The sequence below is a fragment of the Pygocentrus nattereri genome, chromosome 1 (genome assembly GCF_015220715.1).
Source record: "Pygocentrus nattereri isolate fPygNat1 chromosome 1, fPygNat1.pri, whole genome shotgun sequence".
Classification (NCBI taxonomy): Eukaryota; Metazoa; Chordata; class Actinopteri; order Characiformes; family Serrasalmidae; genus Pygocentrus; species Pygocentrus nattereri.
The window spans coordinates 6,309,115-6,367,203 of NC_051211.1; the positions used below are offsets into that span (position 1 = coordinate 6,309,115).

General features: G+C 40.5%; 1 protein-coding gene across 2 annotated transcripts; it reads right to left on the bottom strand.

The window, feature by feature from the left end:
• Positions 1 to 38,939: 38,939 nt before the first annotated feature.
• On the bottom strand, positions 38,940 to 57,488 carry cndp2 (carnosine dipeptidase 2). Of its 2 annotated transcripts, XM_017700602.2 has the most exons (12): positions 57,391 to 57,488; positions 56,808 to 56,921; positions 55,574 to 55,717; positions 55,084 to 55,246; positions 51,923 to 52,011; positions 49,848 to 50,048; positions 48,377 to 48,461; positions 46,789 to 46,949; positions 45,738 to 45,902; positions 43,186 to 43,327; positions 41,625 to 41,772; positions 38,940 to 40,748 (listed from the first exon to the last, which is right to left on the bottom strand). In XM_017700602.2, the coding sequence occupies exons 2-12, from the start codon at positions 56,865 to 56,867 to the stop codon at positions 40,682 to 40,684; spliced, it is 1,425 nt and encodes a 474-aa protein (XP_017556091.1). In that variant the 5' UTR covers positions 56,868 to 56,921; positions 57,391 to 57,488; the 3' UTR covers positions 38,940 to 40,681. The 2 variants fall into 2 exon arrangements, with proteins under 2 accessions (XP_017556091.1, XP_037394590.1); XM_037538693.1 differs by lacking the exons at positions 49,848 to 50,048; positions 51,923 to 52,011; positions 55,084 to 55,246; ... (1 more) ...; positions 56,808 to 56,921; positions 57,391 to 57,488 and adding an exon at positions 51,274 to 51,278 and having other exon boundaries at positions 48,377 to 48,418.
• Between the last annotated feature and the right edge of the window lie 601 nt (positions 57,489 to 58,089).

Here is a 58,089-nt window from a genome sequence, read left to right on the forward strand (position 1 = left end):
ATAATCCCAGTAATAAATATAAAGAAAAATCATATTGATAAAGAATAAAAAAAAAAAAAAAAAAACACTGAGCAAATTTTATGTTATATTTAATAAAAACAATGAGGAAAAAAATAGGCTTGATATTTCCATATTAGTGAAGATCTTTGCAAAGTCAATAGCGCAAATTCATTCCACGTCTCTATAAACACGGGTTAATGTGTCTTTTGAAATAATAATGATGCTTTTCTCCAGCTGTGTGGCAGATTCTCTTCCTCCTGCATGGGCAGGGTTATCAGTGCTAATGTTTACTTGCTCCTATTCATCTCCAATACACCCTGATTTGAATAGGCCCTTGTGTGTCTCTTATCAGATCTGGCTTGAGAGAGACGGTGTGTGTGTGTGTGTGGTGTGTGTGTGTGTGTGTGTGTGTGTACTCTCTCGTCGTGCTACAAAAAACGCATCTACAATTCTCTTGTGAAGTGCTTCGGTGATAGAGTTGTATTACAAAGCAGATTGAGATTACGATTACAACACAATGGATTTCGTTTTATGTTTACGATATTTATTAGCTGTTAGTAGAGCTGGTAAAGATGATTGAGCTGTATCTTCAGCACTATTCACCTCTTACACTGCTTCAAAAGGCATCTTTTCCATTTCTTCTGTAATTACCACAATATGTCCATTATTACTATGTAATTAATATGTAATAATATCATATGCGCCAATACTTATGCAGTTAGACTGTCTGGAACTGTGCAAAGGTTGACGGTGGCGTGATTAAATACTGTATACGTGTCTAATTCATTCGTCTTTACCAATAATATGTTACATTATGATCAATATATTCTGCAGAAACACATTGATAATAAAGAATTTGTAAAACGGAAAAAAACGAATGAAGAAAACGAAACCTTTTCACATCTAAAATGATCAGAAATGTTAGACGTAAGGAATTTAACACTCACCGCTTAAGCTGGAATCCATTCCCGCTCAGCACTAACTACAGCTGATATTGTTCTTTACTTATGATATATTTTAGAACCTATTTTTAGGCTAGAAATAAGATGAAAAGAAATGCGATAGAGCACAGTGTAACGTAGAATGGAGGGGAAAAAATCCAAACTCTCGGGTATGTGTGGAGAGAGGGGGAGGTGGGGGCATTCGTACGAGGCTCCAACAAAGCACTACAGCCTTGCCCATGAAAGTTCATCGTATTATTAGGACATTACTAGCCTATATGCGTGTACAGCCTTGTTTATTTAGTTTGGCAGCTGAAAGGACTCTAACACAACCGCCATCGTGCATCGTTCAAACCACACTTTAATGTTTTGCCCAATCATCAATGCGCTGTGTACCTCGACTAAACATGTGGATCTCCGAGAAAAAGCCAGCCAAATTCAATGAATTAATATATTAATAAATTAATATACACTTACCCTTGAAACAAAAAGCAGAAAGAGAGCTAAAGAGAAAGCAAGAGAGAGAGAGAGAGAGAGAGAGAGAGAGAGAGAGAGAGAGAGAGAGAGAGAGAGACTAGTCCCTCATTATTATCAGGGCTTGTTAATTTCAGAAGTCCTGCTCTGTAAGTGCAGGTCCTCTCTTCATTAAGCAGCAGCGGTAGGGCAGTTTTCAACACATGGTCTTCGTCCTTGCAGTAATTGCCCTCTCGGCACACCCTTTACCCCCCTCCCCCCCTTCACTCTCTCTCTCTCTCTCTCTCTCTCTCTCAGTCTGTCTCTCTCTACCAGTCTAGTCTCCAGGGACCTGGCCACTGGCCCTTTGGGGCCCACAGCACGGCCTGGTTCCACCTATCGCGTCCCGATGATTTCTCCACTTGCAACAATGCAAATATGAATGAAAAAAAAACACTTTTTTCCTGTCAGGTGGGTTCTCACCCTTGTAAAATATTTAACATCCCTGTTCTAACACATGTATATACTGTACAACGAAAGAGGAATATCCAGCAATCCAGCAGAAGACTCCTCGGGCCGGCAGATCTGCAGTGCGCATCAAGCTGACGCCATCTACTGGCCTAACATGGGAGCGCACCTCTTATTAAAGCCCCTACATCTCTATCTCTATCTCTATCTCTATCGGAAGGTTGCCTTAATTGGGAAATAATTGCATTTTTTCTCCTTTAAAAAAATAAAAAAAAAAAGACAATTTCATCCCTTCGCCTTATCATGTTTCCCTCTTCTGCCGCGGCACGAAAAAAGAGAGAGAAGGGCGAAGGACTTCAATTAGCCGCCTTCTTGAAAGATGTTCCTCCTCTTAATGTTTCGAGCAAAGAACTTAAATTCATGTAAATAACGAGTCTCAATTAAGAAAGGGAGGAGGAAAAAAAAAGAGCAGAGACAGGCCTCGGCCAATTATCCTGGCCCGAGGAGTCTCTGGGGCTGCCGTGGCGGCGTGCTGAAGGCTTGGTATCCTCGCCTTTTTTTGAACACACAATAAGCAGCAGAAAGCCCTCAAGTCATTACCAGGACGCTTTCCATTTTCCTCTCGAGCCAAGTCACGCTAAGTGTGCAGGCTTGCGTTCGGAAATGGCTGCTATGTGGAAGGAAGGTGTGCCACAGTTAAAACTGCACGGTTCTTCACGAAAGGGAACTAAGATTCGGGCCGCCGAGCTGGGATATTCAACTGGGTAATGGGACCCCAAAGCCAATCCAATAATAAGACAAAAATTCTCAGATTTTCATTGTTCTTTTTTTTTTTGTACTTCATTCCCTAAATGTTGATTTGTCTCAGATTTAAAGGGATTTTCACAACTGATTTAAAAAAAATTCAGTTTAATTGAGTCACTGAGATGCGAAACGGCTCGTTGTAGAGCAAGTCACTGAATTCGATGTCTTCACAACAGTGGTGATGTGACCAAGGGCTCGCCAATCAAATATACGCTGTTGGAAATAAACCCTTTAACACAGTTTCTGTAGTGTGTTACTTAGTATGTAACATATTACATACTGAGGCAACAGGGATTTCAATGCAAACTGGTTGAGCTATTCGTAGGTTTTAGAAGTGTGTAACAAAACTTTGGGCATTTAAGGGTTAAAGAATCCTTTTAAAATAAAAGGGTTCCACTATTGTTACACTATGCAAATATAGCCATTATAGCCCGTTTGTATACTCTGTTAGAAATGAAGGTTCTGTGCAGGAACATTTTTCATTCATCAAGGTACAAACATGTAAATGTTCCCTCAAAGGTAAAGCAGCGGTTTTAAGGTCTGATTGTGAAGCTTAAATCGTTTTTTCCAGGTGAAAAGTTTGTATTTATACCTTTTTATAACCGAACGTTTTAGAGCAGAGCAGTAGAATAAAAGCCTGCAGGCGAGGCAGGGTGTGTGGAGTCAGTACAGCTTAGAACAGATCATCTCAGTGGATGATGGTTCAGTTATGTTCCCTGACTAAAGGTACTGAGATGTACCCTTGAGGGGACCACCCCAGTGACAAGAGAGGCACAGCCCCAAAGACACTTTTGTAGCTTTATTTCTGAGACTCTAGCTGGAATAATAGTGGCAAATTTGCCTGGTAGCTCCTTGCATGTGTCTCTAAAAATACACTTTAGACCAAACCATTCTCAAAACAACATAATGTCTTATTCATAAGGCAGATATTCATAGCCAGTCTAAGTAACTACTTCTTGTGCAGGAGCTTTTACACGCATTAAACTTTTCAGACGTCTGGTTCCTATCACCACCACTGTGAGCAGCTGTGATTTGGCGAGGTTCTACACAATGAACCGTTCCTTTAAACCACTCTGAATGACTCATTATTTATTCATTATTTATGAACATAAAGATGAAAAATCTGCGGAATTCCTCTTAAACACGGACCTATTCAAGACATATTTTACAAAAACGCACCTAATGGAATTCTTACAGAATGGTCATCGTTGGAGTTAATGATTCCAATCAGGAAGCTTCTCCTGACAGCGCTTTAGTGCTGGAAGGGGGTGCAGTCCACAGAGACCGGCCATGTTTATCTGACCCACTGGGTGGTTAAGGGTAGAGGTGGGGATCAATAAGCAGCTAACTGGATCAGGGTGAACGCTCACAGACACTGTTCTCCAGGCTTTGGAGCTTCAGCGCTCTGTACGTGAAGTTCTACAGTGCTGAAAATGCTTCCTTGGCTTGAGGAAAGACATTTGGTGCAGAGCTTTTGCATTACGTGACGTCTCTTTGGCCTCTAATAACTCTCAGATCTCATTTATAATAATGGTTCTCAAGCCCCTTGGCACCTTTATCTTTGTTTAAAGAGAGCCAACAATGCACTGTATTATAAAAATGTATGGTACATTCTTAAAACATGGTTCTTCAAGGGTTCTTTAGTAAAGGCAAAGGTTTTTTATAGAACCAGGAATCAAAACTGAATGCATGGTTCTTCTCTATAAGGAAAACCAGTTGATTGACCCCTTAAAACCCCATTTTAACATGCAGTTTGTCTGATATTTTTCTTTCTATGTAAAATATTACATACTAAGGCTTATCATTCAGTAACCACAGGGACCTCAGTGCAAACTGGTTGAGCTACTCTTAGGTTATAGAAGCGTGTAATAAAACTAAGTTGCTAAGCGTGTTGATGTATTTTTACACTGAGATACTGGTCTCAAATCAGTAGCGCTGTTACTTATATCATCTCATCATAAATAAAAGCTTGTTTTGCCAAAATGGTCATTTTTACAGGAGAAAGAAAAATGTTCTTCATTTTTTTTATTTAAGTTGAATCCATCAATTTTTTTCAGAATTAAGCAACTGAGATGGAAACCAAGTCATTTAGAGTGGCTCGAAGTGAAATGCTCTGGTGTAGAGCTAGAGGTGTTCACAGTGGTGGTGATGGGAACCAGACGTTTGAGGGGTTTAATGCATCAAAAAAAAAAAAATCTCCCTTTTAAAGCTCCTTATTACATGATATGATCTTGAATATGCTGCCTGGCGCATTGTTGGTTTTGGCCTAAGATGCATAAAAAAATTTTAAATAAAAAAGTGGGTGGGGGGTGGGGGGGGGGTGTATGAGTGTTACATAAATATATGAGGCAAAATAGTCCCCAAAGAATATGTTTGTTTTTTTTTTACTTTTTTTTTTTCTTTTTTTTCAGATTTATCAATATTTTACCACCATCAACATTCCATATAAAGCTCAGAAGGCATGTGTGGGTTCGCTGCTGGTTTTGGATAGTAAATAAAATGGCTATACTTGTGCTGTAGTCATGGCGACCCCTGGTTCCCATCACCACCACTGTAAAGAAATCGGAGTCTGTAAATTTCCACATGCTGTTCTCACAGCATTGAAGGTGACTGCCGTTTTTAAATAGTGAAATTTGTATGTTGTTATTTAAAAAAAAAATAATAATAACATTTTTGCACAACAGTGATGGTGCTGCTTAGGATTAGGCCCTGCTCTACCCCCATTATGCATTGCTATTTTATATTTTTTCCTCTTCATTTCATCTAAAACTAAAGGTGGAACATAAAGCAATGCTTCATTCCTTCTCCCTGAAGATGACTGTGCATATGCTTTCATGCTTTAGTTACTTAGCAGGGACATTTTGAATGTTACTATGTCAGTGTGTGGCATAATCAATGCCTGGTTTGCATTAAGCAATATTTTGCTGGTATATCAACTACATTAATGCATCATTTCTATAAATAAAAAGTGACACTTCAGAATGAAAATTCAATACATGTGCTTTTGGGGTTGATCCAGCACCACTAGCCACCGTGGATATGTCTTGATTTTATATGAATATTAAAAGTGAAATAGAAAGTAATGATTTATTCCTCCTCTCTGATTTCTTTAATGCACTCAAATCATTTTGCAGGTGCTTAAATGTGACACTGATTCAACAGCAATGCATTTTCAGTAGCTTAGTACATTTAAAAAACTTTCCACAATAACAGTTTTTCTAAAAAGCAGCTTGTCCTAAAGCATCGAATCTGTCTGCAATTCTTATTTCACCGGCACACACAGCACCTCTTACAGACAGGGTGATGTTGACGGTCATTCCCGTCCTATTTCAGCTGCCCTGCTGTTACCACTGGATTGCGTGATCCTCCCCCAATATTATACTTCCAAATAACTCTGGGATTATTAATTGTGATTAACAGAGAATGTGTATCTCAGCAGTCCCGGTGTGTGCTGAGGGGATGCCTGCGATTCATCAGGCAGCTCTGCGGAATACTCAATGGGAGCATCCCGGAGTGGTCAGTGCACTGAATGAAAACTGCTCTGCTTCCTTTTTTAAACACTCGTTTGCTCAGGAGCGCCGTTCCAAACATTCGGGTTCATTGCAGCCGGTGTGTTACTAATCCTGGCCTTAACAATGAGATAACAGTGGAGGCTAAACCTATGAGAGGAACCACAGCATCCAGACCTGAGTTTTCTCAATGGCTCGCCACAGATCACAGAAATTACCCATTAAAACAGCCTAAATTCAAAATGCACACAAAGCTTGAAATGTAAATGTAACACTGTTAAAAGCAACCTAACAACTCACTACACGAGAATGGATCTAGTCATAATGAGAGTGGATGTGATATAATTAAGAATGGATGCAGTCACAATGAGAGTGGATCTGATATAATTAAGAATGGATCTAGTCACAATGAGAGTGGATCTGATATAATTAAGAATGGATCTAGTCACAATGAGAGTGGATCTAATATAATTAAGAACGGATGCAGTCACAATGAAAGTGGATCTGATATAATTAAGAATGGATCTAGTCACAATGAGAGTGGATCTGATATAATTATGAACGGATGCAGTCACAATGAGAGTGGATCTGATATAATTAAGAGTGGATCTAGTCACAATGAGAGTGGATCTAATATAATTAAGAACGGATGCAGTCACAATGAGAGTGGATCTGATATAATTAAGAATGGATCTAGTCACAATGAGAGTGGATCTGATATAATTAAGAAAGGATGCAGTCACAATGAGAGTGGATGTGATATAATTATGAACGGATGCAGTCACAATGAGAGTGGATCTGATATAATTAAGAATGGATCTAGTCACAATGAGAGTGGATCTGATATAATTAAGAGTGGATCTAGTCACAATGAGAGTGGATCTAATATAATTAAGAACGGATGCAGTCACAATGAGAGTGGATCTGATATAATTAAGAATGGATCTAGTCACAATGAGAGTGGATCTGATATAATTAAGAAAGGATGCAGTCACAATGAGAGTGGATCTGATATAATTAAGAATGGATCTAGTCACAATGAGAGTGGATCTGATATAATTAAGAATGGATCTAGTCACAATGAGAGTGGATCTGATATAATTAAGAATGGATCTAGTCACAATGAGAGTGGATCTGATATAATTATGAACGGATGCAGTCACAATGAAAGTGGATCTGATATAATTAAGAATGGATCTAGTCACAATGAGAGTGGATCTGATATAATTAAGAATGGATCTAGTCACAATGAGAGTGGGTCTGATATAATTAAGAATGGATCTAGTCACAATGAGAGTGGATCTAATATAATTAAGAACGGATGCAGTCACAATGAGAGTGGATCTGATATAATTAAGAATGGATCTAGTCACAATGAGAGTGGATCTGATATAATTATGAACGGATGCAGTCACAATGAGAGTGGATCTGATATAATTAAGAACGGATGCAGTCACAATGAGAGTGGATCTGATATAATTAAGAATGGATCTAGTCACAATGAGAGTGGATCTGATATAATTAAGAACGGATGCAATCACAATGAAAGTGGATCTGATATAATTAAGAATGGATCTAGTCACAATGAGAGTGGATCTGATATAATTAAGAACGGATCTAGTCACAATGAGAGTGGGTCTGATATAATTAAGAATGGATCTAGTCACAATGAGAGTGGGTCTGATATAATTAAGAATGGATCTAGTCACAATGAGAGTGGGTCTGATATAATTAAGAATGGATCTAGTCACAGTGAGAGTGGATCTGATATAATTAAGAATGGATCTAGTCACAATGAGAGTGGGTCTGATATAATTAAGAATGGATCTAGTCACAATGAGAGTGGGTCTGATATAATTAAGAATGGATCTAGTCACAATGAGAGTAGGGCTTGTAAAAATGAGAGTGGATCTGATCAAAATTAGAGTGAATGCTGGCCATAATCAGAGTGGATCTGACAAAATGAGAGTGGATCTGGCTGTAATTAGAGTTGATCTGGATGGAATTTGATTAGATTTATGCAGAATAAAAGTAGATGTAGTTGGATTTAAAGTGGATCTTGTCGAGATCAGGGTAGACCTAGTCAGAATGGGAGTGGATCTAGTCAGAATAAGAGTGGATCTGGGTAGAAAACGAGTAGATGTAATCAGACAGAGAGTGGATCTAGTCAGAAAAAGAGTGGGTCTGTTTAGAAAGAAAGTGGATGTAGATGGAATGAGAGTGGGTCTTGTCAGAATCAGAGTGGATCTGGGTAGAAAACGAGTAGATGTAATCAGACAGAGAGTGGATCTAGTCAGAAATAGTGGATCTAGTCGGAATAATGAGAGGGGATCTAATCGGAACAGGAGTGGATCTGATCAGCGTAAGCATGAATCTGTTCAGAATGAAAGTGGATATCTAGCCAGAATAAGCGTGGATCTGTTCAGAATGAGAGCGGATGTACTAGGAATGCAATTGGATCCATTCAGACCGAGTATGGATCTAGTCCGAATAAGAGTGAATCTCCCCAGTGGAACAGGAGAGAGAGTGATTTGCAGTGTATTTGAAGTTTAAATAAACGTGCAATTGTACTTTTGGTAGTGTATTGATTTGAACGCAACCATTTAAATGTCTTGTTACAGATGTAATTTTTTGTAGAACCATTCTTCACAGCGTATTGCGAATGAGAGTGGATCTTTGTCTGACCGAGAGTAGATCTAATCTGAGCTCCTGCTACAGCAACTTAAGAAGACAAGCTACAGAAGACCATATCAACCACACTGATATTATCAGCCACAGATACACATCTCTTGAAGAGCGTCCATTCTAAATTGATACTGTTCGCACATTTGTTTCACTTTGATGCTGTAATGATACCGTATGAAAACAGTTCATATAAACATACCACCAAAATATTTCAGACTCAGTCTGAAAATACATGCGCTCCGTCTAGTAAAAGCATAAGAGCACATAAACAGCACATGCCCGAGCAGTGCAGCCTTGATCCAGTCACGTACTGGAGCGGCTTTAGCAAATTACAGCCGTATCAGTGTCTGCAGCTCCAGCCCAGCGCAGTTATCATTAACGCGAGAGCCGCGTTAACGATTAATCTTATTGTTAAATGAGGATACATCTGCATCTACGGCTAAGCGGGATTTTGTCCCGGCTTTATATAGTCCTTCATCTTCCGTTCCTTCGCTGGGCTCAGTCCTAAACAGTCTCTCCTCTTTATTCCCCCATTTCCTCTCCTTTTTCTCTGCCACTCTTCTTCCATTTGCCATTTTTCTCACTCCATCTCCTGTTTCGCCCTCTTTCTATCTTTCCATCTTTCTCTCACTCCCTGTCTCTCCCCTCCTTTCTCTCCTCAGCAGCCCCTGAATTGAATGCACAAATTACATCCCTCCACCTTTCACTCCCACTAAATCTTTCCTTTTTTCCACTTTGCTGAGCCTGAATATTTTATTCCTCCCATCAAATATGCATCCCATTAATTAAGTTAAATTACTCTTGACTGCCAAATATCCTCTGCCGATGACTGTCAACACAAAATGCATGGCTTTGAACTTCTAATGACACGGCCTCACTCGCAGCTGAGTTACAGCCTTCAGAAAAGCGTCCACGGGCAAGCGATCAACCCCCGTTACTCTCTGCCAAGCTGCAAATTAAGTGCCGGTTTCTTTTTCCCCTGGCCTTTCTTTTTTTTCCCTTTAACAAGCCCACAATGGATGACATGCGTGCTCTTGACAAGCAGGAACTTCCATTTTAATTATATACCTTTTCCTCATCTTTTAATTGCTGTTGTTAATCAGTCATTAACTTCTGCCGCCCCCCTCCCGAGCCGCGAATCCTAAATCAACCCGCAGCACATCCCGGGCTCCATAAATTCCATCGCTCCTTCTCCCCTCGCCGCGCGCTCTAACGTGTAATTTCATTTATTTTTAAAACTGTCATTTTTCCAAACAGAGGTATTTGTTATTTGTTCTAAAGGGTGAGGGGGGTGGGGTTGCGAGGGGTTGACAGTAAGGGGATTTTAATCATAACTTGCATTAAATTATCCGTCTCCGGATCTGTCAGGGGGGATAAATTCAAGACGACACTAAGACGCTGCTATTGAGTAATTGTGTTCCGCGCAACACTAATATTACCGCTGACTGATTCCAAACAATGGTGATTGAGCTATAGGGCTATTTGCTTTTCACCCTCCCTGGATAATTCCAACCTGTCCTAGAAGCCAAAAGGATCTCCATACAAGTACAGATACGGCAGTGACAATGGGCCTATTTGTCTCTCCTCCTCCCGAAAGGAAACAGATGTTCTGGAGAAGCCGACTAGGAGCAACATGAGCCAAAGCGCTCCTCCGAACAGCCCCGAATGCTCGGTGGGAGGGGTGCGCTGATATGATATGACAGACAGGGATGGGGCCCTTTGACAACAGAAAGAAAAGGTCTCAGCCCCGCACTGTCTGCACGATAGCTCCTTTTACGAGCCTCAGAATAACCTAACGCTCCACCCATGTGCCACAAAAAGAGCTAATTAAAGAGAGATCTCACATTCCTCCTGCTTTTTAACATCTATACGTTAAGACAGGACAAATAAATACCGCTGACTATTGACAAGGGCTCCAAAACTCTAAAGCATCGCATTAGTTACTCAACTCTTAATAAATTCTCGCTGTCCAATGAAAACCATGTATCTCCATTTTTGCTGATTTTTAGTTTTCTACCTCATTTCAACACACCAGCTGTCCTTTACATCGTGTAAAAATTCCATGATGAATGGACCAAGAGAAATGCTCTAAAACCCCTCAGAACAAAATCTCTTTACATTGACTTACATTGAAAGGTAAGAGTGTTTTTCCCCTCTCCTGTAAAGTTAATATTTTGGAGATACTTGTTTTTCATTGGACAGAGATGAAGAAAAGGTGATAGAAAGGGTTTTTCATAGTGAGGCATTAGAAGAACAACTTAAAGAGCCTTTCAGTGGCCGGTTCTCTAAAGAAAATGTTTTTCCTAAAAGGCACGTCCGAGCCGAGAACCATTTAGGAACCTTTATTTTTAAGAGAATGCATTACTCGACTGTGATTACAAATAAAGACACCAGAAAGGGTTCTTTGCCATAGAAGAACCATTTTTGGCTCACAAAAAAACTTCAATTGGTGGATCCTTAAAGAACCATTTTTGGAAATGTTTTGCATGGTACTACACACCTAAGCCAAGAACCTCAGGAAGCTTTCTTGGGATATAAGAACCATTTAGGAACCTTCACATTCTGTAAATCTTCTCCACACTCACAAATCTCTAATTTAGACATGGTTGTTCTATGACATCACTCGAAGAACCCTTTGAGACATGAGTGTGAAACCTCACATCCACACCAAGAACCATTTAGAAACCTTGGAATTTTTGGTGTTCTCCACACTAGAACAACTGCATTTGGTTCCCTAAATAACATTTAATGCATGGTTTTTGACAGAATATTGTTCATAAACAAGGGTGTGAAGAACTATGTTTTCCTAGAACCTTAATGTCCAAACCAAGAGCCTTTTAGGAACCTTTACATTGAATTTTTTATATATATAAAGGTTTCCACACTCATAAATCTCTTTATAGACATGGTTCTGTATGGAACCAACAGTGGTTCTTCTATGGCATCACTCATAGGACCCTTGAGACACAGTTTTAAGAAGGTGGAACCTCACATCCAAGCCAAGAACCATTTAGACACCTTTGTTTTTAAGCGGCTGTGCTCCATTGTGATTTGCTGCTATCAGAAAATAAAGGTACCAAAAAGAGTTCTGAGATAAAAGAAGATCCTAAGACATATAAACCAAGAACTCTTTATCTTTAAGAGGGTGAAATTCTGAACTGTGATTGGTTAATATTCATTATTACACTCTCTAAAATTAAAAGGGTAACACTTTACTGTAGGGTGCTGTTAATAAGGCTACATGACACCTACATAAGGTCCTCATCACAACTGACATAACTCTACATAACTGTTTAGAAATGCTTATAACAACAAATGTCACCTGTCATAAACTTTAGCTGACTTTGATCAAAATTGTGTAACCTTTATAGTAAATAACGCTTATTGGAACAAGCATTTATGGACACTTATGTAGGGATATATCAGTTGTCATGACAAGCTTATGTCACATTGCCTTATGAACAGCACCCTACAGTAAAGTGTTACCAACAAAGGTACTAAAATGGTTTCTTTACTGTAGAAGAACCACATTTAATTACGTAAAAAAACTTCCAATGGATGATTTTTGGTAAAATATATTTTTATAAGCACGATCATGAAAAAAAAACAGAACCCAAACCAGGAACCATTATAAACATTTACATTACATAAACATTTGAAGTGTTTTCCACACCTGTCTTTTTCAAACATGGTTATTTACGGAATCAAAAGGGTTCTTCTCAGGCATCAATCAAAGGAACCTTGCTGACACACTTTTTTTAAAGAGTATAGAACCTCACAAAGAGTATAGAACCTCACAAAGAGTATAGAACCTTACATCCGACCCCGACACCTTTTTTAAGATAATAATAGTACTTGATGATAAATTGTGACATCAGTTTCTACACTTTTAGAAATAAACATGCCAACACAGGGTTCTTTGCATGGTGCGATCGAGGAACCGCTTTTGGTTCCCATAAGAACCTTTTAGTGTGTAGTTTTTTAAAGATTTTTGTAAGTGAGATGTGCAAAAGTGAAGAATCTGTTTAAAGTTTTGAAAAACCTCCAAATGATTTAATGTTGTACAGCAGTTAAAGTTTACATTTCTTTTTTCCATAGAACTCTGTGTACAAGCCAAGAACCGTTTAGGATCCCTTGTTTCTAATATCAGTACTTGACTGATTTTTGACTCTTGCTTTAGTTATTGCACTCTTAAAAGTAAATGTACCAAAAAGGGTTCTTTGCAGTAAAGCCACAGCAGAACCACTTTTGGTTCTCTAAAAACTGTCCATTGGATGGTTTTCATGTATCATACCTTTTTTATAGACAGGAGGTGTGAGTGTATGGAACGTTTACTTCCGAATAATATGATGGTTCTATACGGAGTAAAGCTTCTTTGCAGAACCTTGCCTACATCTCAGCCAGGAACTGTCCAGAAACCTTAATTTTTTCAATTGTACAGTGCTGGGCTGTCATTTATTACTATCACATTACACTCTCAGAAATAAAGGTACTAAACTGTCATTGGGGCAGCCCCCCTCTTGTCACTGGGGTTGAACCAGTACCTTTAGTCAGGGAACATAACTGAACCATAATCCACTGAGATGATCTGTTCTAAGCTGGACTGACTCCACACACCCCGCCTCGCCTCCAGGCTTTTATTCTCCTGCTCTGTTTTAAAACATTCGGTTATGAAAAGGTACAAATACAAAATTTTCACCTGGAAAAACTGATTTAAGCTTCACAATCAGACCTTAGAACCACTGTAGAACCTTGTGAGGGAACATTTACACTGTTTTTATATTGATGAACGAAAAATGTACCTGCACAGAACCTTCATTACTAACAGTGTAGTTACTACCAAGCGTAACATGTAGCTAGAACCATTTCATGCTAAGTTGCATAAACTATATAAGCAGTCTCTAAATGTTTAGAAAAGCTTCTGAATGTGACTCTCTGCAGACCTCCAGATGTTTACAGAGATTTACAGCTGTTGTGCTGTACCAGTGGAACATGTTGGTGTTAAGTGATTCACTCAAGGGCACGACGGCAGCTTAACATGATACATACTGACTGTAATCAATGAAATTTATGTAAAAATCCCAGCCAAAAAATTCACTAAGTGATATGTTTTATATTACATAATTATTACACAATTATTACATAATTATTACACAATTATTACATAATTATTACACATCATTGCATAATTCCATAGGTGCTAACCAGTGTCTACTATATTACAAAATGTTTCAAACTCCTACTGTTTTAGTTACAGTTATGACTGTCAGTCGTCACTTGTGATCTGTCACGTCAAACCGTCACTCATAAAATATACAGTAGTATTTGAGGTCTGCGATGTTGTGATAAATAAAGCTGTTTATGCAGTGAATGAGCCTCTATTTCTTCCAAATAAGCCACTAACAGTAGTGTAAACACAAATAAATCAATAAACAATTCACACGTGTGCTGGTAAAGTGTTTACAGAAGGTTTTTAAACAGAATCTTAAAATGAAATTCCACAAACTTTTCAAAATTTTTGGAAAAATCTATTTAGATTTTATTTGATCAAAGTCATAACGCCTTGGCAACCTGCCTCACAGAAAGTTATAGCATGTAAAAGTTGCACATGTGCTGCGTGATGTCTGAGACATAGTTTGAGATCAGATTTTGGCCAAAATGTATGTTTAAAATCCAGTCATGGTGGAGAAGTACGTGCAGGGCATTTTATGGAAAATATTTTTTTTTTACTTCTGATTTATCGTTATTTCGCCACCATCGGCGCTGCATTTGAAGAACGTTAGTAAATAAGGATAGTAAATAAAATGGCTATGTTTGTGCTGTAGTCATGGTGACTTCTGGTTCCTATCACCACCACCGTAAAGAAATCAGTCATTTAGTTTCTCTAGAATGAAACTTTCAAAGAAGTCTACCAATGTGCCAGTGGGCTGTGCAGTTTGAGAGTAAAAGCAGAGGATGATATTTATAATAATAATTAAATGTCCTAATAATATCGACTGAATTTTGACCATTTCAGCCGCATTCAGCCACCGTTTCAGCCACGTTCAACACAGATGAAGTCCATGGTAACAGTCTCTATGCTTCAGCATATTGGAGTTCAGTGTATTTGAGTTGTATATTCTCTCTGTAGTTCTGTTAAAGCCTATAGAGGGATATTTTCACTGTATACTTCAAACACATAATTATAATCACTGAGTTGGCTGACTTGCTATGACAACAGTAGTTAAGTCGCACTGATATGAAAGGTCTCTGCAGGCTAACGAAACAGACACCATGGTGTGTGTGTGTGTGTGTGTGTGTTTCATTATACAGCATGGACCCCTCATCAGCATGACCGAACAGCATACACACCCGCGCACACACACGCACACACACGCACACACACACACACACACACACACACACACACACACACACACACATTTGACTACTGTTTTAAAAGAACAGCGTGATGCTAATCCCAAAAAACGAAATATCCCCAAAATGGATACATGAGTCGTATTAAAGGGCTCATATCATGGAAAAACAAATTTCCTTAGCTTTTTTTTTTTGGACACCGTTCATGAAGACGCTTCTAGTATGTAAACACTGTAAAGTGTTGTAGTTCAAAATGTATCATTAACATCAAATCAAATCACGTTCATTGTCACACCACATTTACACAAGTGTGAAGGTGAGTGAAAATCTCAGGTACCCCTAGCCCCCTTCTAGTATTTAAATATCCAAATATATATATATATATAAGAAAAAATGAAAATAAAATATGAAAGTGAAATAAAAGTGAAAATAAAATATACATATAAGAATGATATATATATATATATATATATATATATATATATATATATATATATATATATATATACATACATTATACTCTAAATATATACTCATAAACACAATATAGCGCTGATATATATCTCCAAAATAGGAACTTTACAGGAGAAGGAAAAAACCTACTATAATTTTGATGTAAGTCAATGGAACCAGACTTTTTTCCAAGTCATTTTGGGCTGTTTCTTTCAGTCCATTCCTCACATAATTTACACACAATGTAAAGAGCAAAAAGCATTTTCAAATTATGCCACAAACTGAAAAACGACAAAAACTGAGATACAAGGTTTTCTTCAGACAACAGTGATATGCACCAGTATACACCAGCATTGCACCATTCCAATGTACAGTTTTTGTACAGTAATACAAGTTATGAACTAAAAGGATATTTACAGCTCTACACATTTCCATATATGCAATATGTACCAAGGTAGATAAATGAGGGCGCAATACAGGGCAGCCAATCAGACCAGAGGTCAGTTATATCACATGTATTAGTCTTTGAATAAAAACAACCCGGGGTAAAGAGAGAGCATATCTGCACGCTGGTGTCTGTCAATAAAATCAACATTTGCTACAAGTTTGAAAATGAAAGACTTTTTTTTTTAATCCATTGATTTTTCCAAATGATGTAACCAGAGTCATTCACTGTGCTTTGATGTGAAACTTACCGAGTCAGAATTGTTCCCAGTGGCGGGAATAGGAACCAGACGTCTGAAGAGACTCATGTGAATGAAAAACTCCCTCAGTGGTTATGAATAACCTGCCTGAGATATTGTTTTATGACAGTTTTGAGATCTGCTGTTTGTATTTCTTTAAATGTATTCATGGTGGAGAAATGCAATAGCCATCATCAACAATAGACATGATGACCCCCGGTTCCCATCACCATCACTGCGAAGAAATCTGAGTCTCTACAACGAACCATTTCACCCCAAACCACTCAGAGTGACTCTGTTTACCTCTCAATGACGATGCAGCTGTTTTGCAAAATGGGTGGAATTCCCATTTAAAAAACCCGTCTTTACCTTTCGGTCAGCTTTGAACTTGTAAATGACACCTGAATCACAATAATGTTCACTTTACTTGCATTTCATTTGTTTGTTTGTTTGTTTTTGTTTTTTTGGTTTGGGTTCTTTTTTTGTTTACTTTTTTTTTTGGGCCAAACGCACGGCTCCCCACAAAAAAAAGAAATAAATAGAAGCAGCTACATGCTTGGTGAAGTGTTTTGAAACAGAAAAGTGGTGTCTAGACAAAATATATCCTCATCTGTTTCGTTAAATGAATTATGCAAAAGAGGGGTCCCAGCTCCTCGTTGGTTAAAAGTAAATATTTAATATTCATCGGCGCACTCTGAAATTACAAAACACTTTGTGTGGCTAAATGTTTTTCCTAGCCCTGCGAAAATTGCCCATTTTAGCCAATTTGGTTCGCGCCCCTGAAGACTTTGATTTGGATGTATCGAGCTTTTAAGTCCAGGGTGCTTTATAAGACTCCACTTGTTGTACTGTAAGCGCAAATAAATGGCTTTCACAATTAGAGGTTTAAATAATGCAGCGGCTCATGCTCGGTCTTATGCAGGATTCCAAAGAGCTTTCTAATGCACATAATGATTAAGTGTAATTCAAATACCAACTGTGTTGTTCAAAATCTGACAGGCAATAATTTGCCCTATTATATTGTGCCATTTAATTGCCCGCTACCGACATCCTTTGACATGTCATGAGGCAATGATTTACAATTACTCTAGCAGTGAAGCTCGGCGAATGACAATATAATCATCTACATATCCCCTCTCAACTGCCGCAACTAGTACGGCAAGTAAAAATAGTTACCGCTTGTAGTTTTAACGGGATTCTATTCGAGGATTAGAAAATATTACAGCGGAGGACGACGCTCAACAATGGGCTCGGTTTAAGAGTCGGGCCGGGAGTGGAGATGGGCTTGATTTGCTGTCAGGAACGGGCCTGTAAGTGAGGGTGAAGCATTACTGATGTCAGGCTTTAATCTTAATGGGGGAAAAAAAGCAAAGTGAATGATCTAAAAACAGGCCGGAGTCGTCTACCCTCGGACATTAAAACCGACTCGACGCAACTTTATCACATCAGCGAGAATAACTGCACTCGGAAAAGCCACACAGTATTTATCCGCCGGATGAAAATGACCAGAAATGAAGAAAAAAAAGAGAGATAAAGAAAAGGAAGCCATCAACTACATCCAGCAGAGGCTGGCTGGAGAAAGTAGGGGGAGGAAGGAGGGGGCGGTGGGGAGTGGGCGCTCGAGCACTGAATAAAGTTAAAGTATCCTGCCCTAATTTGAGCCGGGAAAGATGGAAAACAAGTTTGTTCCGTATTAAACCAATGTTTCACAGCGTTTAAGGAGCTCATGCATAATTTAGCGGGTACAAAAACGAGCACAAACGTGGTGGGGGTGGTGGCGGGGGTCCTTAGAGGGAAGCCGAGGCTGCTGAGTGCACTGCCTGTTTTAAAAATGATGGAGGAGAAGAGGGGATTCTCATTAAGTGGCTTCACTCCACCCCGAGCAGCAGACACCAGAGAGAGGCGCCCGCAAAATCACCGCCTCATGTTTCCCCATTAAATATGAAGAATCGCACAATATGTGCAGCGAGGCAGTTTGCCGGGGTCAGCCGCCGCGCCGCTTTTCTGCTGTATCTGCAGGTCATGTTGTGATGACCGACTTTACCCGCGTTCAATCAGGTCCCTCTGTTTTAGGAGAGATGGAGCAGGGAAATTATAACAACACAAGGCAGGGGGACTTTTAATGAGGAAAAATTAGGTTTAGTGCGGCGCAGAGTGCAGCGCAAAGCCTTCATTTGCATGGAGAACATGGGAGAAGTTGTCCAGCGCCAACTTCTGATGGCTGCTTCACCTCGGACACTTACCACCAGCCCAAAGTGTGCAAGCAGTCATGAAGTCAAGCAACCGACATAAACACCAATGTGTTTACACTACATACATGTATGTGTGTGCGCATGTACTCACATAAACACTTAAACATTATGGTTTTTCAAGGGTACTTCAGTCAAAAATGGTACTATAATATAGAATCATGAGTGTTCAAAGAACCTATTGCATGATTCATGGTTCTTTGCATCATGAAAGCAATCTTCAGAGTGATGGACAATGCGCTGTAGATGGTTCTATGTAGAACCTTTTGAAAAAATGGCTCTATGTAGCACCAAAAAGGGTTTATTATCACACGCTTGCCACTGTATCAGTACATAAAACCTTTTTGGTGCTATATAGAACAAAAGACTATATAGAGAGCCAGATCCAACACATTCTCCATCAATCTGAAGAACCTTTTCACAATGCAAAGAAAGAATTTTAATCATGTAGAAGGTTCTTGAGTTTTTATGGTTCTACATACAACCATTTTCTTTGTGAAAGAACCATGAAGTACTATCATTTGTAAGTGAATGTGTGTGACCCCTAAGCATATAATTACATTTACGGCATTTGGCTGACGCTCTTATCCAGAGCGACTTACAATTTGATCATTTTACACAAGTAGGCGAAGGTGGTGTTAGGAGTCTTGCCCAAGGACCCTTATTGGTTTAGTGTAGGGTGGTTACCCAGGTGGGGAATTGAACCCTAGTCTACAGTGTAGAAGGCAGAGGTGTTAACCACTACACTACACCAACACCAGCACCTACACCAATGTATATATTGTTTCTTGTCCTGTGTTGTATTTGTTGTCTTCTGTATTTGTGTATTATTGTTGTGTATATCTATTATCTGGTGTATTTATTGTATATTCTGCACTTGTCATGCATCTGCACTCTATTTAGTCCTGTGTAATGTGCTGCTCATGTGTGTTTGGGGCCTGAAGAACGATATTTTGTTCAATGTATTTATGTTATGCTGAGGAATGACCATAAAGACCACTTGACCTGACTTGACTGACATCTAGTTTAACCAAAGAGGTCTGCGGTACTCTTGCAGCAGTGCCTACGTGCCAAACACAAGGCCCTTATATAGCCCACAAAAGTATTTTAACTTTCTATTAATATCAGCCTCTTTTACAGTGTGCTGCACTACAATGCCCAGCATGCACTGCAATTTAACACGCATTCTCACGACTCTCCTACCCAGCAACAATACATGGGACAGTGGTTAAACCTCAATTCTACACAATTCTTTGCAATTCCACCAAACACACTAGCTTAATTTCCACTGCAGTTCAACCAATATAAGCCCTTAACATCAATTCATCAGCTAAGAAATTGAGTCCAAGTCTTAATGAACTTGCAGCAAAGAAAGGATGCCAGGTTTCTAGTTGAAGCAGAAAAGGTAGAGCACCTTGAGACATTAAATCAAATATTTATGTAATATTTCAAGGTCTACTACAGGTCTATGCATTTTGAATATTCAATGGTCAGCACAACATGAATTAACGATTAAATAAAAACATTTTTTTTTCTCTCTGGCCCACAGATTTTTTTCATTTGGCCAGTTTAGTGGTTGAGTTTGACACCCCCACTCTAGTGCATTCTATGGGCAAAGCCTTCTTCGCTCACTTTGTTGATCATTTTTAACAATTATACCCTCCTAATGTAACACCTGATTGAGCTGCTGAACCTTTAAGAGCTTCTGAATGGAGGAATGAGGTGGATCTGATTAGAGCTGCAATAAAACACCGCAGGAGAAACAGCTGGAGCTCAACTCATTAACTGTCAGTTCTACACACACGCTTACAAATATTATTGCATATTGTGTTGTATGCAAAAGTCTGAACCCCTGGTCAAATTACGTGTTTCGCTCTGCCAAGATTTTACATATTTTCTGCTCATTTTAATGCAGTTTGTCTTAATTTAACACGTGGCAAAACTTTTCACAGGCGTTGTTGTGTTTTATTCTTTGGCCCCGATTTGCTAAATACAGCAAATAAACAATAATTGTGCGCTAAAATGTGAGGAATGTGTTCTCTGCAGAGGATGCGTTCACTTATTTTCACCTAGAATATCAACAACACGTCACTTGACCAGGGCACCCAAAGCTTTGCATTTGACTGTAAATATGTATATATATATAAAAATATCACGTTCGTGTTTAGTTTAACAAAGAGTTCTGTGCAGGTACATTTCTCATTCATCAAGGTACAGACCATGTAAATGTTCCCCCAAAGGTTCTACAGTGGGTTTAAGGTCTGATTGTGAAGCTTAAATCAGTTTTTCCAGGTGAAAAGTTGGTATTTGTACCTTTTCATAACCAAATGTTTTAAAACAGAACAGTAGAATAAAAGCCTGGAGGCGAGGCAGGGTGTGTGGAGTCAGTACAGCTTATAGAACAGATCATTTCAGTGGATTATGGTTCAGGTATGTTCCCATACTAAAGGTACTGAGATGTACTTGAGGGTCTGGGGTACTGCCCCAGTGACAGACCTGTCTACCTGTCTTTCTTACTACCACCCTATATTTATTTATTTATTCAGTAAAAAAAGAGCCCTTGAATACAGCTCGTTCATTTTTCATTATGAAGAACAATAGCAGTAAACATAGATAACAAACATTTACAGAGACATAGAAGCTTCAATAAGTAAATATAGCAATTTTTCAGTACTTCCAGTGCCCAACACAAGTGTCCACACTTTACCTTTATTACGGCTTCCATTCCTTTCAGGAGACTCACTTTCAGTTTCTCAAAGAAATCTGCAGACACGCCTCCAAATTCAGTCTTGAAAGCACATTTAGTGGTGTTGAGGACTGGACTCAACTGGGGTGGTCAGTCCATTGCCCAGCTTCTTTGTTTGATGTGTTCATCTCCTTTTCTCAGTGAGGTTCTTCTTGAACAGCTACACATCCTTTCAGACCCATAGCGCTGAGTGGTCTTCTCACAGTGGAAGGATGGACAGAAACACCTGTGGATGTTTTCAGATCTGAAGCAGCTTGATTTTCTCCTCTCTCTCAAAGACAAACGCTTTAAGCGCTGTTTATCTGATGGGGACCGTTTTTGGTGTCTACAAGGTCTTCCAGGTGGTTGTAAGGAGTCTCATTTTCTCTGTAGCTTTTAATCATTTTTTGAACTCCATGACAAAGAACAAATAAATCTGGCAAAATTTGCAGTTTGTATGCCTGCTTGAGGTGACTTTAATTTAAATTCAGTGGAAACATGTCAGCCAAGTAAAGAATTTAAATGCAAATAAAATAGCCATGTGACTGATCAGGCATTTCCGTTTTTGTGGCCATAGTAACAGAACTTGACAAGAGGTGGCAAATGCCATAGAAACTAGTAAAGAAATTAAAATGTATCTTTATCTTATCAAAAAATATATAGAACAGTGAGATAATTCAGTCTGAATTTGAGTGAATATAACTCAACACCTGGCTAGTGTTGCTATTGGCCGGTAATGTAGTTCAGTGGGTCTGACCAATGGACAGGACAGCTGGTTCCACTGCTTCCAAGCTACAGATGTTGAACAAGCAGTGAATAGTGCTGAGACCTGAGAACAATGTCAGAAATAAAGGTTCTCTACAGGTACTTTTTTCGTTAATCAAGGCACAAACAGTGCAAAGGTTCCCTCAATGGCTCAACAGTGGTTTTAAGGTCCAGCTGTGTACCTTATATAAGCTTTCAGCAGGGCCAAGGCACATATTAGTACCCAGAACAGAACGATACAATAAAAAGCCTGGAGACGAGACGGGGCACGTGGAGTCAACACAGCTTAAAATAATGAATTGCAACGTATGATGGTCCAGTTATGTTCCCTAATTAAAGGTCCTGAGATGTACCCTTGAAGATACCAACCAAGTGACAAAAGAACTACCCCCTGTGACAGTTTAGTGCCTTTCATGCTGAGAGTCTACAAGCCAACACTGATCTTAGAGCTGGACACCAGGTCTACCGTCACCCATCAGCAGTCTATTCCTTTGATCTCCCCTGTCTCCAACTTCACTGCCTCCTGTCTGACCCCCGTAAAGACTCTGACCTTTCCCCTCCTCTCCTCCATTACACAAGGCCTTCTGGGTGCAGGCTTTCAAACAGCGAGAGTTACTCTGGCCATTAAGGAGATGTAGATGGGTGTCTGTGTCGGCTGGATTCCCTGCTAACCAACTCCTGACCATCATTTGCATTCATTAATCAAATGTCAGACGGACTGGAGCGGTCTCAAGTTGTAGACTTTACTCGTTTTGAGCTGAATCCATGAATTTTTTTATTACAGATTTTCCAAAATGTTGTGTTGAGATTTATAACCAGTCAGTCAGAGTGGTTTGATGTGAAATGCACCATTGTGGAGAAACATACAGATTCAGATGTCTTTACAGTGGTGGTGATAGGAACCAGGGGTCGCCATGACTACAACACAGACATAGCCATTCGATTTAACCTCCAAAACCACCAGTGAATGTACATTTGTTTAAGTGCAGTGCTGGTGAAGGTAGATAGTGGTATATATTTGGGTACTATGGGCCTGAAAATACCCTGCTTGTACCTCTTCACCATTAACGTATTTATAGGACCTACATCACAAACTTATCACAGAACATAAAACAGCGTCTGAGGAATCAAACAGTGTTCATTACCATTTTGTATAATATCTTTCAGTGATGTAGCTTTTAGAGGTGGATGTCTGGTTCCTATCACCACCACTGTGAAGAATCTAGAACGTAGCATTTCAACCGAACCACTCAGAATGATCTTGTTTACATCATTTAATAAAGTAGAAAACAGAACATTTTTAAAAATGTTGAAATTGAAGGCTCTCGAGTGGCGCAACCGTCTGCGTTGGCCCTATCATCAGGAGATCGCGAGGTCGAACCCTGGTGATGCTACAGCCGTCTGCTGTCCAATGACTTCGCATGAGCGGCAGTTCGAAAAGAAGCGGTGGCTGGTTTCACAGGTCTCAGAGGAAGCCTGTGCTGCCTTCACCCTCCAAGGGTTGGTAGTATCATGTGATTGGGGTCCTAAGTAGTGGGTGGAATTGGAAACGAGTAAATTGGGGAGAAAAAAAATCCAAAAAAATTCAAATCTAAAGCGGTGGTGATAGGAACCAGGGGTCGCCATGACTACAACACAAACATAGCCAGTTTAGGGCTTTTTTAGGGCATTTTAGGGTAGAAACTTTTCACATAAAACAGCATCTGAGGATGTTCATTACATAGATAGATAGATAGATAGATAGATAGATAGATAGATAGATAGATAGATAGACACGAAGCGCCATTGCAGTGACGTCTAATTGCAATTTAAGAGTCTTACGGCTTCAGGGAAGAAGCTGTTCCTCATTCTGGTTGTTCTACTCTTAATGCTCCGCAACCTCCTACCTGAGGGGAGCGGGACAATAAGTGTGTGTGCTGGGTGAGTGGGGTCCTTCATGATGCCAGTGGCCCTTTTTCTGCATCCGGAGGTGTAATTATCCACGGTGGTGGGAAGGCTGACTCCAACAGTCCTCTGTGCAGCCTTCACCACCCTCTGCAGAGCTTTCCTCTCTTCCACAGAGCAGCTTCTGTGCCACACGGTGATGCTGGAGCAAAGAACGCTCTCCACCACCACCGTCTTTTAAAGATCAGAGCACAAACTTCATCTCCTCTGCTGACCAGTTTCTGCTCCCACCATGTTGAACGTTATAAACCTTTCCATATAACGCGACGCACAAGCGCAGAATGCATTTACATGTTCCGATAGGGAATGTAATCGGATTCAGGCATTTACATGGTTATTATTCTTCTATTTAACGGATTATTTAGAGCTTTATCCACCTTGTTCAATTGAGTAGGAATTTTATTCCGAATGGCCTCAACTGGACTAGCCTATTCCGACTGATGTGTTTACATGGATGTATTCTATTCCGATTGAGCTGTTAGTCGGATTATTAACGGATTATTCGGCTGCATGTAAACATGGCTAATGTTAAAAGCCCATTGTTTCAGAAGCAGCTCGAGTTCTGCTGGCCAAAGCTGTTCCTGGCAAGCAGGTTGAATACGTAAACATGCAGGTTACAATGGGAACTTTTTCAAATGGTGGTTTGCTGACTCCGATGTCTTTACAGCGGTGGAACCGGTAGTAGGAACCAGAGGTCGCCATGACTCCAACACAACAAAGCCATTTTATTACAATGCCTTCGACATCAGGCAGCACATGCATTTTTATTTCATGTCATCATCTTCTGTGACGGAGCTTTTAGAGGTCTGGTCTGACGTCTGGTTCCTATCACCACCACTGTGAACAGTTCTGACTCAAACCGCAATGACTCACTTTGTTTTCATTATACTATTTATTTAATTAGGCAGACATTTAAGAACAAAACCCCTTTAAGACAACATTGTTATGCAGTCTATAGACGTGGCTGTTTAAAGCGCCTGCCTAATGGGCAAAACGGCGCATCTCACTCTCTAATACAGTCGTCGGCTGATCATGAGTGGACAGTGTCCCTCTCTTTCTCTCTCCCTCGTCTCTCCCCAGACTGTGAGAGGCTCTAAAAGGTCAAAATGGCCGACATTAATCAGATCCGCGTATCCGCGGCCCTCCCCTCCATCATTACTGCGCTAATCACGGAGGGGTTTGGTCGTGGAGAGGTTTACTCCTAATTATTGTCATTAATAAATCAGACGAGTCAGGCCTGTCGGGATGAAAGAGAGGGCGTCCCTGCCCGCCATCCATCAGAGCGGCGGAGAGCATCGAGTCCAGCCATTAGCAGGCCTCCGAGACACACCCAGCCACCCAGGGCTACGAGAGGACTCCGGCAGCCTGGACAACACGCACACATGCAGCCCGTGACTTTATCAACAAGGAGAAGACATCTTAGAGAAAAGAGAGGAGCTGACCGATATTCTGTATTCACCCTTATGATAATGGTAAATAAAGACTTGGAGTTTCACTGATGAGGCTACAGCATCCACAAAGAAGTCAATGGTTGGTAGTGTGGTTGTGGTTGGTTAGTGTAGTGGGTAACACCTCTGCCTTCATTGCTGTAAACTGGGGTTCAAGCACCCTACACTACACCAATAAGAGTCCTTGGGCAAGACTCCTAACACCGCCTTGGCCTCCCTGCGTACAAATGATCAAATTGTAAGTCGCTCTGGATAAGAGCGTCTGCCAAATGCCATGAATGTAAAAAAGTTAATCAAGAGTTTTACACCTAAACAAGGCAACAGACATAATAAATCTGTAGCAGCCACTCTGAATGTGCAAATATTGTCACCATTCTAACATTTTCTGAATTATATGCTTATAAGAAGGAAAAAAATGCACATAAATGTAATTATTGGACCATTTTTGTGATATGAAACATTCACACAATGTAAACAACATCAAATGTGTAGACATTTTACTATAGAGTACGGTCCATCAGGCTACAAGTCACCTACATAAGCTTGTCACAAGAAGCAAAATAACCCTACATAGATGTTTATTAATAGCTGTCATCTGTCATAAAGGCTACTTTACCTTTGGCAAATGTAACATTTATAGCGAATTGAAATAAGCATTTATAAACATTTATGTAGGGTTATGTCAGGCTTATGACGTGTAACCTATAGTAAAGTGTAACCAATTTCTAAAAATGTAACACTATTATTTTTTATCTAAAATATAACAATTAGGGCGGTCAGGTGATTAAAATTTAATTTAAATAATTTAAATAATTGTAACTGCTTTATACCGGATGTTTCATATTACTGTCACAATCACCGCCACCTTACTATATTCTTGAGTACTTAAATCTGGTGTACATACTGTAAATTCTCTATATTGTCTTAAATTATTAGTAAAGTGTTTATTTTTGCATAAATGGCTGCAACTGTAAGAACTGCAATTTCCCCCTGGGATCAATAAAGGAATCTGAATCTGAATCTGAAAATAATGAATTGTGATTAATCTCATGATTTCACGCTTTTGCCCAAATTTGACCCCAAAGAAAGGTTTGTTTCCATGTGAAAGCAAAACGTTTCAAATTTAAGAAAAAAAAAAGTTACAACATGCAAAAAAATCTAATAAATGTGGGCAGTCCAATTTTATGAAAATTAATTGTGATTAATCACATTATTTTCTGTAGTTCAAGAGATCAAGGAATATTTAAACAGCGCCTATAAAACTAATTTTAAAAAATGTTAAAAACTACTTTGTCTGTAAAAATATAACATTAGGGCTACCAAGTGATTAAAATAACAAACTCAGATTAATCAAATTCTTTGGTGGTCAATCACAATTAATCACATTTGTAAAATGTATGTTATATTGACTCTATGTTATGTTACATTGACTCATTTCAAATGTTATTTGAAATGACCTGTGATTATTCGCATTATTTTGGACAAAAGCAATTAATCGCATTTGTCTTAATTGTTCAAATTTGGCTCTAAAGATTTTCATTTTTTTTCCATCTGGAAAGGAACGCATTCAGTTGCATTTGCGTGAGTGGCCAAAATAAGCTTCATAAGAATGTATGTATTAGTTTCAGTAATTCAGTAGCATTAATTACATTGTGTGAATGCAGGCATGTGATTAATGTAAGGTACCGATTCCGATTTTCATCCCCAACATGTAGCGAGGGCAATAGTGGCTGCACGTTCCAACAAATGAGTGTATATGTCATACATGTCACACATACAGTCGATGGTTCTGTGATTTATCCACCACTGTCCAGCGTAGTTTGCCTAGGTCACTGTTTTTAAAGCCATTTAAAAGCTGCATTTGAATGAGAGGATTATAATCACTGATTCTATCAAAGTAACATCCAATGTGCTGCAGCTGGGCTTCAGCTAGGTATACTAGAGTTGGATCAAAGGGTCAAACCAGGAAAATGTGCTGGACCACTTGTGGCCATCCTGCCATTAGAGGGCCTGCAAATTGGAAATGGAGTTGAATATTGTCAATAGAATCAAATAAGATATTCCCATCATAACTCTGTCATCAGACACTGTTTTCTCTGCGTTGAGCTGCTAGTGAGCAATGGGGTGTGAAAGGGGGGGGGTCCTGCTGTGACCATAAGCCACATCTGTCCAAAACATGGCTGTGCTGAGATAAAATGGACAGAACTGTGGATAATTTCATGTCCAATTCACTTCAGATCTTGCACATTATACATATTTGCTTCCAAATACAGTCAACATATTAAGAAAAAAAGGCACAATTCAAAAATGAAGGGAGTTTGTATTTTATGGCTATGATGAAATAGGGTTTAAAATGCATGGTGTCCCTGTCACCATGTCATTACCATGTAAATACTGCATTATTAATGTGTTATTAATGCCTTAATGTTGACCATCCCATCAAAAACCCTTATAAAAACACATTTCCACCTTTTGTATCTGCCTTGTTTTAACAGTAGAGTTTCCCCAGGAAAGACTTCACATTATTTCTGCTTCAGATGAACCCTGGACGAAAGAGTTATTTACTTCTCATAGCCTCCTGATAACATGTTAGCACTCATTAGGAGCTCCTTGAAGAGCTAATGCAGTCGCGTGTGGTTCACTCACTGCCAAAAAGCGCACGCATCACGTCTTAATGTGCTAACGAGTACTGATCCGTTACAGCTACTCGCAAAGCAGTGACTGCTAACGTACCGCAGTGCAGTTTACCCGCGAAGCCACACTTCCAGCTCAGTCAGCATCACAGGCCGAGACTGGTGAGTGAGCATGTGTCTGCGCGGGCGTGCGCGCGGGCGTGCGTGCGCGCGCGTGAGTGTTTCCCATGCCGCAGGGGGAGCGGGAGATGGAGAGAGACATGGCATCTCACTGCCATCACATCTCATCAAATTAAGGGAGTCCATTCCACTTAAATGAGTTCTATGAATCTGAAATTGACCATTAATGCAGTGTCATGTTAAATTAATACTGTCATCTAAATTGCTGGTATGAATCTTTCACATTTGAAATGAGACCAAGAATGACTTATTCATTCGCTACTATCTCCTCTGATGTCATCCCCATTAAACATAACCAAGCGAGCTGTCTCCTCCTAATTGTATTAGAGTGTTAAAGAGGAACTCCGCTCAAAAATCATCATCCAATATGCTGATCACCGGCTTCTTAATACCGAATATCACTTCCAACGTCGCACGTGCTGACAGTGGTTAGAAGTGACAAGAGATGAGTATGAAATCAAGGCGGTTTTAGCGGAGCTGTGTTATGGTATATGTGGGATATTTCAGCAGCTCAAGGCTTCTTTTGAAAGCTGACACAAGTTTATATTAGATGTTTATCCAAAATGTCTAAATGGGCCCCGTTTTATATTAACATGTGGTTACACACTAGCATTGCATGCGACTACAAGGTAACTACCAGGGATGTATTTACTGTAGGCGATGGATAACACAGCACATTGTCTCTAACGTAGTTACACATGTATAATAGGGACGACTGCTGTTTTTACAACAACTTTTCTGATTGTAACAGATGCGTAATTACCTACATTGTGAGCTCGCATGTAGCTAGATGTTGTAGTATACTTGTGACATGATAACCAAAGTTCTGGCTTTAAACCATTCTGTAAGGTAACATCTGGGTGAGGCTATTCCCACCACAGCCTCACAGCTTTCTGTGCATTCTTCTGCTGTTGTAGCCCATCCATCTCAAGGTTCGTACAGACTGGTTGTCTGAATAACTGTCGCCTTTCTGTCAGTTCAAGCCATTCTCTGTTGACCTCTCTCATCAACATGTGTCCAATCACTGAACATTTGTTCTTTATTGCACCCTTCTGGCTTCATTACAGCTCTAGAGACTGCTGTGTGTGAAAGTCCCAGGACATCAGCAGTTAGAGAAATACTCAAACAAGCCCATCGGGCACCAACAGCCATGCCATCAGCAACACTTTTACACAGAATGGACAATCACATTTATGCTCCATCCTGATCTGAACTTCACCTAAAGCTGCGTCTACATGATTTTGTGCACTGACGTGCTGCCACACTGCATGAATAAGGTGTAGAGGTGTTCCTAATAAAGTGCTCAGTGAATGTATTTTTAAACATATTTATGGTGGAGGATTACATGCAGAGGTGCACGCAGGCAAACAAAAAGATTTACAACTATTTTCAGTTTTACGTGGATTGAACCGACCTGGCTTGACCTAACAAGGAACACAGCTTACTGCTGCTTATGGCCCATAAGAAGAGGGCCTTAAAACTACATCTGGGCCCTAAAAGGCTGGAACAGTCTAAAAAGTGCCAGAAGGAAAAGCGTTGCTGATATTACTACTAATAATAACAGCAATATTTCTCAGTCCTGTAGTTTTGAGACTGTCCCTAACTCTGAAGCAGGTGCAGAAGCAAACACAGTGATTAATTAAGCTGGAACTTAATTGCTGGCAGATAAAAGAGCACAAAGAAATTGCGGTCCAGTAAAAGTTGCGATTGTAATATATGACCATCTGATTATTGCTGTTCAGCACAACCTGATTGGTCGAGAAGCATTTTTCAACAGCTGCATCATTTCGCCTGATAAGTAATGATTGCTTGCCACTTAGCCAATGGTATGTTTATACTTCACCACATACACGCCCAGAAAATGACAATCACTGTATATTCAACATTCTCTCCATGATATACGACAGAATGAACTATAAGCAAATATATTTTGAGAATGTTTGGTTTAGAAACACAGATGACGGATGCTTTGGTGATTAAGGGACCGTCTACAAACTTCCAAGTGTACATCTAGGTTTCTTCTGCATTTAGCTAAAAGACAGCAACGGGAAAGACAGTGGCTTCCTCCGACTGTGATTTGTAGTAGGCTTACAGGAAGCCGCTCTCATTACTACAAGTGATTTGATGTGATTTGCTTTCGTTTGGCTAAATTCATAAGAAATATGTCTCGCTCCTGCAACCAAACCACAGCTCGCAATGTTATTAATGACACCATAAACAACAAAACTGTGAATGTCACATGAAGTTTACCATACAGTGTTGTGGTCTCTGTACCCACTCAGGAAAGCCTGACTGCACGAGAGCTGAGACTTCATAGTGTTTTTCCGGAACCGCTGGTCTGAGGGTTTCCTAATGTACAATCCTAAATGTACACTGAACCATAGACGGGTTTTTGGAGGAATGATATCCACCCATAGCACTGAGTGTGTATAAGACTGTACATAAAACTGTATTTTTGCACATAAAACTGTATTTTTGCACATAAAACTGTACTTTTTTACTATTGTTTTAGTGTTATTCTTATATTGTCAATTTGTTTTTTCTATTTTCTTTTCTAAGATTATATTAAGATATTTGGTGAATGGAGGAAAAGCAAAGTAAGAATTTCATTGTATAGTGTAACTGCCTGTTCTGCTGTGCATATGACAATAAAACTCTTGAATGAATTGAATGAATCAACCAGCTCAGCTCAACAGCTTTGCTTCTACAGCAATCTGATCTACAATAAATGTGGTATTAAGGTGGGATATTCCAGCGTGGTGCCGTGATCGGGCGCCACCTGTGCAGCAAGTCCAGTCGTGAAATTTCCTCGCTACTAAATATTCCACAGTCAACTGTCAGTGGGATTATAACAAAGTGGAAGCGATTGGGAACGACAGCATCTCAGCCACAAAGTGGTCCGCCACGTAAAGTGACAGAGCGGGGTCAGCGGATGCTGAGGGGCATAGTGCGCAGAGGTCACCAACTTTCTGCAGAGTTCATCACTACAGACCTCCACACTACATGTGGCCTTCAGATCAGCTCAAGAACAGCGTAGAGAGCTTCATGGAATGGGTTTCCATGGCTGAGCAGCTGCATCCAAGCCTTACATCACCAAGCGCAATACAAAGCGTGGAATGCAGTGGAGTAAAGTGCCACCACTGGACTCTAGAGCAGTGGAGACGTGTCCTCTGGAGTGACCAATCACGCTTTTCCGTGTGGCAATCCAGTGGATGAGTCTGCCAGAGACTGCAAACCAGGCTTTCTCAACAAACATCAGTGTCTGACCTCACAAATGCTCCTATAAACACACTCCTAACCCTTGTGGAAAGCCTTCCCAGAAGAGCTGAAGCTGTTGTAGCTGCAAAGGGTGGGCCGACATCATATTAAACCCTATGGATTAAGAATGGGATCCTACTCAAGTTCATATGCGAGTGAAGCCAGACGAGCGAATACTTTTGGCAAGATAGTGTCCGAACATTTAAACAAGCTGTTACCGTCAGGCCTACAAGAGACATTTTCTTGCATGTACAGATCGTAGTTGCACAGCACTGCATGGGCATGAATCAGTACAAATCAGTGTCTTTCATAGGTGACTGGTACACCAGTGACAATGTCATTGGCTTAAATTCAAAACATGGTCATTTCCAATTTACATGACATCTCCTTTTAGAAGCAAATGTGATTAATTACTTTTAGACGCTCTCTTAAATGCGATATCTTTGATTAATCCGTCAGAGTGTGGAGCTAATTAAAGTAATCTGGGAGAAAGCCAGTCCCAATAAAACTGCTAGAGGTCAACCGTCTCACTGCAGGTAAGGCTTGGAGTGTTTCGTCTGTTGTTTTAGGAACATGTATGCTTTCCGTTTAATTTATAAGCTTTATTGACAGGCACTACCCAAACCATAAAACCAGCAGTTAAATGAACTCCAGCAGAGTTCATTTTGCTTCTACAATGTCAAATTAGATGTGGTTTATCTCTCCAGGAGTCAAAACCAGGCGATTCCACCGAGCTGTAATGCTCAGATCTCATTTCTTCGCGTCATTTTGTCCTTTCTCTTCTGCGCTTAGGCGAGATGTGTGATCAGTCGCGATTGAAAAGCAGTCAAACACAGTCCAAAAACGGAGATTGAGAAGATGAGATTCTGTGTGTTCAGCTACAGATCAGATACGCAGGGAAGAATCAAGTCTGACTGCCTTAAGTAGTCGAGGTGTCACACAACGCATTCCTCCGATTTACACTGATGCCACAAAGACTCCTTAATCTATCTTAGGCTGCTTACTTTGCATTCACAACACATTCACTACGAAAAATTGGGGTTTGATATGTTTTACTTCAGATATTATTGAAATTAACAGCATTTGAGACAGTATAGTGATACTGTCTGATTAGAATTTGGTCTAGATTTGAAGGCAAAAACAAAGACAGCCTGTTTCCCTCTCAAACGTGTCCGTCTCTGCAGCAGATCACTACGTTTAAAGGTAATCATATGGTGTAATGAGCAGGTATTTGTCGCCATCTAGTGGTAAAGGACAAAACATTCAAACATTCAAAACCATGTTATACTGTCCTTCATAACAAACCTTCCCGTCACTGGCCACTTTATTAGAAACACCCACCTTCTGCTTCCACTCACTGGCCACTTCATTAGAAACTTATGCTTACAATCGCTGACCACTTTATTAGGAACACTGATCTTGTGCTTCCACTCACTGACCTTGTGCTTCCATTTGCTGGCCATTTTATTAGAAATACCTACCTTGGGCTTCCTCTCACTGGCCACTTTATTAGAAACGTGTATCTTCTGCTTTCACTCGCGGCCACTTTATTAGAAACGCCTACTTTGTGCTTCCACTCACCGGACACTTTATTAGAAACGCCTACTTTGTGCTTCCACTCACTGGCCACTTTATTAGAAACACCTACCTTGTACTTTCACTCACTGGCCACTTTATTAGAAACCCCTACCTTGTACTTCCACTCACTGGGCACTATATTAGAAACACCTACCTTGTACTTCCACTCACTGGCCACTTTATTAGAAACACCTACCTTGTACTTTCACTCACTGGCCACTTTATTAGAAACCCCTACCTTGTACTTCCACTCACTGGGCACTATATTAGAAACACCTACCTTGTACTTCCACTCGCTGGCCACTTTATTAGAAACACCTACCTTGGTTTCTAGTAAAGTGGCCAGATATGAACGTCTCAATCTAAGAAAAATTCAAGCTGAAAATGCCCCCTGAAGCCTAATCTGACAGCTAGTCGAAACAGAATGAACCGTTTTATGGTTTTGACCTTTCATCAAAGTTCAAGGAGCGATAGCCCTTGGAGAACACATCTCGAGAAGAGCACTGAGCATGCCTGAAAGTCCGCCTGCATCAGGAAAGTGCACAAAGATCAAGCCACGGCACATAAAAAGGAATGGAAGTCATTTTATCTTCTTTTAACTCAACCTCTGGTCTGAAAGCCTCTCACAGCATTTCACGCAGCAAACTTTGACCTGACTGTCACGTGATGACCTACTCAGTCATCAGAAAGCTCACCCACAGTCAGGATGTCAGTGCATAGAAAGAACGTTAAGATTTGGGGGATTAAGCACCGTAGGGTTCTTGTACTCCCATCGTGAAGAAACTGCATCTTTTCAAAACTCTTTAGCTTTTCTCACTTTCCGTTCTTTCTTGTGCTGAAAGGAAACATGGAGTGGGATTATCGAGTCTGAGTTGAGTCTTTTGTAGCGAATATTAGTCTTAATCTTATTATTAGTTACAGCATGTTACAAAAATAAACTGTCAAGTTTGACAAAATAGCGTCAGGCTTCAAATATCAAGCCTTTCACTACAGAAAAACCTCCAGTCTTTGTGATTCCACTCAGAGGCAGGTATAACAGAAACACCTAGCTTGTAATTCCACTTGAAAAAGCTTCAGTCTGAAGGACGGACCTGAAACGCTACACGCTGTAAACGCGGCGTCGAGATGAGGGAATGGCTGGTTTGTCCTTAGTGAAGAATAAGTATGCTGAATATCTCGGATAATAGCTAATCCAGCTGAAGCTTTAAAGGGGTGTGTTCTGTTATTTATCGTGTCAATGGCATTAGCTAGCATACTTGGGGTCTGACCTACATGCTAACTGACCGTTTCTGGTTCTTTTGCCTCATAATTAGTGGTTGATTAGTGTAGTGGGCAACACCTCTGCCTTGTAGGCTGGGGTTCAATCCCCACCTGGGTAAACACCCTACACTAAACCAATAAGAGTCCTTGGGCAAGACTCCCAACACCGCCTTCGCCTACCTGTGTAAAATGATCAAACTGTAAGTCGCTCTGGATAAGGGCGTCAGCCAAATGCCATAAATGTAAATAATTACAGCGTTTGCTGTGTGTAGAGCTTCTTTCTGAAAAGAAAGGCTCATTATTTTAAGCTATATCAAAGCTACGGTTGCTGCATACATGACTGCTGACACAACTTTACTACTTCTGCTAGCTGGCTAGTTGGTATGCTCAAGGCTACATGGCTAACAAGAACAAAAGGAAAGGCCCTACATCACGGCTCTACACCGAGATTTTTTGCCAGATAAAACGATCGCTTGCAAATTTAATGCTCAAATTTAACCAAAAAAGGTTTTACACTGCAAAGTTTGCATGGCTAGCTGATTGGCTGAGTGCTCCCATGTCTGTGTCTCCTTCTGGTTCTCTCCTTTTAGTTAAGTTGTTATAGTCAGATCTGCCGGAGTCGTTAGCCACACTCTGGAAATGTTCACATTCCCTGTTTTACGTACAAACAGACAGAATAAAACTAATTCCCTCTCCCTGCCTTTTTTTAAGTAAATGACCGCCCACCTGACTGGCTGAACACTGAAGGACGACTGACTGTCAAGCTCTCCTGCTACCTGCTTCAGACCAGCTGTCCACGCCCCAGCTACCGCCACCTGCCTTGGACTAGCTGCCCACCATAGACTCCTAGCTGTTACTACTACTAATACTGCTGCTATTGGTTGGTTCCTTGGTTCCTCCCAGGGTTTCTTCCTCAGCTCTGAGGGAGGTTCTCCTTGCCACCGTCGCCCCTGGCTTGCTCACCTGGGGGTTTTTACATTCTTGTTAAAACTTTGTCTTTCTGAAATTCTGTGAAGCGGCTTTGTGACGACATCAGTTGTAAAAAGTGCTGTACAAATAATTTCGACTTGACTTGACTTGACTCACTGAGGCTAACCTTCTGAGGCTTAGGGCAGGCCATTCCTCACTGCCCCCACCTCAATTTCTGCTGTGAGTGGCTACTTCTGTAGGTGTGATGCGAGTCGAAGTGGACGAGAGCTTTCAAATAAAAAGGAAGAATTAAAATGGGATCCTGACATTTTAAATCACTCCAGCGCTTTTCACACACACACACACACACACACACACACACACACACACACACACACATATATACTATTTGGGTGGTGGATCATTCTCAGCACAGCAGTAACACTACGTGGTGGTGGTTTGTTAATGTGTGTTGTGCTGGTATGAGTGGATCAGACACAGCAGTGCTACTCAAGTTTTTAAACACTGTGTCCACTCACTGTCCACTCTATTAGACACTCCTACCTTGTCAGTCCACCTTGTAGATGTAGAGTCAAAGACGACAGCTCATCTGCTGCTGCACAGTTTGTGTTGGTCATCCTCTAGTCCTTCATCAGTGGTCACAGGACGCTGCCCACAGGATGCTGTTCGCTGGATATTTTTGGTTGGTGGACTGTTCTCAGTCCAGCAGTGACACTCAGGTGTTAAAAAGCTCCAGCAGCACTGCTGTGTCTGACACCACCACCACATCAGTGTCACTACAGTGCTGAGAATGATCCACCACCCAAATAGTAGCTGCTCTGTGAGGGTCCATGGGGGTCCATATGTTGTGTCTAATTGCCACTTACACTAATAGACAATAATTTCTCTGTACTTAGTAAAAGAACATCAAAAACTAATTATATATATCACAGTGTACTGAAAAATGTGATATTATATTTTCTGTTACAGATTTTCTGCTTAATTACCGACACTGAAAAATTAATACCTCGTACTTATTGGCCGCTGCTGGTCTCTGACTTTTGCACAGTATTGTATAATAGAAGTCTATGGGCAAATGCTGAACTGGCTTCTTCTATAAAGGTATTTTTGAGTTCATTATTACGATTACTGTCTGTGGTTGGTGGTCATTTTCATGAATTTCTGACTTTCGAACATGCCTGATTCAAATTATACTCAAAAAAATGCATCTATTGTTGCCAAAGCTTGGAAGCTCTACGGCTAAAATCACACGTTTGTCCACTGGAGACCCAGTTTCTCCAGAATCACATGAAGCATTGTGAATTGTACATCACAGCGTTTGAATGTCTCCTCACCACTCTCCTTTATAATACACCTCCCTGTTCAGTCTATAAAGGAGAAAAACCTGCATTCGCTTTGAGCTGTGACATCCTTTTCACCAATCAGGCCTAATCTACCGTGGCTTTGGAGCTCAAAGCGAAGCCTGGTAAACACGGCTCTTGCATTCAAAAGCCTCCGCCGCACGCCTTTTCCTGCTGACAGCCTCCGCCACAGGCCATGGTGTCTCACAAAAGCGATGTGCACTTCAACATGGTGAATTTATGGAGGGGAGGAGAGAAAAAAAAAAAAAAAAAAAACGGAAAAAATAGCAGTCCGACGGACCTTTACTGTTCCGAACGGAGCAGAGGAAAACGGAGAGACGTAACGAATCTTAAGGGCAGAGACAGGCTGTCCGCTCCCATTTGCAGAGCGGCCGTCACTGAAAGTTAGCGCCACCAGACAAGTTTGTCCATTCGGATCCGTCCACCTCGCCGGGGCCTGCGCTCATGCCCTTCCTCGGGCTATGAGAGGGGGAGTGTGGGATAGATGTGACCTCCCGCGTGCGGAGGACAGACCCACCGGTGTGCTGTCAGTCCACCTGTGGGCACCACGAAGCACACCAGCAGACAGATGTACCGGGGCAGGAAATATATTTATTTATTTAATAGCCTTTTTTTTTTTTTTTTTTTTTTTTTTTTACCCTCATGTGTCACGGCATCAAAGGCAAAAGCTGAGCTGTTTGGGCTGTGAAGTGCATTAAATCAAAAGCACTGGAAGTATTCCGTGGCCGCACACGTTTGTTTTCCTTCTGTAGCTGCTTCGAAGCACAAATTCGCACAGCGTTGAAGCTTTTCTAGCTGACAGCGTGGCTGGGCGATGTAACGATATGTCAAATGGAATTGGATATCAGAAGTGATGCTGAATATTGCAATATAGCCTAAAGCTAACCTACATCTATTCTTGGCCTTTGACGCTGCATTGTATTATTTTGAGCCTAATATCCAGAGGCCTTGTTTATCAGGACTGTCGCAGAAGGAACGCTGATCCTGGACCTGTTTTCAGCTCTTAAACTTGAACAAATTCAATCTAAAGGTCATCCTAGATCAGGGTGGGAGGGCAGGACATGACAGATTGTGTTTCTTGTTGTTAAATTTAAAGGCTACCTACACATTCCGGCTACAAATGAAAACGGGAATGGTTTCCAGCACTGTTTATGAACAATTCAACAAGTGCAAATGATACAACTTACCCCACAGATGAGGTTAACGTAACAGACTAAGGGGCAAGTTGTAACCGTCGCTAAAACGTCTGGCAAACTGATGAAACGTTTCAACCTGAATGCATAAAAATATATTCATCAAAAGGAAAGCAGTAAAAGAGACTGTGTCAAAGTCGAACAGCATGTTCAAGCTGAAGTATATTTTATTAACATGACATTTATAGTCCATTCTCTCCCTATGAGGCATTTACATGGTTCTAAAAGGTGCATATTTCCAGCACCGGAAGGCAAATGAGCTACTATGAATCATTGTAGATGTAGTGTACACCCATCAGGCGTAACATGATGACCACCCCCTTGTTTCTACGCTCATTGTCCATTTTATCAGCTCCACTTACTGTATAGCTGCACTTTGTAGTTCTACAGTTACAGACTGTAGTCCATCTGTTTCACTGATACTCTGTTACCCTGTTCTTCAGTGGTCAGGACCCCCATGGACCCTCACAGAGCAGGTAATATTTGGGTGGTGGATCATTCTCAGCACTGCAGTAACACTGACGTGGTGGTGGTGTGTTGGTGTGTGTTGTGCTGGTCTGAGTGGATCAGACACAGCAGAGCTGCTGGAGCTTTAACACCTCAGCGTCACTGCTGGACTGAGAACAGTCCACCAACCAAAAATATCCAGCCAACAGCGTCCTGCGACCACTGATGAAGGACTAGAGGATGACCAACCCAAACTGTGCAGCAGCAGATGAGCTGTCATCTCTGACAAAAAAAGGAGGGTCAGACACATCAAGACACATGGAGGATCACTGGTGCTTTTGGGTAGTAAATAAAATGGCAATACTTGTGTTGTAGTCATGGCGACCCCTGGTTCTTACCACCACCACTGTAAAGAAAGCCAGTAAGTTTCTCCACAATGAAGAATTTCACATCAAACCACTGTGAATGACTTTGTTTACATCTGACCGATTTAGTTACACAGAAACCTCGAAAAACGGGTGGGCCTCCACTTCAATACCTGTCCCTTGTGCAATGAGCTTTCACTGTTCAGCAAATTAGAAAGTCAGAAGTCTAGAAATTACGGCCAGACTGGTGCAGAGTGATGAATGGTCCATGTTTTTATTGTTGACATGTTTATGAGAGTGCATATCAGGCAGTGTGCAGTCGATTAATACAGGATGAGGTGAAAGACAAAACAAAGACTACAATCTATGACTGTACGCTTAACCAGCTTGAGCTCCTGAAGAAAGACTACTAAGCATTGTTGGATTAAACAAAGAAAGCGGCAGCTGAAGAAGTAATGCAGCCCTTCTGTCAGTATCGGATCTTTTCAGTGTGACAGAACCATCAGTTAGATTGTCGTCAAGGCTTGGGGTTCATTTAAAACTAGTCCAAATCCAAGCCACTGCTTCCTGAGAGGCAAATTAAAATCACCTAAAGCCCATTAAACAGCATATTTGGACATACTGAGATTAATTCATACACAAAAAAAAACGAACACCATACTGAAGGGCAGCGCTCAAAAGGCTATGATGACACATACGACAACCTGGATAAACTTTCATAAAGGTTTATTCCAACAAGTGTCAGCTGGCATAAAGGCTGCTTATATACGTTTGAACTGGCACCTGTAGGAATAAGGCTTTATAAATGTGTACATAAGCTGTCATAACAGGCGCCATGCAGTCTTATAAACGCTGCTTTTTCAGAAAAGTGTGTCAAAATACTCAAAGGCCTCTTTTCCACTGTAAGGAATGGGTGCACAGCAGGACCTCTTACAAACCGTGCCCAGCACAGTGATCTCAACATGGTTCACTGACCATGCTCAGGGTCACAGAACTGTTTTTGGGATGACGCAATAGCGTCGCTACTCGCCGACTGGCTCTGCGTTTATACTGCTATTGTACAAGGCTGTCAAAGAAATGAAAGCAGTGCATGATTCTCAGTCCACAATTCAATAAACGTTAACCCCCCAATCTAACAATGATTGCTAAATCAGTGCTGCTAACTAGGACAAAGGAGCTGGTTGGCATCAGCTTATCTAGCAAGCTCCCAGCTCCTCCCACCACAGAGCAGGTTCAGTTCCAACTAAGAGAGCCACACTGACACAAGTTTCGATGATAAAAACTCAAACGTGAGGAAGCCGAATGGCTGGAAGGGCAGAAAGCCGTAATTGAACTTGGGCGGTAGTGCTCTGAGCTGTAGCTTGGAGGGCTAGGATAACACTAAAGATAGTTAGCAGGCGAAAGGTTCCACCCACCGAAGAACAGGCTTGGTCCTTACTAACTGACACTCAAACAAAACCCATTTAGTGGACAGACTCCGAAAGCACCACAGTGACTGGTGTTGGAGTGGCAGTCTGAATGTTCTGTAGCATTTAGCCCGTTAGCTGAGCTATTGTTTTAATTTCGTCTGGCTCTGATTTAGCAGCGCATCCAATGGAAAAAGGTCTCACGACTCCACCCAGCCCAACGGTACAGCTAAAGCCCTGAGACCCATCTGGCTCCACAGTGGAAAAGAGGCCAAAGGCTCGTACACGTGTTGAGGTATATCAGCAACATATAATGCATGAAATACTTTGCATAAGTAAACTTTGTGTAATTTTTGTTTAAATGTACTGATGTGTGTAATCTTAATGAAAATTTCCATGATGAAGAGCATAAACACACCAAGTGCTGCTCATACGCAACACTGGAGGACAAGAGCTGAAAACGAAGTTGTGGTTTCTGGCATATTTCCTACAATTTACTGGCATTTTTTTTAAAACCAAAGTGTCTTAATTTGGTGAGATGCATCATATTAAGACATCCTGGATGTGCTGATCCAAATGAGTCCAGTTAACTGAGCTGAGATACTTCATGGAAGTAAGCGCCCAACATTTTGGTGCCCTGGATGTAGTTTGACCTGTTAAGGAAAAAAAATGATAATTGAAAGAGAACCTATGAAAACAAATCACACCAGAATTTACATATACATGAGCGAGTGGCTTTGGAGGGGAGCTGGTTGATTATCATCCTTTAAAATGTGAAATCTAAAATTTCACCACGATTCGATCGGACTTGATTGAGTTGGTACGACTCAGTTCACACAGTCGTGGGACAGACGATTAAAACTATCCTCCAAAATGGCTTGAACCTTCAGAGTCTGAAAAAACAGATTTATAATCAACTATAAATCAAATCAAACGTGTAAAAATCAGCGGAGTCAAACGGTCACTTTCAGATACACAGTACTGTTAACAGTTAAGTTTCAGGCACCTATAAAAAAAAGATATTTAGCCAGTTATTTGATGGGTCACTAAGCATTTGTGTGTTCATAAGGGATTTTATTAGTCACTGTGTTTGCTCCACCCTTTCCAAACCTCTACTCGAGGAAGCTCAGCATTATTTGTCGTTGTCTTCCAATACTTGATTTGACTAATCGGTACTTCATTAAATAAAGTGGAAGCTGCCGATGGAAGTTAAGCAGACCATGTGATGGCTGGAAGTGTCATGTTTTAGTGTATTAATGTGTGTTTGAGTTTATTCTAATGTTATTTGGTGGTTTAACAGGCAGAAACACAGTCATTGTCCAGATAAAAGGTTTAAACAACGTGCTTAGCTGCCCAAGACTCTTGCATAAATGATAAAGCATCAATGCATTTTCACAGCCCTTGCCACACGCTCTCACACACACACACACACACACACACACACACACACACACACACACACACACACACACACACACACACACACACACAGACAGGCACACAGCCTGATTACTATGGATTAATATTACCTGTTGATCTTCTCGTTCTGGGAGTGAGCTCCATCATCTGATGAGCCGACAGGAAGCAGCATGACGTTGCGTCCGGTGGCCTCCTGGAAAGTCAGTGTCACTGGGATGCTTCCTCCTTCGCGGGTCAGATCAGGTTCCACTCCAAACACTAGGGAGAGAAAAAGGGTCAAAACTCTCTATATAAAGAAAAAAGAATATATCAAAAGAAAATCAAAGGCCATAAGTTGCCAAACAGGACCGGAGAGATTCCCATGCAGCCACATTTTGCTGCCAATTCAGTTCCCACTCTAATAGGTCTACATTCAGACCCAAACGTAGCCCAGTATTTCTCATGCTTATTCAGAGATGACCTCATTACAAGATCACATCTGGCCCCACAAGACTACATCTCTACTAATACGCACTTGTCTTCTATCGATTGTGTATTTTGTACAGCGCATGGAAATGAGCTCATCGCTGGAGCTGATGATCTTTTCTCACTGAGGATTTATGCACACAGTCCCAGCCAACATAAACACAATAAACCCAACTAAACATTATAACCACCAAGAGCTTAGACAAACTCAGGGCAGCTCTACTGACTGCACCTACACTCTTAAAAATGATGGTTCTTCAAGGGTTCTGCGGTAAAGAAAATGGGGTAACACTTTATCTGAAGGCTACCTACATAAGGGCTTTATGACGCATTCATAAGCACTGAATAATGTGTTTATGAAGCACCACTTGAACATTTATTAAGTGCTTATGTCGGTTCTCGCAACCTGACATAAGATGTTTTATGAAATAAATGACATTGTACTGACATAATAAGAATAAACGTTGAACATATTTACAGCACTAAACATATTTAAACCCTATACATAATTGCATCAATCATCTTATCCATGCCATGGAGGGAAGAGGGGGTGGTTTCCAGGCATATTTAACCTGATATCAGTACAATGTCATCTTAAGAATGCTGACATAAATAGTTATGTATAGTGTTTTAAATGTGTTTAGTGCTGTAAATATGTTCAACGTTTATTCTTATTATGTCAGGACAATGTCATTTATTTCATAAAACATCTTATGTCAGGTTGCGAGAACCGACATAAGCACTTAATAAACGTTCAAGTAGTGCTTCATAAACACGTTATTCAGCACTTATGAATGCGTCATGAAGTCCTTATGTAGGTAGCCTTCAAATAAAGTGTTACCGAAAAGGGTTCTATATAGAACCATGAACACTCAAAGAAGTCTTTGCATGATTGATCGGTTCTCTGCATTGTGAAACCGTTCTTCAGAACGATGGAGAACGTGCTGTAGATGGTAGAACTTTTTTTGAAAACTTACGATGAGCTTGTACCAATAGAAACACCCATTTTGGTACCATATTGAATCCCTAATCAAAAAGGTTTTACACAGAACCACATTCTCCATCAATCTGAAGAACGCTTTCACAACACAGAAGAACCTTTTCATCGTGTAAAGAGTTCTATATAGAACCATTTTCTTACTGAAGAACCATCGTTTTAAGTGTGTACAGTAACTTAGCACACAAAATGGTCTAATGGTAACTTACCAGTCTTCATGGCCTTTCTTCCAGCCATGTAGTGAGGATGGTTGAAATCAGACACCCAGGCTTTGGCTCCATGGCCCATGTACACCTTCATCTTGTTGGGGCTCTCCAGCTCGGCAAACTTCTTCTCCAAGTAGGAGGTCACCTAAGAGACAGAAACGTCATAGGATTTCTGTAAGGTCTCTGAAAAGCAGTGTCCAGAACACCAAGTTTGTTCCACTCTTTCTCTCAAAAAAGCAGAGAGAAAATTCAAATATTCCTACATTCCTCAAAAACTCAGACTGAATTTACACACATGGCAGAAATGATATCTTCCAAGTGTAAATATGTGCCAGAATATATTACTTCAATGATGTGTAGTGTAGTGGTTAACACTTCTGCCTTGGACACTGTAGACTGGGGTTCAATCCCCCACCTGGGTAAGCACCCACCACTATACCAATAAGAGTCCTTGGGCAAGACTCCTAACACCACCTTGGCCTCCCTGTGTAAAATAATCAAATTGGAAGTCGCTCTGGAAAGGAGTCGTAAATGTCTGTAAATAATGGTATTTATCAGACTCGCTCCATTGGTTGGATCACATGCCAGGTACTGAGGGTTTTTACTGAACTGGGAAAATCTGCTTTAGCTACAGCACCAGCGAACTGGACCCTCACTACAGGAACCACTACAACTCAGCTCGCAGGGCCACACAGTCGCTTTAACCTTTTCCTCTCTAATCGCTTCCACTCTGCCTGCTATTATTACTTATACTACTATTCTCTTATTTTATTATTGACTTGTTTATATATTATTCATATTCTTATTCTCATTTTAATTATGATTATTTTATTTTAGTCATTTTAATTGATTTTTAGTTTACTTTTTGATCTTATACTCCTTTTATTTTGATTCATCAACTTTCACATTTTAGCTACGTTTTGATTATTGTTTTATATTTTCTACTGTATTTTTATGCATTTTTATTAATAATAAGGTTTGATTTTTTTATACCTACCTGATCTGACTATCTTTTTTTATTAAATGGACTTTAATTATTTGACATGTTCTTACACATTGTCAGTCCCTTGTCCTGCGTCCAAGGTTGGTTGATTGATGTTAAATTTAGTCAATACATTTATTATTCATCATGCTGTTAGAATTATGATAAGATATTATTTATTTATAGATATTTGTTACTTGTCTTGAGTTATGGTCCACTGGAATATGTCTACTGGCAGAAAATATTGCACTTGCGCTAGATAATATGACTAGGATGTAGAAATAAGTTTTAAAAAATCGTATAATATTCATACAACAATCTTCAAATGAGAAATATTAGATATAACAACTAGACTGAAGATGATTAAATTTACCAAATTAATTTTTGCAGTATATATCCTCAGGGAACATTTCTTTTTTTTTTTTCCTCAAGTCAAGTTGTGCCGACAGGTATTGCAGAGTTTTTTTTAGAAACATAGCAACAGGGCGTATAATTATCTTTTCACTCTCACGGGATGACAATCATGAAGGATGTGTCTTGCACTGATGGAAAGGGTGTAGGTCATCGCTCTTTCTGTGGGAAGCACCTACAGAGCCGCACGCTCTATATAGTTGCCATTGCTGGAGGGCCATTCAGCTAACAGCTCCTCATTGCTGGCACATCTCCAACAATGACTCTTCACATTCACTGCACCAGTGGTTCCTGACTAAGTCCTTGAGGACCCTTATTAAACCACATTTAAGTTCCCGGTACATAGGAAGCAGGTAGTCGACACTTGAAACCCTGACCTCTAGGTGTAAGAAGCCAAAATAACTGGCCTGGCTGGGGATCCTTAAAGGAATGGTTTGGCAAAAAAAATCACATTTACACTATTTCTCACCATTTAGTTTAGAGCTAAAGTGGCAAAGCTACCATTGCAAACAAACACTAGAACCCAATAGTCATCCAAATGGCCCAAATCGTTCCTGTAAAAATCCATCGGCAAAACTTCCTCAACTTGATCAAACCTCATCGAGGTCTTCATTTGACTCACCTGGTCTTGTAGATGTGGTTTAGGACAAAGTATGACTTAGTCTGAGCCATACAAATGGATCAAAACGCAGGCAGCTACGTTAGACAACAGGATCTGCATTCACAAACCACCTTATGTCCTGATTTAGGATCAGTATTTGTGACGATGACGTGTCATAATGTCATAAATATGGAGGGATCTGTATGGAGGTGAAATGTAAAATGGGTAATTTGCTAAACTATCCCTTTAATATCGTAATCATGACTGGATTGTTTGGAATGCTGGTTACAGGTATAAGCCTTCAAAGCCTTTCTTACCATTCTTTTTTTTTCTCTTAAGTCAAGTTGTGCCGACAGGTATTGCAGAGTTTTTTTAGAAACATAGCAACAGGGCGTATAATTATCTTTTCATTCTCACGGGATGACAATCATGAAGGATGTGTCTTGCATTGATGGAAAGGGTGCAGGTCATCGCTCTTTCTGTGGGAAGCACCTGCAGAGCCGCACGCACTGGATGGTTTGGAATGCTGGTTACAGGTATAAGCCTTCAAAGCCTACCCACCTGTTTCTCCACCACTTTTGGGTCCATGTCTGGCACCAGCCGGATGGAGAACTTGCCGTTGACTTTGCGTGGGATGACTGTCTTGGCGCCACCACCGGAGAAAGCTCCCTCAATTCCATGCAGCGAGAGAGAGGGGTACCTCCATCGGTGCATCAACACTTGCTCCTACAGGGAAAAGAGAAACTTATACCATTTCACCTGACTGATCAATAATTAGAGGGAGAGGTTGCGGTTATTCAAATGCACGGTGGTGTTTAGACATTTAGCCAAGTTTTCAAAGAACAGAACAGTTGCCTTCAAAAGTTTGGGAACCCCTAGTCAAAACCGTATGTTTTGTTGATTTTCTAAGTGAAAATATGTTAACACCTCTACAGGGAACACAACGTTTACAATTGGAAAAATGTGGCCTGTGCAAAAAAAAAACAATTCTGGTACATTTTAGATTTTATGCTTTAACTTGTGCACTAAAATTTTCAGAAAATGCCACATTCAAATGTATTCTCTGTAGAAGTGTTCAATCATTTTCGCTTAGAAAAATCAACAAAACAGGCCGTTTGTACAATCTCAAGATTGTAAGACTGTTTAATTTAAGACTGTAGTTTGGAATTAAAGTGGAATAAACCATGTAGCACCTTGTTTTTTTTTTTTTTTTAATAGTGTTTGCCCAAATGAAATGCGTAGCTGTACATGAAACCATTTCATTCAAAAAGATGAACAAAGTTGTGCAGCTCTCCGAATAATCATTATGTAGGTCAACATGCCTCTAAAACACAGTTAAATCAATACATCAACCCAAACTAGCAGTTATGGCTCCCATATTATGCTACATGTGTGCAATAAACTAATGTACATTTTTATTTGCTTAATTTTCACTAGTTTTTTCTTCATAGCAGCATTAAACCATCTCTAATAGTCATCAGATTAGGATACCATATAGAAATGGCATTTAGGCTGTGGCGCTTTCACCTCTGGACACAGAAAGCGCGTCACCGAAACACCTTTCGCCTTTTCGACAGGTCGTCTGCGTCTGAATAGTAAAAGAGAAAGGTACCTTGGTGTGGTGCAGCAGCCGGTTAGCACCCACATCCTTAGCATATTCTTCCAAGTCAAAGTCGATTTTCTCGTAGAGCTTCTTCTCCTCTTCAGTGACGAGAGCCACGTCATCATACATGCCTGGCACCAGGATCTTCCCCTTCTTATCCAGCAAAGAGGCTGAAACCCCAAACACACACATACGTTACACAGCAGGTGAGGGAACTGTGGCGAATTAAAGGGAATTAGACCAAAAAGTCTGGTTCCATTGACCTACATTAAAAGTAAAGTAGGTTTTGTTAAGTTACCATTCTGGAGATACGAGGTTTCTTCCAGCAACAGCGATATGTGTTTTTAATAAATTCAAGCTAGAAAGATGCTTAGAGGACGTTATGAGGCCCAACTGTCCCCAGAGAAAACTCACTTGTTCAGATTTACCACTACTTTACACTCAAACTCGGCAAATTTACATATACAACACACTGCAGACGCCATAGCTCCTGATTCCAATCACCACTGCTGTCAAGAAATCAGAGCTGGTCATTTCTCTCCAATGAACCAATTCATATCAAACCACTCCGAATGACCGGGTTTACATCTCAACCACTGAATTCCGCAGAAATTTGGGAAAATAAGTGGAATTCCACCCTTAAGATGCTATTCACTTCACCACCACCCTATAGCTTCCATGCTTGTCTCATGTTATTAGGACAGAAAAGTCAAATGGTCTTAATGACCAATAAAACAAAGTTTAAAATAATAATAATATCCGATTATTAAAATATCTTCTTCTTCTTCTTTCGGCTGCTCCCTTTAGGGGTCGCCACAGCGGATCATCTGCCTCCATCTTGCCCTATCCACTGCCTCCTCTACTTTCACACCAACCATCTCCATGTCCACCTTCACTACATCCATAAACCTTCTCTGAGGTCTACCTCTTCTCCTTCTACCCAGCAGCTCCATCTGCAACATTCTTTGCCCAATATATCCACTATTCCTCCTCAACACATGTCCAAACCATCTCAACCTGGCCTCTCTGGCTTTATCTCCAATCTGATTATTAAAATATCAAAGTAAAAAAAGATCCTTGATCAGCACCTTTAACATATCACAACCACGTTATCTAGCAGTGCGTCACGCCGTCCGTAGCAGAGACAGACACCCCTCACTCCGTTCAGTACTCCAACCCCCAGAATTCTCACGTGATCAGGAACCCTCAGCCATCCACCTACCAACGTTCGCGCTCACCTGAGTATTGATTGGTTTCACCTGTCTCAAGGACTATATATGTTTGTCACCGTGTGCTTGTCTTTGGGAAGTATTGTTCCAGTCCCTGTGCATTAAAGAGCCTTGTTTTGGTGTGTTGACTTTCTGGTTATTGATATTCTGCCCGTTTCCGTTTACGACTCTCGCCTTACCCTGTTGGACTACGTTTTTGATCTCGTGTATTCTGACCCTCGACTGCTTGTGCTTCGTTTCTGGATTCTCCCTGCATTAACCTTCTTACTATAACCTGAACATTCTTCAACCATGGCACAGTGCGATCACAATACGGCATTACGTTCACATCGTGCAGCACAAGTGGACACGTGTCTGCTCAGACTCACACATAAGGGCAATCAGGTCAGTCATGGCTTCGTGAACAGAGCCTCCAAACACTCCAGAGTGCAGATCCTTATCACAGCACTCCATCTAAGGACAAGGCAGATAAACACTCTGAAGTTAGACAAAAAGGTGTGACATGACTGAAATAGCACTATAATCTATAAAACACAATATTGTTGAGAACGTCTCTACAAAATGGGCAAAATCTAAAGAAAAAAATGCAAAAAAAAAAATTGTTCATTAAAAAATATTTGCCCATTTTGAGTGTGATGCCAATAACACATTCCAAAAAAGTTGGGCAACAAAGACTGGTACAGTTGTGTAATGATAACACAGAGAGGGTGTCAGGGAGAAGTATACCGGTATAAAGCTCAATACCAGTGCGGCATTGTCCCATGACATGGATCTTACCGAGGACACTGTGAGAAGCCTAAAATTATTCTTATAAACCCAAAAAAAAAATCATAAACACATAAAATAAATTTGCAGTGTTGGTACAGATCACACAGGCTTCTTTTCCCATGTTTCTACTGGATAAAATGCATAATAAAAATGAAAAAATATCTATTTGCTATCATTGTTATTGTTGATATTATTTTGCAAATTATGATAAACGTGTTACTGCGCTGATGGTGGAAAATTCTGGAATATAAACTGAATAGAAAAACGGTGCAAACATGTCAGGAGCTGAAGTAAAACCAGCATTTAGTGTATCTGCTCATAAAAGCATGACATAAAACTGGAGTAAACACATTAAAGAGGGAAAAAAAAAAACACTATCACCATAAAAATGAGGAAAATGTCTCATTTTCAGAAAACGAGTTGAGATGTCCATCACCAGCACTCCTGATTTAACAGATGACGCACTGAAAATCCACAAGGTAAAATCACTAATTATTAATACTGGCCTGTCACAATGATCAGTTTGGAAATGACTGAATGAAACCAGTGGCCTACTTAAAAAAACACTGTTTATTGTATCAATACTATTTGCATTATTCTAATATATGTATAATATGTTTTTATGATAAATGAGCATTTACTGCCCAGATAAACAGCTCTGTAAATATAAAATTATCAGGTGCCAATACTTTTGCACAGCACGACACCCGTATATATATATATATATATATATATATATATGTGTGTGTGTGTGTGTGTGTGTGTGTGTGTGTGTGTGTGTGTGTGTGTGTGTGTGTGCGCGCAAATGTGAATATTAGAATAGATACAAATGACATTAATCATTAAGTATGATGATGGATATTAATAAATCCATGTGATGGTCCGCGGGCCTCCAGGAGAAATCTGGAACCGGACTGGGCGCGTTAATCTAGCACGCCACCACATTTTTTGCAAAATATACATGTGGTGGGTGAACTCAGATTTATATTATATTCATTTTCCATAAAGATTCATCTCACCAAGCACTGAACAGGAGTGGCTGAATGAAGAGAAGTTATTTCGGCTTCTTACCTCAATAAAGAAGTAGCAGATTCCTCTCAGGCCGTAGGTGATGCAGGGCTTGTTCTTGCCCAGCCAGTAGTTGTCGGAGATGCAGACGTAATCCACGTCTTTAAAGAAGGAGTCTTTGCGGGAGAACACCAGCTCGTCCAAGCCCTCAGAGCCAGACTCCTCCATCCCCTCGAAGCAGAATTTGATGTTAATGGGCAGCTCCTGCAATGAAGAAGGAGGAAAGATCCTTTCAACTGGTCCTGTTTTAGGATGTTCTGATCCGCACAGGCAACACCGTCCCTGCACAAGAAACCCTTCATCATGAACTCAGAGCACTTTTAAGGATAACTAGGCTGTGGAATTCTTCTCTAGTGAAAACTAAGGCCAGGCAATGTGACAGAATGCATGGTCGTGATAAACTCTATGATAATATGCTTTTCTAAGCATATCGTGAACATGATCAGTTATTAAAAACACTTCCCATCTGGATGTTTCACGAAAAATGGCACAAAAAGAGCATAATTTGTCCTGGCGGCTGGATTTACTGCAGTACAATGTGTGGAATGTTGATTAAAAATCATCGTATTCGCAGTTTTTGAGATTTTTTTTTTAAAACATCCATCCATTTTCTAAGCCGCTTCTCCGTCAGGGTCGCAGGGGGGTGCTGGAGCCTATCCCAGCAGTCTTCGGGCGGAAGGCAAGATACACCCTGGACAGGTCGCCAGTCCATCGCAGGGCAGACAGACAGACACAGACAGTCACTCACACCTAGGGGCAATTTAGCATGTCCAATTGGCCTGACTGCATGTCTTTGGACTGTGGGAGGAAACCGGAGAACCCGGAGGAAACCCACTCAGACACGGGGAGAACATGCAAACTCCACACAGAGAGGACCCCGGTCACCTGGCAGGGGAATCGAACCCAGGCCCTCCTCGCTGTGAGGCGACAGTGCTACCCACCGTGCCACCGTGCCACCCCTTTTTTAAAACAGGCAGTACTTTATCTGTTCCAACTTAGCAGATATCAGGAAAAATTAATATCATGGCATCACCTAACATCTACAAGGTGGACTGACAAAGGTAGGAGTGTCTTATAGAGTGGACAGTGAGTGGACACAGTGTTTGTACCAGCACAGCACACACTAACACACCACCACCACGTCAGTGCTGAGAATGACCCACCACCCAAATAGTACCTGCTCTGTGGGGGTCCATGGGGTCCTGACCACTGAAGAACAGGGTAACAGAGTATCAGAGAAACAGATGGACTACAGTCTGTAACTGTAGAACTACAAAGTGCAGCTATACAGTAAGTGGAGCTGATAAAATGGACAATGAGCGTAGAAACAAGGAGGTGGTCATAATGTTATGCCTGATGGGTGTAATGTGATATTGTGATATTACATTTTTGTCATTATCTTTAACTGAAACCTTGTAATCTTCTGAACACACGTCTGCAAAGTCAGTATATCTTTCAATGAAAAGCCAACCAGCTTGAACAAAGTTCACAAAACAACCTTTGGATCCCACCGCCACTCTGCCGTGGCCTAATAAGTGATCTCTGAACTGAATACATAATGACATGCTGCACTTCAGCCAAGCGTTAAGCTTTATTACAGGTTCTACAATTCTGAAGGATGGAAATGTTTCATGATCTCTGGCAAGTGACTACATAAAGTGCTAAAGGCTGGCCAACAGCATGTAGTCAGCTTCAAATGAAACGTACGCCTCACACTGACCTAGCTGGACATTTAGTGTAGTTTTATTAACTTGCAACACTGTGTATATTTCAGTCGTACCACTAAAGCAGAGGTCTCCAAATCTGGACCTTGAATCTGGATTTCAGTTTGGGATTTTGCGATTGAACTGTCAAATGTAGCTCATTGGTCACCTGCGGTCACATCTACCAGTAGTGTTAAAATCCAGGACCGGAAACTGGACTCAAGGTCCAGATTTTAAGGCATCTGCACTAAAGCTTGGGCAACCCTGAAATAGTTCCATATTAAAATAATAAACAAACAAGTGCTCTGTACTAATGTAGTGACAAAGCAAGCAAGTGGCACACCTAATTTGGGTGATGCTAAATGTGTGCCGTACCTGTCCTATCTTCTGAAAGGCCTCGATAACGTTGAACCAGGCGAGCACAGGACCCTTGTCGTCTGTAGATCCACGTCCATAAAGTTTTCCTGCAGGATAAACAAGATTTCAGTCATGACCTCAGCACTTTACAGGATTTTAAACGGTCCATATCATATTCATCAGTTTATGTACCAAAAACAGTCGTAATTCATTTCTGTGGGGTCACTTTTGTCTTCGTGCCCGATAATTAAAGGGCTCATATCAAGGAAACCCATATTTTCCTCAGATAAAACAGTTTGATGTACTATATAAACACTGTTAACGTTTTTAAACACATCATTCACCTCCCCAGGCCATAGGGGCCATGGAAGCTATATATACATAATATACTGTATGTATGTATGTATGCATATGTGTGTGTATATATATATATATATATATATATATATATATATATATATATATATATATATATAAATTCTTTATATGATGTCACAAAAAACAATGCAATCACAACTAATTATTTCTATGTATGGACTGAGGACAGAATGGCACACTCTAAACCATGTTTACCTGATACATGAAAATCTTTTGTTTTAAACACGTGAAAATGACAGAGGCGCTTTAACAACCACCAGCGAAGTTAAACCAAATTTGCACATTTGTGAAACATGTTTAATACGGCCCAGTGTGTCTCTCCTGTAATAGGTGATATAGTGTGGGCCAGTGTATTTATCTTATTGGGCAGTAAAGAAGCCAATAAAATTGGGGCAGTCGTGGGCTGGAGGTTAGGGAACTGGCCCTGTGACCGGAAGGTCGCTGGTTCGAGTCCCAGGGCCGACAGTTCATGACTGAAGTGTCCTTGAGCAAGACACCTAACCCCCAACTGCTCCCCGGGCGCCGTGGATATGGCTGCCCACCGCTCCGGGCAAGTGTGTGCTCACTGCCCCCTAGTGTGTGTGTGTGTGTGTGTGTGTGTGTGTGTGTGTGTGTGTGTGTGTGTGTTCACTAGTGTGTATGTGGTGTTTCACTTCACGGATGGGTTAAATGCGGAGGTGGAATTTCCCCAGTTGTGGGATCAAAACGTATCACTAAAACTGCAATACTGAATGGTTTGAATTAGAGCTAATTAACAGCAATAAATAAAAAAAAATTCTGGGAAGCTCCATATTTTTAAGACTTTATTCAAGTTTAACAATTGTTGGAACTATTTGTCAGTAATGTTTAATTAAATCTACTGCAGCCTGATCCATTACTGACCATATAACACTAATGTGTGTGTGTGTGTGTGTGTGTGTGTGTGTGTGTGTGTGTGTGTGTGTGTGTGTGTGTGTGTGTGTGTATTGGCTCATAAGGGAGCACATCACTCCTATCCTTAAATCTCTACACTGGATACCAGTATGTTACAGGATAGACTTTAAGGTACTATTACTGGTCTATAAATGTCTTAATGGTGCAGGACCAGTATATTTATTAGATGTGCTCCAGCAATATGAGCCGGGCAGAACTCTCAGATCATCAGGAACTGGTCAGTTAGTGCAGCCTAAGGTAAAAACTAAACACGGAGAGGCGGCATTTAGCTACTACGCTGCTCTGAAATGGAAGCAGTTGACAGAGAGCATCAGAAGAGCCCCAACACTCGACACTTTTAAATCCAGAATGAAAACCTTCATGTTTGAGCCTTTAGCTCAGTTTAATCCACTTTTATCCTGTAACGGCACTCATTTAACTTCTTTTATATCTATTGTTTTAATCATGTTTCTTATTTTTATTCTAATTTTTTATCTCCTTCTTTTAAATTTGATTAACTTCTTTTAAATCTATTGTTTTAATTATGTTTTTTAAATTTTTTAATTTACATAAATTTTATTTTATTTACATTAATTACATTTTTCTGTATTTTTTCATTTGTAAAGCACTTTGAATGACCGTTGTGTATGAAAGGTGCTATATAAATAAACTTGCCTTGCCTTGCCTTGCCTTGCCTTGCCTTGCCTCATATTACTGATAATCAGATTGTTTTCAGCAAGTTGATATCAGTCATGAAATTCACACATAACATATATATTACATACAATACAGAAGGTTTTGTGTCTTAGCTTACTAATTAAATAATGAACTAAATAACAAAAATTGTACTGATTAAATTACGGTAAATTACTCCTAAACTACACAATATTCTGAATGGAGATTCCCTATCAGACCGAAAATGTAAACCAGGACTAGGCTTAATCCTTGTCTGTACAATGAGCCTTACAAGCAATAAAATCTACACTGCAGTCCAGATTATTATGCAATGTCTAAGAGCAGAACTGTCATGAGACAGGATATCCACACTCAAACAAGTTCTGCACACTTTAGTTTTGTTTTAAAGGGAGGTGACGGCAACGAGCTTCCGTGCAGTCATCAGCAGACACGAGTCACGAGGCTACTGAATCAGGACTTTTTCAAAAGGAAGGGAAAAAAAAGAACCGTCTCTGCTCCAGGCCACAAAATAAAGTGCCGAGTCAGCGTCACTTCTCTTCTTTTTTGTATCATCAGCCTCAAATAAGCCGTGCATTTCTGCGTCACATATCCACCAGTTAACAAATCATCAGTGTTAGTGCAAATTCATCCTTTTCTTAAGGCCGACCACATATTTCGGTGACACCAGTCACGGTCACATCTCTGTAAAAGGCCCCAGAGTTTCACCTTTTCATCTAAAGGCCTCATAGTGCATGAAAGCCAAGTAAGCTTTAGCTTTAGATGAATGAATGGTTATTTAGCTCTTGTATCCTTTAACCAGAGACTAGAGTGACCAAGAAGGATTTATTATTCAGATCTGTGAGAACTTTCATACACACATTTTCTGCTAATTTGACTGTAATTTCTACTTATGCGCTCATTTAAACATATTGGAGGACAAAATAAAGCTAAAAATGTGCCATAACTTTATCACAGGCCACCGCAATATGTTCAGAGCAGCACACAAACAGTAACTGTGTATTAAAATGGGTTCTCTGTAGAGGATGGAATAACATCTGTTCACTTCTAGGAAATCAACCAAATGTGTCATTTGATCTGGGGCGCTCAAACTTTTGCACTTATACTAGAGCCCTTCAAAGACCAGGTTCTTCTGTTACTGTGGCTTTTATTTTACACCTGTAAACGCTTCACAGTGGCAATTCAGTCCTGCATACCGTCTTTCTCCACCAGTGTGAAGGGCTCCGTGTCCCAGCCGTCCTCAATGTTGGCTGGCTGGACGTCCAGGTGGCCGTAGATGCACACAGTCTTCTTGCCAGGGTCACAGCCCAGCCTGCCCAGGATTATGGGTGGAAGAGGGATCTCCTCACCCCCTGGCAACTAAGACAGAGAAAAACAGTGGACGTTATGACTCATGATGCGATGAAAAGACATGACGAGACCACACCCACCTTGCATCTCATGCATACTCTTTTGACTTCATTACAACAAGAATCTGGCATCTACCCACTCTTGACTGCCCAATTATATCTTCAGCAAGAACAAATACTCAAATATTCTAGCAATTCAAGGCATGCTGTGCTGACGTAACCTCAAAAGAATCCCAGAATCCATTTGTTTTGATTACGATGGACCAAACAGCAAATCATCCTCAATGTAGAAAAAGGCTCGAGAGCACCTCTCCAAGCACAACAGCCAGAAACCCACCTTCTCCTTGCCAATGTCCACCAGCTCCACAGAGCCCCCGAGCCTCTCTATGTCTTTAGCCGCCATCTCCATCATTTTCTGGATCTCTCCTCGTTTCTCCGGCCAGGCGGACACGCTCTGCACTGCCACCCATTCAGCCAGACGCTGCAGACATGAAAAGACTTGCAGTTCAACTGATTCTCCCAAACGAAACCATTAAATCGTAAACGAAGCCATTGGGAGTGGTTTGGTGCAAAAAGCTCTCACTGCAAAAATGGTATCCTGTAAAGTGAAATGATCTTAAATCTAGTCGACACATCTAACATTTACCATTTCGAGAAGTTGTGCGCTCATTATAAGATTAACCAGCCTATTTCTAGACATTTTTACTCTAGTTTTAAGTCATCGTATTAAGTAAAATGATCTCACTGTGATGGCAGATAGGTTTGCTGCTTTCATTTCTTAAACCTATTAAAAATGATCTGCCAACATCGTGAGATAGTTTTACTTAATAAAATCACTTAAAACAAGCAAAAATGTCCAGAAATAAGGTAAATAATCTGAAATTCAGCTTAAAACAATCTCAACAGGAGGAATAATAGATATATTAACAATATGTAAGATGATTTTACTTGACAAGATGCTTTTTTCGCAGTGCTGTTCTTGAGAAACTTACACAGTCAGAATTGTTCACAGTGGTGGCGATAGGAACCAGACGTCTGAGGAGTTTAACGCCTCTAAAAGCTCCGTTACAGAGGTTCTTATATGAAATGGTTACGAATATTTGAGTGACACTGTTTTATGATCATTTTGAGCAGATTTTGGCCTCTTGTTTTAATTGTTTTAAGCGCATTCACAGCAGATACATGCATGCAAAACAGTCCCCAAAAGACGTTTTACAGATTTACCACTATTTTACCATCACCAACGTTACATATAAAGCTCAGAAGACACATATAGGTTCACTGGTGGTTTTGGATAGTAAATAAAATGGCTATATTTCTGTTGCAGACATGGCGACACCTGGTTCCTATCACCGCCACTGTGAAGAAACCAGTCTCTACAACGAGTCATTCCTCACTAAATCACTCTGAATGACTCAGTTTACTTTATATGATGCAGAGACTTTGATTAAGTGGTGGAATTCACCTTTAAAACGATCTCCATTTATCAGTGACATTCATCAGTCACAGTTGCATTGCTCTCAACAAGGGTTTCAGTCATAAGAGAATGAGTGCAAGATCTGTATCCATACCTGGACGTACTGGTCCTGGTGCTCGTCCACATACTTGAAGAGGGCTGGAAGGTAAGACATGACGTTCCGAGTCCTGAAACCTGCGAAGGGGATCTCAGTCTGAAGCACTTCCACCTGAAGAAGCACAGACTTTGATTTTAAGACACACAGACTCCACCTATTCAGCTCTGCAACTGCTGACAGCTCTGTTCCTTTATCAAAGCTGATAAGAGCGCTGCTGGGTTTAAAGGTGACTTTAAAACAGGGACTGATGGTCCCTCATCAGGTTACCTGAAGGTGGGGTCTCAGAACTGAGGTCTCAATCTAGTCACTGCTGCTGGACATTTACATCAGACTGTGACCTCAAAGTAGGTTTTATTATTTCCTTTCCAGCCTATTAACAGTGACCAAACGGTCTGATGAATATCTTAATCAGATCTAACAGTGATCTACATGAGGAACTGATTAAGGTCTGTGTTCCACATGCAGATCACAGTTAGATGAAATGCATAGCTGGGTACTGCAGCCTTAGGCAGCTCTTACCCGCTGAAATATGAACCCGAAATCATCTATCCTCTCATTTACTCCTCCATCAAATACATACCTGATCAGATTTCTCCTGCAACTCACTTTGAGCACTGCTCAACAAAAATGCGCTACTTTATCCCACTCGCATTTCCGCTTCTGCCACGCCGGCATGCCAACCAATCAAATCGCTGCTTTCCCGTTCAGTCTGAAATTGACACCTGCGAGGACCAATCAGCTTTCGCGTTTCCCTGAAGGCGGCGCTCTCTCGTTATCATGTGATGACTCGGACTGGCTGAAATAGCCGGTTGGTGGCTGTGGACCTGAACAGCCACTAGGTGGCAGAAGAGATGGCTGAATATTTAAAGAGACAATAATAATAATAATAATAATAATAATAAGATGAAACCGTTAGTTTTACTTCAAGGTGGTAAATGCAGTAAAGGCAGTTTACTACCTGCACACTTTTCACTCATTTAGAAAGAAAATGATTTCTTTTTTTTTCTTTATTCAAAAAAAAAAGAAATAATAATAATAATAATAATAATAATAATAAATAAGTATTCTATTAAGAAAAAAAACAAATATATATATATATATATATTTATATATATATATATATATATATATATATATATGTATATATATGTGTGTGTGTGTGTGTGTGTGTGTGTGTGTGTGTGTGTGTGTGTGTGTGTGTGTGTGTGTGTGTGTGAAATTTCCTCCAGCAAAAACCTTTCCTCATTTGCCGCAAAAAAAATAAGTATGACTTTTCACC

Excerpts from the sequence above, each read along its gene's own strand:
- cndp2 (XM_017700602.2), bottom strand. The coding sequence starts at position 56,867 with ATGTCTTACCTTCCAGCCCTCTTCAAGTATGTGGACGAGCACCAGGAC. Across the intron at positions 50,049-51,922 it reads CCTTTCAGAAGATAGGACAG|GAGCTGCCCATTAACATCAA; the intron begins GTACGGCACACA and ends TCTTCATTGCAG. Across the intron at positions 46,950-48,376 it reads TGACCTGATTGCCCTTATGT|CCTCTTTGCTGGATAAGAAG; the intron begins GTGAGTCTGAGC and ends TTGGGGTTTCAG.